The following is a 72,089-nucleotide window of genomic DNA, read 5'->3' on the forward strand; positions in this document are numbered from 1 at the left end:
ACTTACACCAAGTAGCACAGACATACACTGACACCAAGTAACAATGACATACACTGTTACCCAGTAACACAGACACACACTTACACCAAGTAACAAAGACATACAATGATACCAAGTAACACAGAAACACACTTACACCAAGTAACACAGACACACACTTACACCAAGTAACAAAGGCATACACTGACGCCAAGTAACAAAGACATACACTTACATAGAACATAGAACATAGAACATAGAACATACAGCACAGAACAGGCCCTTCGGCCCACAATGTTGTGCCGATCCTTTGTCCTCTGTCAAGGACAATTTAATCTATACCCCATCATTCTCCTTTATCCATATACCTATCCAAAAGCCTTTTGAAAGTCCCTAAAGTTTCTGACTCAACAACTTCCCCGGGCAAGGCATTCCATGCCTCGACCACTCTCTGGGTAAAGAACCTTCCCCTGACATCCCCCTTATATCTCCCACCCTTCACCTTAAATTTATGACCCCTTGTAACGCTTTGCTCCACCCGGGGAAAAAGTTTCTGACTGTCTACCCTATCTATTCCCCTGATCATCTTATAAACCTCTATCATGTCACCCCTCATCCTTCTCCGTTCTAATGAGAAGAGGCCTAGAATGTTCAGCCTTTCCTCGTAAGACTTATTCTCCATTCCAGGCAACATCCTGGTAAATCTCCTCTGCACCCTCTCCAAGGCTTCCACATCCTTCCTAAAATGAGGCGACCAGAACTGCACACAGTACTCCAAATGAGGCCTTACCAAGGTCCTGTACAGCTGCATCATCACCTCACGGCTCTTAAATTCAATCCCTCTGCTAATGAACGCTAACACCCCATATGCCTTCTTCACAGCCCTATCCACTTGAGTTGCAACTTTCAATGATCTATGCACATAGACCCCAAGGTCTCTCTGCTCCTCCACATGCCCAAGAACCCTACCGTTAACCCAGTATTTTGCATTCATGTTTGTCCTTCCAAAATGGACGACCTCACACTTTTCAGGGTTAAACTCCATCTGCCACTTTTCAGCCCAGCACTGCAACCTATCCAAGTCCCTTTGCAGACGACAATAGCCCTCCTCGGTATCCACAACTCCACCAACCTTTGTATCATCTGCAAATTTACTGACCCACCCTTCGACTTCCTCATCCAAGTCGTTAATAAAAATCACAAACAGGAGAGGACCCAGAACTGATCCCTGCGGCACGCCACTGGTAACTGGGCTCCAGGCTGAGTATTTACCATCTAAGACCACTCTCTGCCTTCTATCAGTTAGCCAATTCTTAATCCAACTGGCCACATTCCCCACTATCCCATGCCTCCTGACTTTCTCCATAAGTCTACCATGGGGGACCTTATCAAATGCCTTACTAAAATCCATGTACACCACATCCACTGGTTTACCCTCATCCACTTGCTTGGTCACCTGCTCAAAGAATTCAATCAGGCTTGTGAGGCAAGACCTACCCCTCACAAAACCGTGCTGACTGTCCCGAATCAAGCAGTGTCTTTCCAGATGCTCAGAAATCCTATCCCTCAGCACCTTTTCCATCAACTTGCCTACCACCGAAGTAAGACTAACTGGCCTGTAATTCCCAGGGTTGTTCCTATTCCCTTTCTTGAACAGGGGCACAACATTTGCCACCCTCCAATCACCTGGTACCACCCCCGTCAGCAGAGAAGATGAAAAGATCATTGCCAGCGGCTCTGCAATTTCATCCCTTGCTTCCCATAACATCCTTGGATATACCCCGTCAGGCCCGGGAGACTTGTCTATCTTCAAGTTATTCAAAAACCCCAACACATCTTCCCTCCTAACGAGCACTTCCTCGAGCTTACCAGTCTGCTTCCCACCGTCCTCTTCAGTAATACACCCCTTCTCATTCGTAAATACCGAAGAGAAGTACTCATTCAAAACCTCACTTATCTCTTCCGGCTCAACACACAGTCTCCCGCTATTGTCCTTGACCGGACCTACGGTCCCCCTAGTCATCCTCATATTTCTGACATACGCGTAAAAGGCCTTGGGGTTTTCTTTTATCCTACCCGCCAAGCATTTTTCATGCCCTCTCTTAGCTCTCCTAATCCCTTTCTTCAGATCCTTCCTGGCCATCTTGTATCCCTCCAGAGCTATGCCTGTGCCCTTTTTCCTCAACTTTATATACGCATCCTTCTTCTTCCTAACAAGACTCTCAACCTCTCTTGTCAACCACGGTTCCCTCACATGACCATCCCTTCCCTGTCTGACAGGGACATGCTTATCAATGGCCCCTACTATCTGCTCCTTGAAAAAGTTCCACATTTCGACCGTGCCCTTCCCTGCCAGCATATGCTCCCAACTTATGCTCCTCAGTTCCTGCCTGACAGCATCATATCTACACTTCCCCCAATTGTAAACCTTGCCCTGTTGCACATACCTATCCCTCTCCATTACCACAGTGAATGCTACAGAATTGTGATCACTATCTCCAAAGTGCTCGCCCACCAACAGCTCTATCACTTGCCCTGGTTCATTACCTAGTACCAAATCCAATATTGCCTCCCCTCTGGTCGGGCAGTCTACATACTGAGTCAGAAAAGCTTCCTGGACATACTGCACAAACACTACCCCATCCAAACTATTCGATCTAAAGAGTTGCCAATCAATATTTGGGAAGTTGAAATCCCCCATAATTACTACCCTGTGACTTCTGCTCCTTTCCAAAATCTGTTTCCCAATCTGCTCTTCCACCTCCCTGCTGCTATTGGGGGGCCTATAGAAAACTCCCATCAAGGTGACTGCTCCTTTCCTGTTCCTGACCTCAACCCACAGTGCCTCAGTCGGCAGATCCTCCTCGAAAATTCTTTCAGCAGTTGTTACACTATTTCTAACTAACAATGCCACCCCCCCCACCTCTTTTACCACCATTCCTAATCTTATGAAAACATCTATAACCAGGTACCTCCAAAAACCATTCCTCCCCCTCATCTATCCACGTTTCAGTGATGGCCACAACATCGTAGTCCCAAGTGCCCATCCACGCCTTCAATTCACTCACCTTATTCCTGATGCTTCTTGCGTTGAAGTATACGCACTTTAACCCTTCGCCGTGCCCATCTGTCCTCTGTGACAGTGCTACCTTCCCCAATACCTCACTACACTCTTTGTCTTTCTGAGTGGACCCACTGGTCCCTGGATTACAAGTCCGGTTCCCATCCCCCTCCCAAACTAGTTTAAACCCTCCCGAACAGTACTAGCAAACCTCCCTCCCAGGATATTGGTGCCCCTCTGGTTCAGATGCAGCCCGTCCTGTTTGAACAGGTCCCATCTTCCCCAGAATGCAGTCCAATTATCCAAGAACTGGAAGCCCTCCCTCCTACACCATTCCTGCAGCCACGTGTTCAGCTGTGCTCTCTCCCTATTCCTAGCCTCACTATCACGTGGCGCCGGCAACAAACCAGAGATAACAACTCTGTCCGTCCGAGCTTTCAGCTTCCAGCCTAACTCCCTAAACTCACTTCTAACATCTGTGCCACCCTTCCTTCCTACGTCGTTGGTGCCAATGTGCACCACGACCTCTGGCTGCTCCCCCTCCCCTTTAAGGATCCTGAAGACGCGATCACAAACATCACGGACCCTGGCACCAGGGAGGCAACAAACCATCCGTGCGTCTCGCCTGCGCCCACAGAACCGCCCGTCCGTACTCCTCACCATCGAGTCCCCGATGACTAGTGCTCTCCCATTCTCCCTCCTTCCCTTCTGAGCCACAGTGCAGGACCCCGTGCCAGAGGCCCGGTCACTGCAGCCTGCCCCCGATAGGCCGTCCCCCCCAACAGTATCTAAAACTGTATACTTGTTGTTGAGGGGAACGACCACAGGAGATCCCTGCACTGACCTCTTCCCACCTCTAACTGTTACCCAGCTGCCTTTGATTTGTGGAGTAACGACATCCGTGTAGCTTCTATCTATCAACCCCTCAGCTTCCCGAATGATCCTCAGTTCATCCAGCTCCAGCTCCAATTCCCTAACACGGTCTGATAGGAGCTGGAGACGGATGCACTTCCAGCAGGTGAAGTCGGCAGGGCCACCGGAGGTTTCCCTCACCTCGAACATTCTGCAGGAGGAGCAATACACTACACTGGCTGCCATTTCTTTTATTCAATTACACCTTAGTTAAGTACAACTATAGATATTAACAAAAACAGTAAATAGCTTACCTGCTCAGTCCTTTTTGGTTAGAGGAGGAGGGTAAAAAGGGTCTTATTATTAGGTTAGAGGTTACTTCGTTACCAAGTAACGAAGACACACACTTACACCAAGTAACACAGACATACACTGTCACCATGTAGCAAAGACATTCACTGATACCCAATAACACAGACTTTCACTGACACCAAGTATTTTGAAACACACTGACACCAAGTAACAATGACATACACTGATACCCCGTAACACAGACACACACTTACACCAAGTAACAAAGACATACACTGACACCAAGTCACACAGACACACAGACACCCAGTAACAAAGACATACATTGACACCAAGTCACAAAGATATACACTGATACCCAGTAACACAGACACACAATTACACCAAGTAACACAGACATACACTGTCACCACGTAACAAAGACATACGCTGATACCCAGTAACACAGACACACACTTACACCAAGTAACAAAGACAGACACTGATACCCAGTAACACACACACACTTACACCAAGTAACAAAGACATACACTGACATCAAGTAACAAAGACATAAACTGACACCCAGTAACACAGACACACACGGACACCAAGTAACAAAGACACACACTTACACCAAGTAACACAGACACACACTGACACCAAGTAACACAGACACACATTTACACCAAGTAACAAAGACATACACTGACACCAAGTAACCAGGACATACACTTACACAAAGTAACAAAGACATACACTGACACCAAGTAACAAAGACATACACTGATACCATTAACAAAGACACACACTTACACCAAGTAACAAAGACATACACTGACACCCAGTAACAAAGACATACACTGACACCCAGTAACACAGACACACACGGACACCAAGTAACAAAGACACACACTTACAGCAAGTAACACAAACAAACACACTGACACCAAGTGACTCAGACATACACTGACACCAAGTAACAAAGACATACACTGACACCAAGTAACAAAGACATACAATTACACCAAGTAACAAAGACATACAATTACACCAAGTAACAAAGACACACACTTACACCAAGTAACAAAGACATAAACTGACACCCAGTAACACAGACACACACGGACACCAAGTAACAAAGACACACACTTACACCAAGTAACAAAGACATACAATGAAAGCAAGTAACACAGACACTCACTTACACCAAGTAACACAGGCGCACACTTACACCAAGTAACAAAGACATACACTGACACCAAGTAACAAAGACATACACTGACACCAAGTAACAAAGACATACACTTACACCAAGTAACACAGACATACACTGTCACCATGTAGCAAAGACATTCACTGATACCCAGTAACACAGACACACACTTACACCAAGTAACAAAGATATACACTGATACCCAGTAACACAGACACACACTTACACCAAGTAACAAAGACATACACTGAAACCAAGGAACAAAGACATACACTGACACCAAGTCACAAAGACAGACACTGACACACAGTAACAAAGACAAACACTGACACCAAGTAACGAAGACAGATACTGACACCAAGTAACAAAGACATACACTGTTAGCCAGTAACACAGACGCACACTTACACCAAGTAACAAAGACATACAATGAAAGCAAGTAAGACAGACACACACTTACACCAAGTAACACAGGCACACACTTACACCAAGTAACAAAGACATACACTGACACCAAGTAACGAAGACAGACACTGACACCAAGTAACAAAGACATACACTGTTTGCCAGTAACACAGACACACACTTACACCAAGCAACAAAGACATACAATGAAAGCAAGTAAGACAGACACACACTTACACCAAGTAACACAGGCACACACTTACATCAAGTAACAAAGACATACACTGACACCAAGTAACAAAGACATACACTTACACCAAGTAACAAAGACATACACTGACACCAAGTGACAAAGACATACAATTACACCAAGTAACAAAGACACACACTTACACCAAGTAACACAGACATACACTGACACCAAGTAACAAAGACATAAACTGTTACCCAGTAACACAGATACACACTTACATCAAGTAACAAAGACATACACTGATACCAAGTAACACAGACACACACTTACACCAAGTAACACAAACACTCACTTACACCAAGTAACAAAGACAAACACTGACACAAAGTAACAAAGAGATACACTGACACCAAGTAACAAAGACATACACTGACACCAAGTAACAAAGACATACAATTACACCAAGTAACAAAGACACACACTTAGACCAAGTAACAAAGACATAAACTGACACCCAGTAACACAGACACACACGGACACCAAGTAACAAAGACACACACTTACACCAAGTAACAAAGACATACAATGAAAGCAAGTAACACAGACACTCACTTACACCAAGTAACACAGGCGCACACTTACACCAAGTAACAAAGACATACACTGACACCAAGTAACAAAGACATACACTGACACCAAGTAACAAAGACATACACTTACACCAAGTAACACAGACATACACTGTCACCATGTAGCAAAGACATTCACTGATACCCAGTAACACAGACACACACTTACACCAAGTAACAAAGATATACACTGATACCCAGTAACACAGACACACACTTACACCAAGTAACAAAGACATACACTGAAACCAAGGAACAAAGACATACACTGACACCAAGTCACAAAGACAGACACTGACACACAGTAACAAAGACAAACACTGACACCAAGTAACGAAGACAGATACTGACACCAAGTAACAAAGACATACACTGTTAGCCAGTAACACAGACGCACACTTACACCAAGTAACAAAGACATACAATGAAAGCAAGTAAGACAGACACACACTTACACCAAGTAACACAGGCACACACTTACACCAAGTAACAAAGACATACACTGACACCAAGTAACGAAGACAGACACTGACACCAAGTAACAAAGACATACACTGTTTGCCAGTAACACAGACACACACTTACACCAAGCAACAAAGACATACAATGAAAGCAAGTAAGACAGACACACACTTACACCAAGTAACACAGGCACACACTTACATCAAGTAACAAAGACATACACTGACACCAAGTAACAAAGACATACACTTACACCAAGTAACACAGACATACACTGACACCAAGTGACAAAGACATACAATTACACCAAGTAACAAAGACACACACTTACACCAAGTAACACAGACATACACTGACACCAAGTAACAAAGACATACACTGTTACCCAGTAACACAGATACACACTTACATCAAGTAACAAAGACATACACTGATACCAAGTAACACAGACACACACTTACACCAAGTAACACAAACACTCACTTACACCAAGTAACAAAGACAAACACTGACACAAAGTAACAAAGAGATACAATTACACCAAGTAACAAAGACACACACTTACACCAAGTAACACAGACATACACTGACACCAAGTAACAATGACATACACTGATACCCAGTAACACAGACACACACTTACACCAAGTAACAAAGACTTACAATGATACCAAGTAACACAGAAACACACTTACACCAAGTAACACAGACACACACTTACACCAAGTAACAAAGACATACACTGACATCAAGTAACAAAGACATACACTTACACCAAGTAATACAGACATACATTGACACCAAGTAACAAAGACATACAATTACACCAAGTAACAAAGACACACACTTACACCAAGTAACACAGACATACACTGTCACCATGTAGCAAAGACATTCACTGATACCCAGTAACACAGACACACACTTTCACCAAGTAACAAGGATATACACTGATACCAGTAACACAGACACACACTTACACCAAGTCACAAAGACAGACATTGACACACAGTAACAAAGACAAACACTGACACCACGTACCGAAGACAGACACTGACACCCAGTAACAAAGACAGACACGGACACCAAGTCACAAAGACATACACTGACACCAAGTAACAAAGACATACACTTACACCAAGTAACACAGACATACAATGACATGAAGTAACAAAGACATACAATTACACCAAGTAACAAAGACACACACTTGCACCAAGTAACACAGACATACACTGACAACAAGTAACAAAGACATACACTGAAACCAAGTAACTCAGACACAAACTGACACCAAGTAACACAGACATTCACTGACACGAAGTAACAAAGACATACACTGATACCCAGTAACACAGTCACACACTGGGCGGCACATTGGCACAGTGGTTAGCAGCCTCACAGCTCCAGGGACCCGGGCTCGATTCTGGGTACTGCCTGTGCGGAGTTTGCAAGTTCTCGCTGTGTCTGCGTGGATTTCCTCCAGGTGCTCCGGTTCCTCCCACATGCCAAAGACTTGCAGGTTGATAGGTTAATTGGCCATTATAAATTGCCCCTAGTATAGGTAGGTGGTAGGGAAATATATAGGGACAGATGGGGATGTGATATGAATACGGGATTAGTGTAGGATTAGTATAAATGGGCGGTTGATGGTCGGCACAGTCTCGGTTGGCCGAAGGGCATGTTTAAGTGCTCCATCTCTAAACTAAACTAAATACTGACACCTAGTGTCACTGACACACACTGACACCAAGTAACACAGACATACAGTTACACCAAGTAACACAAACACTCACTTACACCAAGTAACAAAGACATACACTGACACCAAGTAACAAAGAGATACAATTACACCAAGTAACAAAGACACACACTTACACCAAGTAACACAGACATACACTGACACCAAGTAACAATGACATACACTGTTACCCAGTAACACAGACACACACTTTCACCAAGTAACAAAGACATACAATGATACCAAGTAACACAGAAACACACTTACACCAAGTAACACAGACACACACTTACACCAAGTAACAAAGACATACACTGACGCCAAGTAACAAAGACATACACTTACACCAAGTAATACAGACATACATTGACACCAAGTAACAAAGACATACAATTACACCAAGTAACAAAGACACACACTTACACCAAGTAACAAAGACATACACTGTCACCATGTAGCAAAGACATTCACTGATACCCAGTAACACAGACACACACTTACACCAAGAAACAAAGATATACAATGATACCCAGTAACACAGACACACACTTACACCAAGTCACAAAGACAGACACTGACACACAGTAACAAAGACAAACACTGACACCAAGTAACGAAGACAGACACTGACACCCAGTAACAAAGACAGACACTGACACCAAGTCACAAAGACATACACTGACACCAAGTAACAAAGACATACACTTACACCAAGTAACACAGACATGCAATGACATCAAGTAACAAAGACATACAATTACATCAAGTAACAAAGACATACACTGATACCAAGTAACACAGACACACAGTTACACCAAGTAACACAAACACTCACTTACACCAAGTAACAAAGACATACACTGACACCAAGTAACAAAGAGATACAATTACACCAAGTAACACAGACACACACTTTCACCAAGTAACAAAGACATACAATGATACCAAGTAACACAGAAACACACTTACACCAAGAAACACAGACACACACTTACACCAAGTAACAAAGACATACACTGACGCCAAGCAACAAAGACATACACTTACACCAAGTAATACAGACATACATTGAGACCAAGTAACAAAGACATACAATTACAGCAAGTAACAAAGACACACACTTACACCAAGTAACAAAGACATACACTGACATCAAGTAACAAAGACATACACTTACACCAAGTAATACAGACATACATTGACTCCAAGTAACAAAGACATACAATTACACCAAGTAACAAAGACACACACTTACACCAAGTAACACAGACACACACTGTCACCAAGTAACAAAGATATACACTGATACCCAGTAACACAGACACACACTTACACCAAGTCACAAATACAGACACTGACACACAGTAACAAAGACAAACACTGACACCAAGAAACGAAGACAGACACTGACACCCAGTAACAAAGACAGACACTGACACCAAGTCACAAAGACATACACTGACACCAAGTAACAAAGACATTCACTTACACCAAGTAACACAGACATACAATGACATCAAGTAACAAAGACATACAATTACACCAAGTAACAAAGACACACACTTGCACCAAGTAACACAGACATACACTGACACCAAGCAACAAAGACATACACTGAAACCAAGTAACTCAGACACACACTGACACCAAGTAACACAGACATTCACTGACACCAAGTAACAAAGACATACACTGATACCCAGTAACACAGACACACACTGGGCGGCACATTGGCACAGTGGTTAGCAGCCTCACAGCTCCAGGGACCCGGGCTCGATTCTGGGTACTGCCTGTGCGGAGTTTGCAAGTTCTCCCTGTGTCTGCGTGGATTTCCTCCGGGTGCTCCGGTTTCCTCCCACAGGCCAAAGACTTGCAGGTTGATAGGTTAATTGGCCATTATAAATTGCCCCTAGTATAGGTAGGTGGTAGGGAAATATATAGGGACAGATGGGGATGTGATATGAATACGGGATTAGTGTAGGATTAGGATAAATGGGTGGTTGATGGTCGGCACAGTCTCGGTTGGCCGAAGGGCCTGTTTAAGTGCTCTATCTCTAAACTAAACTAAATACTGACACCTAGTGTCACTGACACACACTGACATCAAGTAACAAAGACATACACTGATACCCAGTAACACAGACACACACTTACACCAAGTAACACAGACATACACTGACACCAAGTAACAAAGTCATACACTGTTACCCAGTAACACAGATACACACTTACATCAAGTAACAAAGACATACACTGATACCATGTAACACAGACACACACTTACACCAAGTAACACAAACACTCACTTACACCAAGTAACAAAGACATACACTGACACCAAGTAACAAAGAGATACAATTACACCAAGGAACAAAGACACACACTTACACCAAGTAACACAGACATACACTGACACCAAGTAACAATGACATACACTGTTACCCAGTAACACAGACACACACTTTCACCAAGTAACAAAGATATACACTGACGCCAAGTAACAAAGACATACACTTACACCAAGTAATACAGACAAACATTGACACCAAGTAACAAAGACATACAATTACAGCAAGTAACAAAGACACACACTTACACCAAGTAACACAGACATACACTGTCACCATGTAGCAAAGACATTCACTGATACCCAGTAACACAGACACACACTTACACCAAGTAACAAAGATATGCACTGATACCCAGTAACACAGACACACACTTACACCAAGTAACAAAGACATACACTGAAACCAAGTAACAAAGACATACACTGACACCAAGTCACAAAGACAGACACTGACACACAGTAACAAAGACAAACACTGACACCAAGTAACGAAGACAGACAATGACACCAAGTAACAAAGACATACACTTTGACCCAGTAACACAGACACACACTTACACCAAGTAACAAAGACATACAATGAAAGCAAGTAACACAGACACACACTTATACCAAGTAACACAGGCACACACTTACACCAAGTAACAAAGACATACACTGACACCAAGTAACAAAGACATACACTGACACCAAGTCACAAAGACATACACTGACACCAAGTAGCAAAGACATACACTTACACCAAGTAACACAGACATACAATGACATCAAGTAACAAAGACATACAATTACACCAAGTAACAAAGACACACACTTGCACCAAGTAACACAGACATACACTGACACCAAGTAACAAAGACATACGCTGTTACCCAGTAACACAGACACACACTTACACCAAGTAACAAAGACATACACTGATACACAGTAACAAAGACATGCACTGACACCCAGTAACAAAGACAGACACTGATAAACTGTAAGACAGACACTCACTTACACCAAGTAACAAAGACATACACTGACACCAAGTAACAAAGACATACACATACACCAAGTAACAAAGACATACACTGACACCAAGTAACAAAGACATACACTGATACCCAGTAACACAGACACACACTTACACCAAGTAACAAAGACATACACTGATACCCAGTAACACAGACACACACTTACACCACGTAACAGAGACATAAACTGACACCAAGTAACAAAGTCATACACTGATACCCAGAAACACAGATACACACTTACACCAAGTAACAAAGACATACACTGACACCAAGTCACAAAGACACACACTGACACCCAGTAAGAAAGACTTACACTGACACCAAGTATTTTGAAACACACTGACACCAAGTAACAATGAGATGCACTGATACCCAGTAACACAGACACACACTTACACCAAGTAACAAAGACATACACTGACACCAAGTCACACAGACACACACTGACACCCAGTAACAAAGACATACAATGACACCAAGTCACAAAGACATACACTGATACCCAGTAACACAGACACACAATTACACCAAGTAACACAGACATACACTGACACCAAGTAACAAAGACATACACTGATACCCAGTAACACACACACACTTACACCAAGTAACAAAGACATATACTGACATCAAGTAACAAAGACATAAACTGACACCCAGTAACACAGACACACACGGACACCAAGTAACAAAGACATACACTTACACCAAGTAACACAGACACACACTGACACCCAGTAACACAGACACACATTTACACCAAGTAACAAAGACAGACACTGACACCCAGTAACAAAGACATACAATGACACCAAGTCACAAAGACATACACTGATACCCAGTAACACAGACACACAATTACACCAAGTAACACAGACATACACTGACACCAAGTAACAAAGACATACACTGATACCCAGTAACACACACACACTTACACCAAGTAACAAAGACATACACTGACATCAAGTAACAAAGACATAAACTGACACCCAGTAACACAGTCACACACGGACTCCAAGTAACAAAGACACACACTTACACCAAGTAACACAGACACACACTGACACCCAGTAACACAGACACACATTTACACCAAGTAACAAAGACATACACTGACACCAAGTAACAAAGACATACACTGATACCCAGTAACACAGACACACACTTACACCAAGTAACCAAGACATACACAGACACCAAGTCACAAAGACAGACACTGACACACAGTAACAAAGACAAACACTGACACCAAGTAACGAAGACAGACACTGACACCAAGTAACAAAGACATACACTGTTACCCAGTAACACAGACACACACTTAAACCCAGTAACTCAGACACACACTTACACCAAGTAACAAAGACTTACAATGATACCAAGTAACACATAAACACGCTTACACCAAGTAACACAGACACACACTTACACCAAGTAACAAAGACATACACTGACACCAAGTAACAAAGACATACACTTACACCAAGTAATACAGACATACATTGACACCAAGTAACAAAGACATACAATTACACCAAGTAACAAAGACACACACTTACACCAAGTAACACAGACATACACTGTCACCATGTAGCAAAGACATTCACTGATACCCAGTAAGACAGACACACACTTACACCAAGTAACAAAGTTATACAATGATACCCAGTAACACAGACACACACTTACACCAAGTCACAAAGACAGACACTGACACACAGTAACAAAGACAAACACTGACACCAAGTAACGAAGACAGACACTGACACCCAGTAACAAAGACAGACACTGACACCAAGTCACAAAGACATACACTGACACCAAATAACAAAGACAGACACTTACACCAAGTAACACAGACATACAATGACATCAAGTAACAAAGACATACAATTACACCAAGTAACAAAGACATACACTTGCACCAAGTAACACAGACATACACTGACACCATGTAACAAAGACATACACTGTTACCCAGTAACACAGGCACACACTTACACCAAGTAACAAAGACACAGACTTACACCAAGTAACACAGACACACACTGACACCCAGAAACACAAACAAACACACTGACACCAAGTGACTCAGACATACACTGACACCAAGTAACAAAGACATACACTGACACCAAGTAACAAAGAAATACAATTACACCAAGTAACAAAGACACACACTTACACCAAGTAACACAGACATACACTGACACCAAGTAACAAAGACATACACTGTTTCCCAGTAACACAGACACACACTTACTCCAAGTAACAAAGACATACAATGAAAGCAAGTAACACAGACACACACTTACACCAATTAACACAGGCACACACTTACTCCAAGTAACAAAGACATACACTGACACCAAGTAACAAAGACATACACTGACACCAAGTAACAAAGACATACACTTACACCAAGTAACAACGACATACACTGTTACCCAGTAACACAGACACACACTTACACCAAGTAACAAAGACATACACTGACACCAAGTCACAAAGACACACTCTGACACCCAGTAACAAAGACTTACACTGACACCAAGTATTTTGAAACACACTGACACCAAGTAACAATGACATGCACTGATACCCAGTAACACAGACACACACTTACACCAAGTAACAAAGACATACACTGACACCAAGTCACACAGACACACACTGACACCCAGTAACAAAGACATACACTGACACCAAGTCACAAAGACATACACTGATACCCAGTAACACAGACACACAATTACACCAAGTAACACAGACATACACTGACACCAAGTAACAAAGACATACACTGATACCCAGTAACACAGACACACACTTATACCAAGTAACAAAGACAGACACTGATAGCCAGTAACACACACACACTTACACCAGGTAACAAAGACATACACTGACATCAAGTAACAAAGACGTAAACTGACACCCAGTAACACAGACACACACGGACACCAAGTAACAAAGACACACACTTACACCAAGTAACACAGACACACACTGACACCCAGTAACACAGACACACATTTACACCAAGTAACAAAGACAGACACTGACACCCAGTAACAAAGACATACAATGACACCAAGTCACAAAGACATACACTGATACCAAGTAACACAGACACACAATGACACCAAGTAACACAGACATACACTGGCACCAAGTAACAAAGACATACACTGATACCCAGTAACACACACACACTTACACCAAGTAACAAAGACATACACTGACATCAAGTAACAAAGACATAAACTGACACCCAGTAACACAGACACACACGGACACCAAGTAACAAAGACACACACATACACCAAGTAACACAGACACACACTGACACCCAGTAACACAGACACACAATTACACCAAGTAACAAAGACATACACTGACACCAAGTAACAAAGACATACACTGATACCCAGTAACACAGACACACACTTACACCAAGTAACAAAGACATACACAGACACCAAGTCACAAAGACAGACACTGACACACAGTAACAAAGACAAACACTGACACCAAGTAACGAAGACAGACACTGACACCAAGTAACAAAGACATACACTGTTACCCAGTAACACAGACACACACTTAAACCCAGTAACTCAGACACACACTTACACCAAGTAACAAAGACTTACAATGATACCAAGTAACACAGAAACACGCTTACACCAAGTAACACAGACACACACTTACACCAAGTAACAAAGACATACACTGACACCAAGTAACAAAGACATACACTTACACCAAGTAATACAGGCATACATTGACACCAAGTAACAAAGACATACAATTACACCAAGTAACAAAGACACACACTTACACCAAGTAACACAGACATACACTGTCACCATGTAGCAAAGACATTCACTGATACCCAGTAACACAGACACACACTTACACCAAGTAACAAAGATATACAATGATACCCAGTAACACAGACACACACTTACACCAAGTCACAAAGACAGACACTGACACACAGTAACAAAGACAAACACTGACACCAAGTAACGAAGACAGACACTGACACCCAGTAACAAAGACAGACACTGACACCAAGTCACAAAGACATACACTTACACCAAGTAACACAGACATACACTGACACCAAGTGACAAAGACATACAATTACACCAAGTAACAAAGACACACACTTACACCAAGTAACACAGACATACACTGACACCAAGTAACAAAGACATACACTGTTACCCAGTAACACAGATACACACTTACATCAAGTAACAAAGACATACACTGATACCAAGTAACACAGACACACACTTACACCAAGTAACACTAACACTCACTTACACCAAGTAACAAAGACAAACACTGACACAAAGTAACAAAGAGATACAATTACACCAAGTAACAAAGACATACACTGACACCAAGTAACACAGACATACACTGACACCAAGTAACAATGACATACACTGATACCCAGTAACACAGACACACACTTACACCAAGTAACAAAGACTTACAATGATACCAAGTAACACAGAAACACACTTACACCAAGTAACACAGACACACACTTACACCAAGTAACAAAGACATACACTGACATCAAGTAACAAAGAGATACACTTACACCAAGTAATACAGACATACATTGACACCAAGTAAGAAAGACATACAATTACACCAAGTAACAAAGACACACACTTACACCAAGTAACACAGACATACACTGTCACCATGTAGCAAAGACATTCACTGATACCCAGTAACACAGACACACACTTACACCAAGAAACAAAGATATACAATGATACCCAGTAACACAGACACACACTTACACCAAGTCACAAAGACAGACACTGACACACAGTAACAAAGACAAACACTGACATCAAGTAACGAAGACAGACACTGACACCCAGTAACAAAGACAGACACTGACACCAAGTCACAAAGACATACACTGACACCAAGTAACAAAGACATACACTTACACCAAGTAACACAGACATACAATGACATCAAGTAACAAAGACATACAATTACATCAAGTAACAAAGACATACACTGATACCAAGTAACACAGACACACAGTTACTCCAAGTAACACAAACACTCACTTACACCAAGTAACAAAGACATACACTGACACCAAGTAACAAAGAGATACAATTACACCAAGTAACACAGACACACACTTTCACCAAGTAACAAAGACATACAATGATACCAAGTAACACAGAAACACACTTACACCAAGTAACACAGACACACACTTACACCAAGTAACAAAGACATACACTGACGCCAAGCAACAAAGACATACACTTACACCAAGTAATACAGACATACATTGAGACCAAGTAACAAAGACATACAATTACAGCAAGTAACAAAGACACACACTTACACCAAGTAACAAAGACATACACTGACATCAAGTAACAAAGACATACACTTACACCAAGTAATACAGACATACATTGACACCAAGTAACAAAGACATACAATTACACCAAGTAACAAAGACACACACTTACACCAAGTAACACAGACATACACTGTCACCATGTAGCAAAGACATTCACTGATACCCAGTAACACAGACACACACTTACACCAAGTAACAAAGATATACACTGATACCCAGTAACACAGACACACACTTACACCAAGTCACAAAGACAGACACTGACACCCAGTAACAAAGACAAACACTGACACCAAGAAACGAAGACAGACACTGACACCCAGTAACAAAGACAGACACTGACACCATTTCACAAAGACATACACTGACACCAAGTAACAAAGACATTCACTTACACCAAGTAACACAGACATACAATGACATCAAGTAACAAAGACATACAATTACACCAAGTAACAAAGACACACACTTGCACCAAGTAACACAGACATACACTGACACCAAGTAACAAAGACATACACTGAAACCAAGTAACTCAGACACACACTGACACCAAGTAACACAGACATTCACTGACACCAAGTAACAAAGACATACACTGATACCCAGTAACACAGACACACACTGGGCGGCACATTGGCACAGTGGTTAGCAGCCTCACAGCTCCAGGGACCCGGGCTCGATTCTGGGTACTGCCTGTGCGGAGTTTGCAAGTTCTCCCTGTGTCTGCGTGGATTTCCTCCGGGTTCTCCGGTTTCCTCCCACATGCCAAAGACTTGCAGGTTGATAGGTTAATTGGCCATTATAAAATGCCTAGAGTATAGGGAGGTGGTAGGGAAATATATAGGGACAGATGGGGATGTGATATGAATACGGGATTAGTGTAGGATTAGGATAAATGGGTGGTTGATGGTCGGCGCAGTCTCGGTTGGCCGAAGGGCCTGTTTAAGTGCTCTATCTCTAAACTAAACTAAATACTGACACCTAGTGTCACTGACACACACTGACATCAAGTAACAAAGACATACACTGATACCCAGTAACACAGACACACACTTACACCAAGTAACACAGACATACACTGACACCAAGTAACAAAGTCATACACTGTTACCCAGTAACACAGATACACACTTACATCAAGTAACAAAGACATACACTGATACCATGTAACACAGACACACACTTACACCAAGTAACACAAACACTCACTTACACCAAGTAACAAAGACATACACTGACACCAAGTAACAAAGAGATACAATTACACCAAGTAACAAAGACACACACTTACACCAAGTAACACAGACATACACTGACACCAAGTAACAATGACATACACTGTTACCCAGTAACACAGACACACACTTTCACTAAGTAACAAAGATATACACTGACGCCAAGTAACAAAGACATACACTTACACCAAGTAATACAGACAAACATTGACACCAAGTAACAAAGACATACAATTACAGCAAGTAACAAAGACACACACTTACACCAAGTAACACAGACATACACTGCCACCATGTAGCAAAGACATTCACTGATACCCAGTAACACAGACACACACTTACACCAAGTAACAAAGATATACACTGATACCCAGTAACACAGACACACACTTACACCAAGTAACAAAGACATACACTGAAACCAAGTAACAAAGACATACACTGACACCAAGTCACAAAGACAGACACTGACACACAGTAACAAAGACAAACACTGACACCAAGTAACGAAGACAGACACTGACACCAAGTAACAAAGACATACACTTTGACCCAGTAACACAGACACACACTTACACCAAGTAACAAAGACATACAATGAAAAGCAAGTAACACAGACACACACTTACACCAAGTAACACAGGCACACACTTACACCAAGTAACAAAGACATACACTGACACCAAGTAACAAAGACATACACTGACACCAAGTCACAAAGACATACACTGACACACAGTAACAAAGACATACACTGACACCAAGTCACAAAGACATACACTGATACACAGTAACACAGTAACACACTTACACCAAGTAACACAGACATACACAGACACCAAGTAACAAAGACAGACACTGATACCCAGTAATTCAGACACACACTGACACCCAGAAACAAAGACATGCACTGACACCCAGAAACACAGACACACACGGACACCAAGTAACAAAGACACACACTTACACCAAGTAACACAGACGCGCACTGACACCCAGTAACACAGACACACACTTACACCAAGTAACACAGACATACAATGACACCAAGTAACAAAGACATACACTGATACCCAGTAACACAGGCACAAACTTACACCAAGTAACAAAGACATACACTTACACCAAGTAACAAAGACACACACTTACACCAAGAAACACAGAAATACACTGACACCAAGTAACAATGACAGACAATTACACCAAGTAACAAAGACATACACTTACACCAAGTATTTTGAAATACACTGACACCAAGTAACACAGACACACACTGACACCCAGCAACACAAACAAACACACTGACACCAAGTAACACAGACATACACTGATACCCAGTAACACAGGCACACACTGGAAGGCGGGTGGGGGTGGTGGGACACATTGGCGCAGTGGTTAGCACAGCAGCCTCACAGCTCCAGGGACCCGGTTTCGATTCTGGGTACTGCCTGTGCGGAGTTTGCAAGTTCTCCCTGTGTCTGCGTGAGTTTCCTCCGGGTGCTCCGGTTTCCTCCCACATGCCAAAGACTTGCAGGTTGATAGGTTAATTGGCCATCATAAATTGCCCCTAGTCTCGGTAGGTGGTAGGGAAATATATAGGGACAGGTGGGGATGTGATCGGAATACGGAATTAGTGAGGATTATCATAAATGGGTGGTTGATGGTCGGCACAGACTCGGTGGGCCGAAGGCCCTGTTTAAGTGCTGTATCTCTGAACTAAACTAAATACTGACACCTAGTGTCACAGACACACACTGACAGCCAGTAACACAAACAAACACACACTGACACCCAGTAACACAGAGAACCACTGATACACAGTAACAAAGACATTCACTGACACCAAGTAACACAGACAAACATTGACACCCAGTAACAAAGACATACACTGACACCAAGTAACAAAGACATACATAGATACCAAGTCACAAAGACATACACTGATACCCAGTAACAAAGACATACACTGACACCCAGTAACACAGACACACACCAACACCAAGTAACACAGACACACACTTACACCAAGTAACAAAGACAAATACTGACACCAAGTAACAAAGACATACAATTACACCAAGTAACAAAGACTTAAACTTACACCAAGTAACAAAGACATACACTAATACCAAGTCACAAAGACATACACTGATACCCAGTAACACAGACACACACTGACACCAAGGAACAAAGACATCCACTGACATCAAGTAACACAGACACACACTTACACCCAGTAACAAAGACATACACTGACATCAAGTCACAAAGACACACACTGACACCAAGTAACAAAGACATGCACTGATACCCAGTAACACAGACACACACTTACACCAAGTAACACAGACATACACTGGCACCAGGTAACAAAGACATACACTGATACCCAGTAACACAGACACACACGTACACCAAGTAACAAAGACAGATACTGATACCCAGTAACACAGACACACACTTACAACATGTAACAAAGACACACACTGACACCCAGTAACAAAGCATTTACTGACACCCAGTAACACAGACACACACGGACACCAGGTAACAAAGACACACACTTACACCAAGTAACACAGACACACACTGACACCCAGTAACACAGACACACACTTACACCAAGTAACAAAGACATATACTGACACCAAGTAACAATGACATACAATTACACCAAGTAACAAAGACATACACTGACACCAAGTAACAAAGACATACACTGATACCCAGTTACAGAGACACACACTTACACCAAGTAACAAAGACATACACTGATACCAAGTCACAAAGACATACACTGATACCAGTAACACAGACACACACTAACACCAAGGAACAAAGACATCCACTGAAATCAAGTAACACAGACACACACTTACACGCAGTAACAAAGACATACACTGACACCAAGTAACAAAGACATACACTGATACCCAGTAACACAGACACACACTGACACCCAGTAACAAAGACATACACTGACACCAAGTCACAATGACATACACTGATACCCAGTAACACAGACACACACTTACACCAAGTAACACAGACATACACTGACATCAAGTAACAAAGACACATACTGAGACCCAGAAACAAAGACATACACTGATACCAAGTCACAAAGACATACACTGATACCCAGTAACACAGACACACACTGACACCAAGGAACAAAGACATCCACTGACATCAAGTAACACAGACACACACTTACACCCAGTAACAAAGACATACACTGACACCAAGTCACAAAGACATACACTGATACCCAGTAACACAGACACACACTTAGACCAAGTAACACAGACATACACTGACACCAAGTAACAAAGACATACACTGATACCCAGTAACACAGACACACATTTACACCAAGTAACAAAGACAGACACTGATACCCAGTAACACAGGCACACACTTACACCAAGTAACAAAGACATGCACTGACACCAAGTAACAAAGACATACACTGACACCCAGTATCACAGACACACACGGACACCAAGTAACAAAGACACACACTTACACCAAGTAACACAGACAAACACTGACACCAAGTAACAAAGACGGACAATTACACCAAGTAACAAAGACATACACTTACACCAAGGATTTTGACATACACTGACACCAAGTAACAAAGACATACACTGATACCCAGTAACAAAGACACACATTTACACCAAGTAACAAAGACATCCACAGACACTAAGTCACAAAGACACACACTGACACCCAGTAACAAAGACATTCACTGACACCAAGTCACAAAGACATACACTGAAACACAGTTACACAGTCACACACTGACACCAAGTATCAAAGGCATACACAGACACCAAGTAACAAAGACATACACTGATACCCAGTAACACAGACACACACTTACACCAAGTAACAAAGACATACACTGACACCCAGTAACAAAGACATACACTGACACCCAGTAACACAGAGAACCACTGATACACAGTAACAAAGACATACACTGACACCAAGTAACACAGACACACATTGACACCCAGTAACAAAGACATACACTGACACCAAGTAACACAGACATACATTGATACCAAGTCACAAAGACATACACTGATACCCAGTAACAGAGACACACACTGACACCATGTAACAAAGACATACACTGACACCAAGTAACAAAGGCATACACTAACACCAAGTAACAAAGACACACACTTACACCAAGTAACACAGACAAACACTGACACCAAGTAACAAAAACAGACAAATACACCAAGTAACAAAGACATACACTGACACCAAGTCACAAAGACACACACTGACGCCCAGTAACAAAGACATACACTGACACCAAGTCACAAAGACACACATTGATACAAAGTAACACAGACACACACTTACACCAAGTAACACAGACATACACTGACACCAAGTAACAAAGACATACACTTACACCAAGTAACACAGTCATACACTGATACCCAGTAACACAGACACACACTTACACCACGTCACAAAGTCATACACTGACACCAAGTAACAAAGACATACACTTACACTAAGTAACAGAGACACACACTGACACCAAGAAACAAAGATATCCAATTACACCAAGTAACAAAGACACACACATACACCAGAAACAAAGACATACACTGATACCCAGTAACACTGACACGCACTGGGCGGCACATTGGCACAGTGGTTAGCAGCCTCACAGCTCCATGGACCCGGGCTCGATTCTGGGTACTGCCTGTGCGGAGTTTGCAAGTTCTCCCTGTGTCTGCGTGAGATTCCTCCGGGTGCTCCGGTTTCCTCCCACATGCCAAAGACTTGCAGGTTGATAGGTTAATTGGCCATTATAAATTGACCCTAGTATAAGTAGGTGGTAGGGAAATATATAGGGACAGGTGGGGATGTGATAGGAATACGGGATTAGTGTAGGATTAGTATAAATGGCTGGTTGATGGTCGGCACAGACTCGGTTGGCCGAAGGGCCTGTTTCTGTGCTGTATCACTAAACTAAATACTGACACCCAGTAACACAAACAAACACACACTGACACCAAGTAACATAGAGAAACACTGATACACAGTAACAAAGACATACACTGACACACAGACACACACTGTCACCAAGTAGCAAAGACATACACTGACACCAAGTAACAAAGACATACAATGACACCAAGTCACAAAGACACATACTGAGACCCAGTAACAAAGACATACACTGACACCAAGTCACAAAGACATACACTGATACCCAGTAACACAGACACACACTTACACCAAGTAACACAGACATACACTGGCACCAAGTAACAATGACATACACTGATACCCAGTAACAAAGACACACACTTAAACCAAGTAACAAAGACATACACTGACACCAAGTCACAAAGACATACACTGATGCACAGTAACACAGTCACACACTTACACCAAGTAACAAAGACAGACACTGATACCCAGTAACACAGACACACACTTACACCAAGTAACAAAGACATGCACCGACACACAGTAACAAAGGCATACACTTACACCAAGTAACAAAGACACATACTTACACCAAGTAACACAGACAAACACTGACACAAAGTAACAAAGACAGACAAATACACCAAGTAACAAATACATACACTTACACCAATTATTTTGACATACACTGACACCAAGTAACAAAGACATACATTGATACCCAGTAACACAGACACACACTTACACCAAGTAACAAAGACATACACTGACACCAAGTCACAAAGACACACACTGACAACAAGTAACAAAGACATGCACTGACACCAAGTCACAAAGACATACACTGATACCCAGTAACACAGACACACACTTACACCAAGTAACACAGACATACACTGGTACCAGGTAGCAAAGAGATACACTGATACCCAGTAACACAGACACACACGTACACCAAGTAACAAAGACAGATACTGATACCCAGTAACACAGACATACAATGACACCAAGTCACAAAGACACATACTGAGACCCAGTAACAAAGACATACACTGACACCAAGTCACAAAGACATGCACTGATACCCAGTAACACAGACACACACTTACACCAAGTAACACAGACATACACTGGCACCAGGTAACAAAGACATACACTGACACCAAGTAACACAGACACACACTGAAACCCAGTAACAAAGACATGCACTGACACCAAGTCACAAAGACATGCACTGATACCCAGTAACACAGACACACACTTACACCAAGTAACACAGACATACACTGGCACCAGGTAACAAAGACATACACTGATACCCAGTAACACAGACACACACGTACACCAAGTAACAAAGACAGATACTGATACCCAGTAACACAGACACACACTTACAACATGTAACAAAGACACACACTGACACTCAGTAACAAAGCATTTACTGACACCCAGTAACACAGACACACACGGACACCAGGTAACAAAGACACACACTTACACCAAGTAACACAGACACACACTGACACCCAGTAACACAGACACACACTTACACCAAGTAACATATACATATACTGACACCAAGTAACAAAGACATACAATTACACCAAGGAACAAAGACATACACTGACACCAAGTAACAAAGACATACACTGATACCCAGTTACACAGACACACACTTACACCAAGTAACAAAGACATACACTGATACCAAGTCACAAAGACATACACTGATACCAGTAACACAGACACACACTGACACCCAGTACCAAAGACATACACTGACACCAAGTCACAAAGACATACACTGATACCCAGTAACACAGACACACACTTACACCAAGTAACACAGACATACACTGACACCAAGTAACAAAGACACATACTGAGACCCAGTAACAAAGACATACTTTGATACCAAGTCACAAAGACATACACTGATACCCAGTAACACAGACACACAATGACACCAAGGAACAAAGACATCCACTGACATCAATTAGCACAGACACACACTTACACCCAGTAACAAAGACATACACTGACACCAAGTCACAAAGACATACAATGATACCCAGTAACACAGACACACACTGACACCCAGTAACAAAGACATACACTGACACCAAGTCACAAAGACATACACTGATACCCAGTAACAAAGACACACACTTACACCAAGTAACACAGACATACACTGACACCAAGTAACAAAGACACATACTGAGACCCAGTAACAAAGACATACACTGATACCAAGTCACAAAGACATACACTGATACCCAGTAACACAGACACACACTGACACCAAGGAACAAAGTCATCCACTGACATCAAGTAACACAGACACACACTTACACCCAGTAACAAAGACATACACTGACACCAAGTCACAAAGACATACACTGATACCCAGTAACACAGACACACACTGACACCCAGTAACAAAGACATACACTGACACCAAGTCACAAAGACATACACTGATACCCAGTAACACAGACACACACTTACACCAAGTAACACAGACATACACTGACACCAAGTAACAAAGACATACACTGATACCCAGTAACACAGACACACACTTACACCAAGTAACAAAGACAGACACTGATACCCAGTAACACAGGCACACACTTACACCAAGTAACAAAGACATGCACTGACACCAAGTAACAAAGACACACACTGACACCCAGTATCACAGACACACACGGACACCAAGTAACAAAGACACACACTTACACCAAGTAACATAGACAAACACTGACACCAAGTAACAAAGACGGACAATTACACCAAGTAACAAAGACATACACTGACACCCAGTAGCAAAGACATACACTGATACACAGTAACACAGTCACACACTTACACCAAGTAACAAAGGCATACATAGACACCAAGTAACAAAGACATACACTGATACCCAGTAACACAGACACACACTTACACCAAGTAACAAAGACATACACTGACACCCAGTAACAAAGACATACACTGACACCCAGTAACACAGACACACACGGACAGCAAGTAACAAAGACACACACTTACACCAAGTAACACAGACGCGCACTGACACCCAGTAACACAGACACACACTTTCACCAAGTAACACAGACATACACTGACACCAAGTAACAAAGACATACACTTACACCAAGTAACAAAGACACACACTTACACCAAGTAACACAGAAATACACTGACCCCAAGTAACAAAGACAGACAATTACACCAAGTAACAAAGACATACACTTACACCAAGTATTTTGAAATACACTGATATCAAGTAGCAAAGACATACACTGATACCCAGTAACACAGACACACACTTCAACCAAGTAACAAAGACATACTCTGACAGCAAGTCACAAAGACACACATTGACACCCAGTAACAAAGACATACACTGACACCAAGTCACAAAGACATACACTGATACCCAGTAACACAGACACACACTTACACCAAGTAACACAGACATACACTTACACCAAGTAACAAAGACATACACTGATAACCAGTAACACAGACACACACTTACACCAAGTAACATAGATAGACACTGATACCCATAAACACAGACACACACTTACACCAAGTAACAAAGACATACACTGACACCCAGTAACAAAGACACACACTTACACCAAGGAACACAGACACACACACTGACACCAAGTAACACAGACATACACTGACACCAAGTAACGAAGACAAACACTGATACCCAGTAACACCGGCACACACTGGGGGACACATTGGCGCAGTGGTTAGCACCGCAGCCTCACAGCTCCAGGGACCCGGTTTCGATTCTGGGTACTGCCTGTGCGGAGTTTGCAAGTTCCATCTGTGTCTGCGTGAGTTTCCTCCGGGTGCTCCGGTTTCCTCCCACATGCCAAAGACTTGCAGGTTGATAGGTTAATTGGCCATCATAAATTGCCCCTAGTATAGGTAGGTGGTAGGGAAATATATAGGGACAGGTGGGGATGTGATCGGAATACGGAATTATTGTAGGATTAGCATAAATGGGTGGTTGATGGTCTGCACAGACTCCTTGGGCCGAAGGGCCTGTTTCAGTGCTGTATCTCTAAACTAAACTAAATAGTGACACCTAGTGTCACAGACACACACTGACACCAAGTAACACAGACATGCACTGACACCAAGTAACAAAGACATACACTTACACCAAGTAAAATAGACATACAATGACACCAAGTAACAAAGACATACACTGATACCCAGTAACACAGACACACACTTACACCAAGTAACAAAGACATACCCTGATACCCAGTAACAAAGACACAAAGTAAAACCATGTAACACAGACATACGCTTACACCAAGTAACACAGACACACACTTACACCAAGTAACACAGACATACACTGACACCAGATAACAAAGACAGACAATTAACACCAAGTAACAAAGACATACACTTACACCAAGTATTTTGACATACACTGACACCAAGTAACAAAGACATACACTGATACCCAGTAACACAGACACACACTGACACCCAGTAACAAAGACATACACTGACACCAAGTAACACAGACATACACTGACACCAAGTAACAAAGACATACACTGATACCCAGGAACATAGCCACCCACTTACAACAGGTAACACAGACATACACTGACACCAAGTAACAAAGACAGACACTGATACCAAGTCGCAAAGACATACACTGATACCCAGTAACACAGACACACAATTACACCAATTAACACAGACATACACCAACACCAAGTAACAAAGACATACACTGATACTCAGTAACACAGACACACACTTACACCAAGTAACAAAGACAGATACTGATACCCAGTAACACAGAAACACACTTACACCATGTAACAAAGACATACACTGACACCCAGGAACAAAGATATACACTGACACCCAGTAACACAGACACACGCGGACACCAAGTAACAAAGACACACACTTACACCAAGTAACACAGACACACACTGACACCCAGTAACACAGACACACACTTACACCAAGTAACAAAGGCATACACTTACACCAAGTAACAAAGACACACACCTACACCAAGTAACACAGACAAACACTGACACCAAGTAACAAAGACAGACAAATACACCAAGTAACAAAGACGTACACTTACACCAAGTATTATGACATACACAGACACCAAGTAACAAAGACATACATTGATACCCAGTAACACAGAGACACACTTACACCAAGTAACAAAGACATACACTGGTCACCAAGTAACAAAGACACACACTGATAATCAGTAACACAGACACACACTTACACCAAGTAACAAAGACGGACACTGATACCCAGTAACACAGACACACACTTACACCAAGTAACAAATACATACACTGACACCCAGTAACGAAGACAAACACTGACACCATGTCACAAAGACATACACTGATACCCAGTAACACAGACACACACTTACACCAAGTAACACAGACATACACTGACAGCAAGTAACAAAGACATACACAGATAATCAGTAACACAGACACACACTTACACCAAGTAACAAAGACAGACACTGATACCCAGTAGCACAGACACACACTTACTCCAAGTAACAAATACATACACTGACACCCAGTAACAAAGACATACACTGACACCCAGTAACACAGACACACACGGACACCAAGTAACAAAGACACAAACTTACACCAAGTAACACAGACACACACTGACACCCAGCGACACAAACAAACACACTGACACCAAGTAACACAGACATACACTGACACCAAGTAACAAAGACATACACTGATACCCAGTAACACAGTCACACACTTACACCAAGTAACACAGACATACACTGACACCAAGTAACAAAGACATACACTGACACCAAGTAACAAAGACATACACTTACACCAAGTAACAAAGACAAACACTTACACCAAGTAACACAGAAATACACTGACCCCAAGTAACAAAGACAGACAATTACACCAAGTAACAAAGAGATACACTTACACCAAGTATTTTGAAATACACTGACATCAAGTAGCAAAGACATACACTGATATCCAGTAACACAGACACACACTTCAACCAAGTAACAAAGACATACACTGACACCAAGTCACAAAGACATACACTGATACCCAGTAACACAGACACACACTTACACCAAGTAACAAAGACATACACTGATAATCAGTAACACAGACACACACTTACACCAAGTAACAAAGATAGACACTGATACCCAGTAACACAGACACACACTTACACCAAGTAACAAAGACATACACTGACAACCAGTAACAAAGACATACACTGACACCCAGTAACAAAGACACACACTTACACCAAGTAACACAGACACACACACTGACACCAAGTAACACAGACATACACTGACACCTGGTAACAAAGACAAACACTGATACCCAGTAACACAGGCACACACTGGGGGACACATTGGCGCAGTGTTTAGCACCGCAGCCTCACAGCTCCAGGGACACGGTTTCGATTCTGGGTACTGCCTGTGCGGAGTTTGCAAGTTCTCCCTGTGTCTGCGTGAGTTTCCTCCGGGTGCTCCGGTTTCCTCCCACATGCCAAAGACTTGCAGGTTGATAGGTTAATTGGCCATCATAAATTGCCCCTAGTATAGGTAGGTGGTAGGGAAATATATAGGGACAGGTGGGGATGTGATCGGAATACGGAATTATTGTAGGATTAGCATAAATGGGTGGTTGATGGTCGGCACAGACTCCTTGGGCCGAAGGGCCTGTTTAAGTGACGTATCTCTAAACTAAACTAAATACTGACACCTAGTGTCACAGACACACACTGACACCAAGTAACACAGACATACACTGACACCAAGTAACAAAGACATGCACTGATACCCAGTAACACAGACACACACTTACACCATGTAACACAGACATACACTGACACCAAGTAACAAAGACATACACTGACACCAAGTAACAAAGACATACACTTACACCAAGTAAAATAGACATACACTGACACCAAGTAACAAAGACATACACTGATACCCAGTAACACAGACACACACTTACACCAAGTAACAAAGACATACACTGATACCCAGTAACAAAGACACACAGTTAAACCATGTAACACAGACATACGCTGACATCAAGTAACACAGACAACACTAACACCAAGTAACACAGACATACACTGACACCAGATAACAAAGACAGACAATTAACACCAAGTAACAAAGACATACACTTACACCAAGTATTTTGACATACACTGACACCAAGTAACAAAGACACACACTGATACCCAGAAACACAGACACACACTGACACCCAAAAACAAAGACATACACTGACACCAAGTAACACAGACATACACTGACACCAAGTAACAAAGACAGACACTGATACCCAGGAACATAGCCACCCACTTACACCAAGTAACACAGACATACACTGACACCAAGTAACAAAGACATACACTGATACCAAGTCGCAAAGACATACACTGATACCCAGTATCACAGACACGCACTGACACCAAGTCACAAAGACATACACTGACACCAAGTAACACAGACACACACTGAAACCCAGTAACAAAGACATACACTGTCACCAAGTCACAAAGACATACACTGATACCAAGTCACAAAGACATACACTTACACCAAGTAACACAGACATACACTGACGCCAAGTAACAAAGACATACACTTACACCAAGTAACAAAGACAGATAATTACACCAAGTAACAAAGACATACACTTACACCAAGTAACAAAGACACTCACTTACACCAAGTAACACAGACATACACTGACGCCAAGTAACAAAGACAGACACTTACACCAAGTAACAAAGACAGACAATTACACCAAGTAACACAGACAAACACGGACACCAAGTAACAAAGACAAACACGGACACCAAGTAACAAAGACTCAGACTTACACCAAGTGACACAGACACACATAGACACCCAGTAACATAGACATACACTGATAACAAGTCACAAAGACATACACTGATACCCAGTAACAAAGACATACACTTACACCAAGTAACACAGACATACACTGACACCAAGTAACAAAGACATACACTGACACCAAGTAACAAAGACATACACTTACACCAAGTAACAAAGACAAACACTTACACCAAGTAACACAGAAATACACTGACCCCAAGTAACAAAGACAGACAATTACACCAAGTAACAAAGAGATACACTTACACCAAGTATTTTGAAATACACTGACATCAAGTAGCAAAGACATACACTGATACCCAGTAACACAGACACACACTTCAACCAAGTAACAAAGACATACACTGACACCAAGTCACAAAGACATACACTGATACCCAGTAACACAGACACACACTTACACCAAGTAACAAAGACATACACTAATAATCAGTAACACAGACACACACTTACACCAAGTAACAAAGATAGACACTGATACCCAGTAACACAGACACACACTTACACCAAGTAACAAAGACATACACTGACAACCAGTAACAAAGACATACACTGACACCCAGTAACAAAGACACACACTTACACCAAGTAACACAGACACACACACTGACACCAAGTAACACAGACATACACTGACACCTGGTAACAAAGACAAACACTGATACCCAGTAACACAGGCACACACTGGGGGACACATTGGCGCAGTGTTTAGCACCGCAGCCTCACAGCTCCAGGGACACGGTTTCGATTCTGGGTACTGCCTGTGCGGAGTTTGCAAGTTCTCCCTGTGTCTGCGTGAGTTTCCTCCGGGTGCTCCGGTTTCCTCCCACATGCCAAAGACTTGCAGGTTGATAGGTTAATTGGCCATCATAAATTGCCCCTAGTATAGGTAGGTGGTAGGGAAATATATAGGGACAGGTGGGGATGTGATCGGAATACGGAATTATTGTAGGATTAGCATAAATGGGTGGTTGATGGTCGGCACAGACTCCTTGGGCCGAAGGGCCTGTTTAAGTGCTGTATCTCTAAACTAAACTAAATACTGACACCTAGTGTCACAGACACACACTGACACCAAGTAACACAGACATACACTGACACCAAGTAACAAAGACCTACGCTGATCCCCAGTAACACAGACACACACTTACACCATGTAACACAGACATACACTGACACCAAGTAACAAAGACATACACTGACACCAAGTAACAAAGACATACACTTACACCAAGTAAAATAGACATACACTGACACCAAGTAACAAAGACATACACTGATACCCAGTAACACAGACACACACTTACACCAAGTAACAAAGACATACACTGATACCCAGTAACAAAGACACACAGTTAAACCATGTAACACAGACATACGCTGACATCAAGTAACACAGACACACACTAACACCAAGTAACACAGACATACACTGACACCAGATAACAAAGACAGACAATTAACACCAAGTAACAAAGACATACACTTACACCAAGTATTTTGACATACACTGACACCAAGTAACAAAGACACACACTGATACCCAGAAACACAGACACACACTGACACCCAAAAACAAAGACATACACTGACACCAAGTAACACAGACATACACTGACACCAAGTAACAAAGACAGACACTGATACCCAGGAACATAGCCACCCACTTACACCAAGTAACACAGACATACACTGACACCAAGTAACAAAGACAGACACTGATACCCAGGAACATAGCCACCCACTTACACCAAGTAACACAGACATACACTGACACCAAGTAACAAAGACATACACTGATACCAAGTCGCAAAGACATACACTGATACCCAGTATCACAGACACACACTGACACCAAGTCACAAAGACATACACTGACACCAAGTAACACAGACACACACTGAAACCCTGTAACAAAGACATACACTGTCACCAAGTCACAAAGACATACACTGATACCAAGTCACAAAGACACTCACTTACACCAAGTAACACAGACATACACTGACGCCAAGTAACAAAGACAGACACTTACAACAAGTAACAAAGACAGACAATTACACCAAGTAACACAGACAAACACGGACACCAAGTAACAAAGACAAACACGGACACCAAGTAACAAAGACTCAGACTTACACCAAGTAACACAGACACACATTGACACCCAGTAACTCAGACATACACTGATAACAAGTCACAAAGACATACACTGATACCCAGTAACAAAGACATACACTTACACCAAGTAACAAAGACAGACAATTACACCAAGTAACAAAGACATACACTTATATCAAGTATTTTGACATACACTGACACCAAGTAACAAAGACATACACTGATACGCAGTAACACAGACACACACTTACACCAAGTAACAAAGACATACACTGACACCAAGTAACAAAGACATACACTGATACCCAGTAACAAAGACACACAGTTAAACCATGTAACACAGACATACGCTGACATCAAGTAAAACAGACACACACTAACACCAAGTAACACAGACATACACTGACACCAGATAACAAAGACAGACAATTAACACCAAGTAACAAAGACATACACTTACACCAAGTATTTTGACATACACTGACACCAAGTAACAAAGACACACACTGATACCCAGAAACACAGACACACACTAACACCCAAAAACAAAGACATACACTGACACCAAGTAACACAGACATACACTGACACCAAGTAACAAAGACAGACACTGATACCCAGGAACATAGCCACCCACTTACACCAAGTAACACAGACATACACTGACACCAAGTAACAAAGACATACACTGATACCAAGTCGCAAAGACATACACTGATACCCAGTATCACAGACACACACTGACACCAAGTCACAAAGACATACACTGACACCAAGTAACACAGACACACACTGAAACCCAGTAACAAAGACATACACTGTCACCAAGTCACAAAGACATACACTGATACCAAGTCACAAAGACATACACTTACACCAAGTAACACAGACATACACTGACGCCAAGTAACAAAGACATACACTTACACCAAGTAACAAAGACAGACAATTACACCAAGTAACAAAGACATACACTTACACCAAGTAACAAAGACACTCACTTACACCAAGTAACGCAGACATACACTGACGCCAAGTAACAAAGACAGACACTTACACCAAGTAACAAAGACAGACAATTACACCAAGTAACACAGACAAACACGGACACCAAGTAACAAAGACAAACACGGACACCAAGTAACAAAGACTCAGACTTACACCAAGTAACACAGACACACATTGACACCCAGTAACACAGACATACACTGATAACAAGTCACAAAGACATGCACTGATACCCAGTAACAAAGACATACACTTACACCAAGTAACAAAGACAGACAATTACACCAAGTAACAAAGACATACACTTACATCAAGTATTTTGACATACACTGACACCAAGTAACAAAGACATACACTGATACTCAGTAACACAGACACACACTTACACCAAGTAACAAAGACATACACTGACACCAAGTCACAAAGACACATACTGAGACCCAGTAACAAAGACATACACTGACACCAAGTCACAAAGACATGCACTGATACCCAGTAACACAGACACACACTTACACCAAGTAACACAGACATACACTGGCACCAGGTAACAAAGACATACACTGACACCAAGTAACACAGACACACACTGAAACCCAGTAACAAAGACATGCACTGACACCAAGTCACAAAGACATGCACTGATACCCAGTAACACAGACACACACTTACACCAAGTAACACAGACATACACTGGCACCAGGTAACAAAGACATACACTGATACCCAGTAACACAGACACACACGTACACCAAGTAACAAAGACAGATACTGATACCCAGTAACACAGACACACACTTACAACATGTAACAAAGACACACACTGACACTCAGTAACAAAGCATTTACTGACACCCAGTAACACAGACACACACGGACACCAGGTAACAAAGACACACACTTACACCAAGTAACACAGACACACACTGACACCCAGTAACACAGACACACACTTACACCAAGTAACATATACATATACTGACACCAAGTAACAAAGACATACAATTACACCAAGGAACAAAGACATACACTGACACCAAGTAACAAAGACATACACTGATACCCAGTTACACAGACACACACTTACACCAAGTAACAAAGACATACACTGATACCAAGTCACAAAGACATACACTGATACCAGTAACACAGACACACACTGACACCCAGTACCAAAGACATACACTGACACCAAGTCACAAAGACATACACTGATACCCAGTAACACAGACACACACTTACACCAAGTAACACAGACATACACTGACACCAAGTAACAAAGACACATACTGAGACCCAGTAACAAAGACATACTTTGATACCAAGTCACAAAGACATACACTGATACCCAGTAACACAGACACACAATGACACCAAGGAACAAAGACATCCACTGACATCAATTAGCACAGACACACACTTACACCCAGTAACAAAGACATACACTGACACCAAGTCACAAAGACATACAATGATACCCAGTAACACAGACACACACTGACACCCAGTAACAAAGACATACACTGACACCAAGTCACAAAGACATACACTGATACCCAGTAACAAAGACACACACTTACACCAAGTAACACAGACATACACTGACACCAAGTAACAAAGACACATACTGAGACCCAGTAACAAAGACATACACTGATACCAAGTCACAAAGACATACACTGATACCCAGTAACACAGACACACACTGACACCAAGGAACAAAGTCATCCACTGACATCAAGTAACACAGACACACACTTACACCCAGTAACAAAGACATACACTGACACCAAGTCACAAAGACATACACTGATACCCAGTAACACAGACACACACTGACACCCAGTAACAAAGACATACACTGACACCAAGTCACAAAGACATACACTGATACCCAGTAACACAGACACACACTTACACCAAGTAACACAGACATACACTGACACCAAGTAACAAAGACATACACTGATACCCAGTAACACAGACACACACTTACACCAAGTAACAAAGACAGACACTGATACCCAGTAACACAGGCACACACTTACACCAAGTAACAAAGACATGCACTGACACCAAGTAACAAAGACACACACTGACACCCAGTATCACAGACACACACGGACACCAAGTAACAAAGACACACACTTACACCAAGTAACATAGACAAACACTGACACCAAGTAACAAAGACGGACAATTACACCAAGTAACAAAGACATACACTGACACCCAGTAGCAAAGACATACACTGATACACAGTAACACAGTCACACACTTACACCAAGTAACAAAGGCATACATAGACACCAAGTAACAAAGACATACACTGATACCCAGTAACACAGACACACACTTACACCAAGTAACAAAGACATACACTGACACCCAGTAACAAAGACATACACTGACACCCAGTAACACAGACACACACGGACAGCAAGTAACAAAGACACACACTTACACCAAGTAACACAGACGCGCACTGACACCCAGTAACACAGACACACACTTTCACCAAGTAACACAGACATACACTGACACCAAGTAACAAAGACATACACTTACACCAAGTAACAAAGACACACACTTACACCAAGTAACACAGAAATACACTGACCCCAAGTAACAAAGACAGACAATTACACCAAGTAACAAAGACATACACTTACACCAAGTATTTTGAAATACACTGATATCAAGTAGCAAAGACATACACTGATACCCAGTAACACAGACACACACTTCAACCAAGTAACAAAGACATACTCTGACAGCAAGTCACAAAGACACACATTGACACCCAGTAACAAAGACATACACTGACACCAAGTCACAAAGACATACACTGATACCCAGTAACACAGACACACACTTACACCAAGTAACACAGACATACACTTACACCAAGTAACAAAGACATACACTGATAACCAGTAACACAGACACACACTTACACCAAGTAACATAGATAGACACTGATACCCATAAACACAGACACACACTTACACCAAGTAACAAAGACATACACTGACACCCAGTAACAAAGACACACACTTACACCAAGGAACACAGACACACACACTGACACCAAGTAACACAGACATACACTGACACCAAGTAACGAAGACAAACACTGATACCCAGTAACACCGGCACACACTGGGGGACACATTGGCGCAGTGGTTAGCACCGCAGCCTCACAGCTCCAGGGACCCGGTTTCGATTCTGGGTACTGCCTGTGCGGAGTTTGCAAGTTCCATCTGTGTCTGCGTGAGTTTCCTCCGGGTGCTCCGGTTTCCTCCCACATGCCAAAGACTTGCAGGTTGATAGGTTAATTGGCCATCATAAATTGCCCCTAGTATAGGTAGGTGGTAGGGAAATATATAGGGACAGGTGGGGATGTGATCGGAATACGGAATTATTGTAGGATTAGCATAAATGGGTGGTTGATGGTCTGCACAGACTCCTTGGGCCGAAGGGCCTGTTTCAGTGCTGTATCTCTAAACTAAACTAAATAGTGACACCTAGTGTCACAGACACACACTGACACCAAGTAACACAGACATGCACTGACACCAAGTAACAAAGACATACACTTACACCAAGTAAAATAGACATACAATGACACCAAGTAACAAAGACATACACTGATACCCAGTAACACAGACACACACTTACACCAAGTAACAAAGACATACCCTGATACCCAGTAACAAAGACACAAAGTAAAACCATGTAACACAGACATACGCTTACACCAAGTAACACAGACACACACTTACACCAAGTAACACAGACATACACTGACACCAGATAACAAAGACAGACAATTAACACCAAGTAACAAAGACATACACTTACACCAAGTATTTTGACATACACTGACACCAAGTAACAAAGACATACACTGATACCCAGTAACACAGACACACACTGACACCCAGTAACAAAGACATACACTGACACCAAGTAACACAGACATACACTGACACCAAGTAACAAAGACATACACTGATACCCAGGAACATAGCCACCCACTTACAACAGGTAACACAGACATACACTGACACCAAGTAACAAAGACAGACACTGATACCAAGTCGCAAAGACATACACTGATACCCAGTAACACAGACACACAATTACACCAATTAACACAGACATACACCAACACCAAGTAACAAAGACATACACTGATACTCAGTAACACAGACACACACTTACACCAAGTAACAAAGACAGATACTGATACCCAGTAACACAGAAACACACTTACACCATGTAACAAAGACATACACTGACACCCAGGAACAAAGATATACACTGACACCCAGTAACACAGACACACGCGGACACCAAGTAACAAAGACACACACTTACACCAAGTAACACAGACACACACTGACACCCAGTAACACAGACACACACTTACACCAAGTAACAAAGGCATACACTTACACCAAGTAACAAAGACACACACCTACACCAAGTAACACAGACAAACACTGACACCAAGTAACAAAGACAGACAAATACACCAAGTAACAAAGACGTACACTTACACCAAGTATTATGACATACACAGACACCAAGTAACAAAGACATACATTGATACCCAGTAACACAGAGACACACTTACACCAAGTAACAAAGACATACACTGGTCACCAAGTAACAAAGACACACACTGATAATCAGTAACACAGACACACACTTACACCAAGTAACAAAGACGGACACTGATACCCAGTAACACAGACACACACTTACACCAAGTAACAAATACATACACTGACACCCAGTAACGAAGACAAACACTGACACCATGTCACAAAGACATACACTGATACCCAGTAACACAGACACACACTTACACCAAGTAACACAGACATACACTGACAGCAAGTAACAAAGACATACACAGATAATCAGTAACACAGACACACACTTACACCAAGTAACAAAGACAGACACTGATACCCAGTAGCACAGACACACACTTACTCCAAGTAACAAATACATACACTGACACCCAGTAACAAAGACATACACTGACACCCAGTAACACAGACACACACGGACACCAAGTAACAAAGACACAAACTTACACCAAGTAACACAGACACACACTGACACCCAGCGACACAAACAAACACACTGACACCAAGTAACACAGACATACACTGACACCAAGTAACAAAGACATACACTGATACCCAGTAACACAGTCACACACTTACACCAAGTAACACAGACATACACTGACACCAAGTAACAAAGACATACACTGACACCAAGTAACAAAGACATACACTTACACCAAGTAACAAAGACAAACACTTACACCAAGTAACACAGAAATACACTGACCCCAAGTAACAAAGACAGACAATTACACCAAGTAACAAAGAGATACACTTACACCAAGTATTTTGAAATACACTGACATCAAGTAGCAAAGACATACACTGATATCCAGTAACACAGACACACACTTCAACCAAGTAACAAAGACATACACTGACACCAAGTCACAAAGACATACACTGATACCCAGTAACACAGACACACACTTACACCAAGTAACAAAGACATACACTGATAATCAGTAACACAGACACACACTTACACCAAGTAACAAAGATAGACACTGATACCCAGTAACACAGACACACACTTACACCAAGTAACAAAGACATACACTGACAACCAGTAACAAAGACATACACTGACACCCAGTAACAAAGACACACACTTACACCAAGTAACACAGACACACACACTGACACCAAGTAACACAGACATACACTGACACCTGGTAACAAAGACAAACACTGATACCCAGTAACACAGGCACACACTGGGGGACACATTGGCGCAGTGTTTAGCACCGCAGCCTCACAGCTCCAGGGACACGGTTTCGATTCTGGGTACTGCCTGTGCGGAGTTTGCAAGTTCTCCCTGTGTCTGCGTGAGTTTCCTCCGGGTGCTCCGGTTTCCTCCCACATGCCAAAGACTTGCAGGTTGATAGGTTAATTGGCCATCATAAATTGCCCCTAGTATAGGTAGGTGGTAGGGAAATATATAGGGACAGGTGGGGATGTGATCGGAATACGGAATTATTGTAGGATTAGCATAAATGGGTGGTTGATGGTCGGCACAGACTCCTTGGGCCGAAGGGCCTGTTTAAGTGACGTATCTCTAAACTAAACTAAATACTGACACCTAGTGTCACAGACACACACTGACACCAAGTAACACAGACATACACTGACACCAAGTAACAAAGACATGCACTGATACCCAGTAACACAGACACACACTTACACCATGTAACACAGACATACACTGACACCAAGTAACAAAGACATACACTGACACCAAGTAACAAAGACATACACTTACACCAAGTAAAATAGACATACACTGACACCAAGTAACAAAGACATACACTGATACCCAGTAACACAGACACACACTTACACCAAGTAACAAAGACATACACTGATACCCAGTAACAAAGACACACAGTTAAACCATGTAACACAGACATACGCTGACATCAAGTAACACAGACAACACTAACACCAAGTAACACAGACATACACTGACACCAGATAACAAAGACAGACAATTAACACCAAGTAACAAAGACATACACTTACACCAAGTATTTTGACATACACTGACACCAAGTAACAAAGACACACACTGATACCCAGAAACACAGACACACACTGACACCCAAAAACAAAGACATACACTGACACCAAGTAACACAGACATACACTGACACCAAGTAACAAAGACAGACACTGATACCCAGGAACATAGCCACCCACTTACACCAAGTAACACAGACATACACTGACACCAAGTAACAAAGACATACACTGATACCAAGTCGCAAAGACATACACTGATACCCAGTATCACAGACACGCACTGACACCAAGTCACAAAGACATACACTGACACCAAGTAACACAGACACACACTGAAACCCAGTAACAAAGACATACACTGTCACCAAGTCACAAAGACATACACTGATACCAAGTCACAAAGACATACACTTACACCAAGTAACACAGACATACACTGACGCCAAGTAACAAAGACATACACTTACACCAAGTAACAAAGACAGATAATTACACCAAGTAACAAAGACATACACTTACACCAAGTAACAAAGACACTCACTTACACCAAGTAACACAGACATACACTGACGCCAAGTAACAAAGACAGACACTTACACCAAGTAACAAAGACAGACAATTACACCAAGTAACACAGACAAACACGGACACCAAGTAACAAAGACAAACACGGACACCAAGTAACAAAGACTCAGACTTACACCAAGTGACACAGACACACATAGACACCCAGTAACATAGACATACACTGATAACAAGTCACAAAGACATACACTGATACCCAGTAACAAAGACATACACTTACACCAAGTAACACAGACATACACTGACACCAAGTAACAAAGACATACACTGACACCAAGTAACAAAGACATACACTTACACCAAGTAACAAAGACAAACACTTACACCAAGTAACACAGAAATACACTGACCCCAAGTAACAAAGACAGACAATTACACCAAGTAACAAAGAGATACACTTACACCAAGTATTTTGAAATACACTGACATCAAGTAGCAAAGACATACACTGATACCCAGTAACACAGACACACACTTCAACCAAGTAACAAAGACATACACTGACACCAAGTCACAAAGACATACACTGATACCCAGTAACACAGACACACACTTACACCAAGTAACAAAGACATACACTAATAATCAGTAACACAGACACACACTTACACCAAGTAACAAAGATAGACACTGATACCCAGTAACACAGACACACACTTACACCAAGTAACAAAGACATACACTGACAACCAGTAACAAAGACATACACTGACACCCAGTAACAAAGACACACACTTACACCAAGTAACACAGACACACACACTGACACCAAGTAACACAGACATACACTGACACCAAGTAACAAAGACAAACACTGATACCCAGTAACACAGGCACACACTGGGGGACACATTGGCGCAGTGTTTAGCACCGCAGCCTCACAGCTCCAGGGACACGGTTTCGATTCTGGGTACTGCCTGTGCGGAGTTTGCAAGTTCTCCCTGTGTCTGCGTGAGTTTCCTCCGGGTGCTCCGGTTTCCTCCCACATGCCAAAGACTTGCAGGTTGATAGGTTAATTGGCCATCATAAATTGCCCCTAGTATAGGTAGGTGGTAGGGAAATATATAGGGACAGGTGGGGATGTGATCGGAATACGGAATTATTGTAGGATTAGCATAAATGGGTGGTTGATGGTCGGCACAGACTCCTTGGGCCGAAGGGCCTGTTTAAGTGCTGTATCTCTAAACTAAACTAAATACTGACACCTAGTGTCACAGACACACACTGACACCAAGTAACACAGACATACACTGACACCAAGTAACAAAGACCTACGCTGATCCCCAGTAACACAGACACACACTTACACCATGTAACACAGACATACACTGACACCAAGTAACAAAGACATACACTGACACCAAGTAACAAAGACATACACTTACACCAAGTAAAATAGACATACACTGACACCAAGTAACAAAGACATACACTGATACCCAGTAACACAGACACACACTTACACCAAGTAACAAAGACATACACTGATACCCAGTAACAAAGACACACAGTTAAACCATGTAACACAGACATACGCTGACATCAAGTAACACAGACACACACTAACACCAAGTAACACAGACATACACTGACACCAGATAACAAAGACAGACAATTAACACCAAGTAACAAAGACATACACTTACACCAAGTATTTTGACATACACTGACACCAAGTAACAAAGACACACACTGATACCCAGAAACACAGACACACACTGACACCCAAAAACAAAGACATACACTGACACCAAGTAACACAGACATACACTGACACCAAGTAACAAAGACAGACACTGATACCCAGGAACATAGCCACCCACTTACACCAAGTAACACAGACATACACTGACACCAAGTAACAAAGACAGACACTGATACCCAGGAACATAGCCACCCACTTACACCAAGTAACACAGACATACACTGACACCAAGTAACAAAGACATACACTGATACCAAGTCGCAAAGACATACACTGATACCCAGTATCACAGACACACACTGACACCAAGTCACAAAGACATACACTGACACCAAGTAACACAGACACACACTGAAACCCTGTAACAAAGACATACACTGTCACCAAGTCACAAAGACATACACTGATACCAAGTCACAAAGACACTCACTTACACCAAGTAACACAGACATACACTGACGCCAAGTAACAAAGACAGACACTTACAACAAGTAACAAAGACAGACAATTACACCAAGTAACACAGACAAACACGGACACCAAGTAACAAAGACAAACACGGACACCAAGTAACAAAGACTCAGACTTACACCAAGTAACACAGACACACATTGACACCCAGTAACTCAGACATACACTGATAACAAGTCACAAAGACATACACTGATACCCAGTAACAAAGACATACACTTACACCAAGTAACAAAGACAGACAATTACACCAAGTAACAAAGACATACACTTATATCAAGTATTTTGACATACACTGACACCAAGTAACAAAGACATACACTGATACGCAGTAACACAGACACACACTTACACCAAGTAACAAAGACATACACTGACACCAAGTAACAAAGACATACACTGATACCCAGTAACAAAGACACACAGTTAAACCATGTAACACAGACATACGCTGACATCAAGTAAAACAGACACACACTAACACCAAGTAACACAGACATACACTGACACCAGATAACAAAGACAGACAATTAACACCAAGTAACAAAGACATACACTTACACCAAGTATTTTGACATACACTGACACCAAGTAACAAAGACACACACTGATACCCAGAAACACAGACACACACTAACACCCAAAAACAAAGACATACACTGACACCAAGTAACACAGACATACACTGACACCAAGTAACAAAGACAGACACTGATACCCAGGAACATAGCCACCCACTTACACCAAGTAACACAGACATACACTGACACCAAGTAACAAAGACATACACTGATACCAAGTCGCAAAGACATACACTGATACCCAGTATCACAGACACACACTGACACCAAGTCACAAAGACATACACTGACACCAAGTAACACAGACACACACTGAAACCCAGTAACAAAGACATACACTGTCACCAAGTCACAAAGACATACACTGATACCAAGTCACAAAGACATACACTTACACCAAGTAACACAGACATACACTGACGCCAAGTAACAAAGACATACACTTACACCAAGTAACAAAGACAGACAATTACACCAAGTAACAAAGACATACACTTACACCAAGTAACAAAGACACTCACTTACACCAAGTAACGCAGACATACACTGACGCCAAGTAACAAAGACAGACACTTACACCAAGTAACAAAGACAGACAATTACACCAAGTAACACAGACAAACACGGACACCAAGTAACAAAGACAAACACGGACACCAAGTAACAAAGACTCAGACTTACACCAAGTAACACAGACACACATTGACACCCAGTAACACAGACATACACTGATAACAAGTCACAAAGACATGCACTGATACCCAGTAACAAAGACATACACTTACACCAAGTAACAAAGACAGACAATTACACCAAGTAACAAAGACATACACTTACATCAAGTATTTTGACATACACTGACACCAAGTAACAAAGACATACACTGATACTCAGTAACACAGACACACACTTACACCAAGTAACAAAGACATACACTGACACCAAGTCACAAAGACACACACTGACACCCAGTAACAAAGACATACACAGACACCAAGTCACAAAGACATACACTGATACCCAGTAACACAGACACACACTTACACCAAGTAACACAGACATACACTTGCACCCAGTAACACAGACAAACACGGACACCAAGTAACAAAGACAACGACTTACACCAAGTAACACAGACACACATTGACACCCAGTAACACAGACACACACTTACACCAAGTAACACAGACATACACTTGCACCCAGTAACACAGACAAACACGGACACCAAGTAACAAAGACAACGACTTACACCAAGTAACACAGACACACATTGACACCCAGTAACACAGACACACACTTACACCAAGTCACAAAGACATACACTGATACCCAGTAACAAAGACACACACTTACACCAAGTAACAAAGACATACACTGACACCAAGTCACAAAGACACACACTGACACCCAGTAACAAAGACATACACTGACACCAAGTCACAAAGACATACACTGATACCCAGTAACACAGACACACACTTACACCAAGTAACACAGACATACACTGACACCCAGTAACACAGACACACACTTACACCAAGTAACAAAGACATACACTGACACCCAGTAACATAGACATACACTGACACCCAGTAACACAGACACACACTTACACCAAGTAACAAAGACACTGACTTACACCAAGTAACACAGACACACACTGACACCCAGTAACACAGACACACACTTACACCAAGTAACAAAGACATACACTGACACCCAGTAACAAAGACATACACTGACAACCAGTAACTCAGACACACACGGACACCGAGTAACAAAGACACAGACTTACACCAAGGAACACAGACACACACTGACACCCAGTAACACAGAAACACACTTACACCTAATAACACAGACATACACTGACACCAAGTAACAAAGACATACACTTACACCAAGTAAAATAGACATACACTGACACCAAGTAACAAAGACATACACTGATACCCAGTAACACAGACAGACACTTACACCAAGTAACAAAGTCATACACTGACACCAGATAACAAAGACAGACAATTAACACCAAGTAACAAAGGCATACACTTACACCAAGTATTTTGACATACACTGACACCAAGTAACAAAGACATACACTGATACCCAGTAACACAGACACACACTGACACCCAGTAACAAAGACATACACTGACACCAAGTAACACAGACATACACTGACACAAAGTAACAAAGACATACACTGCTACCCAGTAACATGGACACACACTTACACCAAGTAACACAGACATACACTGACACCAAGTAACAAAGACATACACTGATACCCAGTAACATAGACACACACTTACACCAAGTAACACAGACATACACTGACACCAAGTAACAAAGACATACACTGATACCAAGTCACAAAGACATACACTGATACCCAGTATCACAGACACACAATGACACCCATTAACAAAGACATACGCTGTCACCAAGTCACAAAGACATACACTGATACCAAGTCACAAAGACATACAATTACACCAAGAAACACAGACATACACTGACGCCAAGTAACAAAGAAATACACTTACACCAAGTAACAAAGACAGACAATTACACCAAGTAACAAAGACATACACTTACACCAAGTAACAAAGACACACACTTACACCAAGTAACACAGACATACACTGACGCCAATTAACTAAGACATACACTTACACCAAGTAACAAAGACAGACAATTACACCAAGTAACAAAGACATACACTGATACCCAGTAACACAGACACACACTTACACCATGTAACACAGACATACACTGACACCAAGTAACAAAGACATACACTGACACCAAGTAACAAAGACATACACTTACACCAAGTAAAATAGACATACACTGACACCAAGTAACAAAGACATACACTGATACCCAGTAACATAGACACACACTTACACCAGGTAACAAAGACATACACTGATACCCAGTAACAAAGACACACAGTTAAACCATGTAACACAGACGTACGCTTACATCAAGTAACACAGACACACACTTACACCAAGTAACACAGACATACACTGACACCAGATAACAAAGACAGACAATTAACACCAAGTAACAAAGACATACTCTTACACCAAGTATTTTGACATACACTGACACCAAGTAACAAAGACATACACTGATACCCAGAAACACAGACAAACACTGACACCCAAAAACAAAGACAAACACTGACACCAAGTAACACAGACATACACTGACACCAAGTAACAAAGACATACACTGATACCCAGGAACATAGCCACCCACTTACACCAAGTAACACAGACATACACTGACACCAAGTAACAAAGACATACACAGATACCAAGACGCAAATACATACACTGATAACCAGTATCACAGACACACACTGACACCAAGTAACAAAGACATACACTGACACCAAGTAACACAGACACACACTGAAACCCAGTAACAAAGACATACACTGTCACCAAGTCACAAAGACATACACTGACACCAAGTCACAAAGACATACACTTACACCAAGTAACACAGACATACACTGACGCCAAGTAACAAAGACATACACTTCCACCAAGTAACACAGACAGACAATTACACCAAGTAACAAAGACATACACTTACACCAAGTAACAAAGACACTCACTTACACCAAGTAACACAGACATACACTGACGCCAAGTAACAAAGACAGACACTTACACCAAGTAACAAAGACAGACAATTACACCAAGTAACACAGACAAACACGGACACCAAGTAACAAAGACAAACACGGACACCAAGTAACAAAGACTCAGACTTACACCAAGTAACACAGACACACATTGACACCTAGTAACACAGACATACACTGAGAACAAGTCACAAAGACATACACTGATACCCGGTAACAAAGACATACACTTACACCAATTAACAAAGACAGACAATTACACCAAGTAACAAAGACATACACTTACACCAAGTATTTTGACATACACTGACACCAAGTAACAAAGACATACACTGATACCCAGTAACACAGACACACACTTACACAAAGTAACAAAGACCTACACTGACACCAAGTCACAAAGACACACACTGACACCCAGTAACAAAGACATACACAGACACCAAGTCACAAAGACATACACTGATACCCAGTAACACAGACACACACTTACACCAAGTAACACAGACATACACGTGCACCCAGTAACACAGACAAACACGGACACCAAGTAACAAAGACAACGAGTACACCAAGTAACACAGACACACATTGACACCCAGTAACACAGACACACACTTACACCAAGTAACACAGACATACACTGATAACAAGTCACAAAGACATACACTGATACCCAGTAACAAAGACATACACTTACACCAAGTAACAAAGACAGACAATTACACCAAGTAACAAAGACATACACTTATACCAAGTATTTTGACATACACTGACACCAAGTAACAAAGACATACACTGATGCCCAGTAACACAGACACACACTTACACCAAGTAACAAAGACATACACTGACACCAAGTCACAAAGACACACACTGACACCCAGTAACAAAGACATACACTGACACCAAGTCACAAAGACATACACTGATACGCAGTAACACAGACACACACTTACACCAAGTAACACAGACATACACTGACACCCAGTAACACAGACACACACCTACACCAAGTAACAAAGACATACACTGACACCCAGTAACATAGACATACACTGACACCCAGTAACACAGACACACACGGACACAAAGTAACAAAGACACTGACTTACACCAAGTAACACAGACACACACTGACACCCAGTAACACAGACACACACTTACACCAAGTAACAAAGACATACACTGACACCCAGTAACAAAGACATACACTGACAACCAGTAACACAGACACACACGGACACCGAGTAACAAAGACACAGACTTACACCAAGGAACACAGACACACACTGACACCCAGTAACACAGAAACACACTTACACCTAATAACACAGACATACACTGACACCAAGTAACAAAGACATACACTTACACCAAGTAAAATAGACATACACTGACACCAAGTAACAAAGACATACACTGATACCCAGTAACACAGACACACACTTACACCAAGTAACAAAGACATACACTGACACCAGATAACAAAGACAGACAATTAACACCAAGTAACAAAGGCATACATTACACCAAGTATATTGACATACACTGACACCAAGTAACAAAGACATACACAGATACCCTGTAACACAGACACACACTGACACCCAGTAAAAAAGACATACACTGACACCAAGTAACACAGACATACACTGACACCAAGTAACAAAGACATACACTGATACCCAGTAACATGGACACACACTTACACCAAGTAACACAGACATACACTGACACCAAGTAACAAAGACATACACTGATACCCAGTAACATAGACACACACATACACCAAGTAACACAGACATACACTGACACCAAGTAACAAAGACATACACTGATACCAAGTCACAAAGACATACACTGATACCCAGTATCACAGACACACAATGACACCCAGTAACAAAGACATACACTGTCACCAAGTCTCAAAGACATACACTGATACCAAGTCACAAAGACATACACTTACGCCAAGAAACACAGACATACACTGACGCCAAGTAACAAAGAAATACACTTACACCAAGTAACAAAGACAGACAATTACACCAAGTAACAAAGACATACACTTACACCAAGTAACAAAGACACACACTTACACCAAGTAACACAGACATACACTGACGCCAAGTAACTAAGACATACACTTACACCAAGTAACAAAGACAGACAATTACACCAAGTAACAAAGACATACACTTACACCAAATATTTTGACATACACTGATACCCAGTAAAGCAGACACACTTAGACCAAGTAACACAGACATACACTGACACCCAGTAACACAGACATACCCTTACACCAGGTAACAAAGACTAACACTGACACCCAGTAACACAGACAAACAAGGACACCAAGGAACAAAGACACAGACTTACACCAAGTAACACAGACACACATTGACACCCAGTAACACAGACACACACTTACACCAAGTTACACAGACATACACTGATAAAAAGTCACAAAGGCATACACTGATACCCAGTAACAAACACAGACACTTACACCAAGTAACAAAGACAGACAATTACACCAAGTAACAAAGACATACACTTACACCATGTAACAAAGACATACACTGACACCAAGTCACAAAGACACACACTGACACCCAGTAACAAAGACATACACTGACACCAAGTCACAAAGAAATACACTGATACCCAGTAACACAGACACACACTTACACCAAGTAACAAAGACATACACTGACACCAAGTCACAAAGACACACACTGACACCCAGTAACAAAGACATACACTGACACCAAGTCACAAAGACATACACTGATACCCAGTAACACAGACACACACTTACACCAAGTAACACAGACATACACTGACACCCAGTAACACAGACATACACTTACACCAAGTAACAAAGACATACACTAACACCCAGTAACAAAGACATACACTGACACCCAGTAACACAGACACACATGGACACCAAGTAACAAAGACAATGACTTACACCAAGTAACACAGACACACACTGACACCCAGTAACACAGACACACACTTACACCAAGTAACAAAGACATACACTGACACCCAGTAACAAAGACATACACTGACAACCAGTAACACAGACACACACGGACACCTAGTAACAAAGACACAGACTTACGCCAAGGAACACAGACACACACTGACACCCAGTAACACAGACACACACTTACACCTAGTAACACAGGCATACACTCACACCAAGTAACAAAGACATACACTGATACCCAGTAATAAAGACATACACTGACACCAAGTAACAAAGACATACACTGATAGCAAGTCACAAAGACATACACTGATGCCCAGTAACACAGACACATACTGACACCAAGTAACAAAGACATACACTTACACCAAGTAACAAAGACAGACACTTACACCAAGTAACAATGACATACACTGACACCAAGAAGCAAAGACATACACTTACACCAAGTAAAAAAGACAGACAATTACACCAAGTAACAAAGACATACACTTACACCAAGTATTTTGACATACACAGACACCAAGTAACAAATACATACACTGATACCCAGTAACACAGACACACACTTACACCAAGTAACAAAGACATACACTGACACCAAGTCACAAAGAAATACACTGATACCCAGTAACAAAGACACACACATACACCAAGTAACACAGACATACACTGACACCAAGGCACAAAGACACACACTGACACCCAGTAACAAAGACATACACTGACACCAAGTCACAAAGACATACACTGATACCCAGTAAAACAGACACACACTTACACCAAGTAACAAAGACATACACTTACACCCAGTAACACAGACAAACACGGACAGCAAGTAACAAAGACAAACACGGACACCAAGTAACAACGACACAGACTTACACCAAGTAACACAGACACACATTGACACCCAGTAACACAGACACACACTTACACCAAGTAACACAGACATACACTGATAACAAGTCACAAAGACATACACTGATACCCAGTAACAAAGACATACACTTCAACCAAGTAACAAAGACAGACAATTACACCAAGTAACAAAGACATACACTTACACCAAGTATTTTGACATACACTGACACCAAGTATCAAAGACATACACTGATACCCAGTAACGCAGACACACACTTACACCAAGCAGCAAAGACATACACTGACACCAAGTCACAAAGACACACACTGACACCCAGTAACAAAGACATACACTGACACCAAGTCACAAAGACATACATTGATACCCAGTAACACAGACACACACTTACACCAAGTAACACAGACATACACTGACACCCAGTAACACAGACAAACACGGACACCAAGTAACAAAGGCACAGACTTACACCAAGTAACACAGACACACATTGACACCCAGTAACACAGACACACACTTACACCAAGTAACACAGACATACACTGATAACAAGTCGCAAAGACATACACTGATACCCAGTAACAAAGACATACACTTACACCAAGTAACAAAGACAGACAATTACACCAAGTAACAAAGACATACACTTACACCAAGTATTTTGACATACACAGACACCAAGTAACAAAGACATACACTGATACCCAGTAACACAGACACACACTTACACCCAGTAACAAAGACATACACTGACACCAAGTCACAAAGACATACACTGATACCCAGTAACACAGACACACACTTACACCAAGTAACAAAGACATACACTTCCACCCAGTAACACAGACAAACACGGACAGCAAGTAACAAAGACAAAGACGGACACCAAGTAACAACGACACAGACGTACACCAAGTAACACAGACTCACATTGACACCCAGTAACACAGACACACACTTACACCAAGTAACACAGACATACACTGATAACAAGTCACAAAGACATACACTGATACCCAGTAACAAAGACATACACTTACACCAAGTAACAAAGACAGACAATTACACCAAGTAACAAAGACATACACTTACACCAAGTATTTTGACATACACTGACACCAAGTAACAAAGACATACACTGATACCCAGTAACGCAGACACACGCTTACACCAAGTAACAAAGACATACACTGATACCAAGTCACAAAGACACACACTGACACCCAGTAACAAATACATACACTGACACCAAGTCACAAAGTCATACATTGATACCCAGTAACACAGACACATATTTACACCAAGTAACACAGACATACACTGACACCCAGTAACACAGACAAACACGGACAACAAGTAACAAAGGCACAGACTTACACCAAGTAACACAGACACACATTGACACACAGTAACACAGACACACACTTACACCAAGTAACACAGACATACACTGATAACAAGTCACAAAGACATACACTGATACCCAGTAACAAAGACATACACTTACACCAAGTAACAAAGACAGACAATTACACCAAGTAACAAAGACATACACTTACACCAAGTATTTTGACATACACTGACACCAAGTATCAAAGACATACACTGATACCCAGTAACACAGACACACTTACACAAAGTAACAAAGACATACACTGACACCAAGTCACAAAGACACACACTGACACCCAGTAACAAAGACATACACTGACACCAAGTCACAAAGACATACATTGATACCCAGTAACTCAGACACACACTTACACCAAGTAACAAAGTCATACACTGACTTCAAGTCACAAAGACACACACTGACACCCAGTAACAAAGACATACACTGACACCAAGTCACAAAGACATACATTGATACCCAGTAACACAGACACACACTTACACCAAGTAACACAGACATACACTGACACCCAGTAACACAGACAAACACGGACACCAAGTAACAAAGGCACAGACTTACACCAAGTAACACAGACACACATTGACACCCAGTAGCACAGACACACACTTACACCAAGTAACGCAGACACACACTGATAACAAGTCACAAAGACATACACTGAAATCAAGTAACAAAGACATACACTGATACCCAGTATCACAGACACACAATGACACCCAGTAACAAAGACATACGCTGTCACCAAGTCACAAAGACATACACTGATACCAAGTCACAAAGACATACAATTACACCAAGAAACACAGACATACACTGACGCCAAGTAACAAAGAAATACACTTACACCAAGTAACAAAGACAGACAATTACACCAAGTAACAAAGACATACACTTACACCAAGTAACAAAGACACACACTTACACCAAGTAACACAGACATACACTGACGCCAATTAACTAAGACATACACTTACACCAAGTAACAAAGACAGACAATTACACCAAGTAACAAAGACATACACTGATACCCAGTAACACAGACACACACTTACACCATGTAACACAGACATACACTGACACCAAGTAACAAAGACATACACTGACACCAAGTAACAAAGACATACACTTACACCAAGTAAAATAGACATACACTGACACCAAGTAACAAAGACATACACTGATACCCAGTAACATAGACACACACTTACACCAAGTAACAAAGACATACACTGATACCCAGTAACAAAGACACACAGTTAAACCATGTAACACAGACGTACGCTTACATCAAGTAACACAGACACACACTTACACCAAGTAACACAGACATACACTGACACCAGATAACAAAGACAGACAATTAACACCAAGTAACAAAGACATACTCTTACACCAAGTATTTTGACATACACTGACACCAAGTAACAAAGACATACACTGATACCCAGAAACACAGACAAACACTGACACCCAAAAACAAAGACAAACACTGACACCAAGTAACACAGACATACACTGACACCAAGTAACAAAGACATACACTGATACCCAGGAACATAGCCACCCACTTACACCAAGTAACACAGACATACACTGACACCAAGTAACAAAGACATACACAGATACCAAGTCGCAAATACATACACTGATAACCAGTATCACAGACACACACTGACACCAAGTAACAAAGACATACACTGACACCAAGTAACACAGACACACACTGAAACCCAGTAACAAAGACATACACTGTCACCAAGTCACAAAGACATACACTGACACCAAGTCACAAAGACATACACTTACACCAAGTAACACAGACATACACTGACGCCAAGTAACAAAGACATACACTTACACCAAGTAACACAGACAGACAATTACACCAAGTAACAAAGACATACACTTACACCAAGTAACAAAGACACTCACTTACACCAAGTAACACAGACATACACTGACGCCAAGTAACAAAGACAGACACTTACACCAAGTAACAAAGACAGACAATTACACCAAGTAACACAGACAAACACTTACACCAAGTATTTTGACATACACAGACACCAAGTAACAAATACATACACTAATACCCAGTAACACAGACACACACTTACACCAAGTAACAAAGACATACACTGACACCAAGTCACAAAGAAATACACTGATACCCAGTAACAAAGACACACACATACACCAAGTAACACAGACATACACTGACACCAAGGCACAAAGACACACACTGACACCCAGTAACAAAGACATACACTGACACCAAGTCACAAAGACATACACTGATACCCAGTAAAACAGACACACACTTACACCAAGTAACAAAGACATACACTTACACCCAGTAACACAGACAAACACGGACAGCAAGTAACAAAGACAAACACGGACACCAAGTAACAACGACACAGACTTACACCAAGTAACACAGACACACATTGACACCCAGTAACACAGACACACACTTACACCAAGTAACACAGACATACACTGATAACAAGTCACAAAGACATACACTGATACCCAGTAACAAAGACATACACTTCAACCAAGTAACAAAGACAGACAATTACACCAAGTAACAAAGACATACACTTACACCAAGTATTTTGACATACACTGACACCAAGTATCAAAGACATACACTGATACCCAGTAACGCAGACACACACTTACACCAAGCAACAAAGACATACACTGACACCAAGTCACAAAGACACACACTGACACCCAGTAACAAAGACATACACTGACACCAAGTCACAAAGACATACATTGATACCCAGTAACACAGACACACACTTACACCATGTAACACAGACATACACTGACACCCAGTAACACAGACAAACACGGACACCAAGTAACAAAGGCACAGACTTACACCAAGTAACACAGACACACATTGACACCCAGTAACACAGACACACACTTACACCAAGTAACACAGACATACACTGATAACAAGTCGCAAAGACATACACTGATACCCAGTAACAAAGACATACACTTACACCAAGTAACAAAGACAGACAATTACACCAAGTAACAAAGACATACACTTACACCAAGTATTTTGACATACACAGACACCAAGTAACAAAGACATACACTGATACCCAGTAACACAGACACACACTTACACCCAGTAACAAAGACATACACTGACACCAAGTCACAAAGACATACACTGATACCCAGTAACACAGACACACACTTACACCAAGTAACAAAGACATACACTTCCACCCAGTAACACAGACAAACACGGACAGCAAGTAACAAAGACAAAGATGGACACCAAGTAACAACGACACAGACGTACACCAAGTAACACAGACACACATTGACACCCAGTAACACAGACACACACTTACACCAAGTAACACAGACATACACTGATAACAAGTCACAAAGACATACACTGATACCCAGTAACAAAGACATACACTTACACCAAGTAACAAAGACAGACAATTACACCAAGTAACAAAGACATACACTTACACCAAGTATTTTGACATACACTGACACCAAGTAACAAAGACATACACTGATACCCAGTAACGCAGACACACGCTTACACCAAGTAACAAAGACATACACTGATACCAAGTCACAAAGACACACACTGACACCCAGTAACAAATACATACACTGACACCAAGTCACAAAGACATACATTGATACCCAGTAACACAGACACATATTTACACCAAGTAACACAGACATACACTGACACCCAGTAACACAGACAAACACGGACAACAAGTAACAAAGGCACAGACTTACACCAAGTAACACAGACACACATTGACACACAGTAACACAGACACACACTTACACCAAGTAACACAGACATACACTGATAACAAGTCACAAAGACATACACTGATACCCAGTAACAAAGACATACACTTACACCAAGTAACAAAGACAGACAATTACACCAAGTAACAAAGACATACACTTACACCAAGTATTTTGACATACACTGACACCAAGTATCAAAGACATACACTGATACCCAGTAACACAGACACACTTACACAAAGTAACAAAGACATACACTGACACCAAGTCACAAAGACACACACTGACACCCAGTAACAAAGACATACACTGACACCAAGTCACAAAGACATACATTGATACCCAGTAACGCAGACACACACCTACACCAAGTAACAAAGTCATACACTGACTTCAAGTCACAAAGACACACACTGACACCCAGTAACAAAGACATACACTGACACCAAGTCACAAAGACATACATTGATACCCAGTAACACAGACACACACTTACACCAAGTAACACAGACATACACTGACACCCAGTAACACAGACAAACACGGACACCAAGTAACAAAGGCACAGACTTACACCAAGTAACACAGACACACATTGACACCCAGTAACACAGACACACACTTACACCAAGTAACGCAGACATACACTGATAACAAGTCACAAAGACATACACTGAAATCAAGTAACAAAGACATACACTGATACCCAGTATCACAGACACACAATGACACCCAGTAACAAAGACATACGCTGTCACCAAGTCACAAAGACATACACTGATACCAAGTCACAAAGACATACAATTACACCAAGAAACACAGACATACACTGACGCCAAGTAACAAAGAAATACACTTACACCAAGTAACAAAGACAGACAATTACACCAAGTAACAAAGACATACACTTACACCAAGTAACAAAGACACACACTTACACCAAGTAACACAGACATACACTGACGCCAATTAACTAAGACATACACTTACACCAAGTAACAAAGACAGACAATTACACCAAGTAACAAAGACATACACTGATACCCAGTAACACAGACACACACTTACACCATGTAACACAGACATACACTGACACCAAGTAACAAAGACATACACTGACACCAAGTAACAAAGACATACACTTACACCAAGTAAAATAGACATACACTGACACCAAGTAACAAAGACATACACTGATACCCAGTAACATAGACACACACTTACACCAAGTAACAAAGACATACACTGATACCCAGTAACAAAGACACAAAGTTAAACCATGTAACACAGACGTACGCTTACATCAAGTAACACAGACACACACTTACACCAAGTAACACAGACATACACTGACACCAGATAACAAAGACAGACAATTAACACCAAGTAACAAAGACATACTCTTACACCAAGTATTTTGACATACACTGACACCAAGTAACAAAGACATACACTGATATCCAGAAACACAGACAAACACTGACACCCAAAAACAAAGACAAACACTGACACCAAGTAACACAGACATACACTGACACCAAGTAACAAAGACATACACTGATACCCAGGAACATAGCCACCCACTTACACCAAGTAACACAGACATACACTGACACCAAGTAACAAAGACATACACAGATACCAAGTCGCAAATACATACACTGATAACCAGTATCACAGACACACACTGACACCAAGTAACAAAGACATACACTGACACCAAGTAACACAGACACACACTGAAACACAGTAACAAAGACATACACTGTCACCAAGTCACAAAGACATACACTGACACCAAGTCACAAAGACATACACTTACACCAAGTAACACAGACATACACTGACGCCAAGTAACAAAGACATACACTTACACCAAGTAACACAGACAGACAATTACACCAAGTAACAAAGACATACACTTACACCAAGTAACAAAGACACTCACTTACACCAAGTAACACAGACATACACTGACGCCAAGTAACAAAGACAGACACTTACACCAAGTAACAAAGACAGACAATTACACCAAGTAACACAGACAAACACGGACACCAAGTAACAAAGACAAACACGGACACCAAGTAACAAAGACTCAGACTTACACCAAGTAACACAGACACACATTGACACCCAGTAACACAGACATACACTGAGAACAAGTCACAAAGACATACACTGATACCCAGTAACAAAGACATACACTTACACCAAGTAACAAAGACAGACAATTACACCAAGTAACAAAGACATACACTTACACCAAGTATTTTGACATACACTGACACCAAGTAACAAAGACATACACTGATACCCAGTAACACAGACACACACTTACACAAAGTAACAAAGACCTACACTGACACCAAGTCACAAAGACACACACTGACACCCAGTAACAAAGACATACACAGACACCAAGTCACAAAGACATACACTGATACCCAGTAACACAGACACACACTTACACCAAGTAACACAGACATACACGTGCACCCAGTAACACAGACAAACACGGACACCAAGTAACAAAGACAACGAGTACACCAAGTAACACAGACACACATTGACACCCAGTAACACAGACACACAATTACACCAAGTAACACAGACATACACTGATAACAAGTCACAAAGACATACACTGATACCCAGTAACAAAGACATACACTTACACCAAGTAACAAAGACAGACAATTACACCAAGTAACAAAGACATACACTTATACCAAGTATTTTGACATACACTGACACCAAGTAACAAAGACATACACTGATGCCCAGTAACACAGACACACACTTACACCAAGTAACAAAGACATACAATGACACCAAGTCACAAAGACACACACTGACACCCAGTAACAAAGACATACACTGACACCAAGTCACAAAGACATACACTGATACGCAGTAACACAGACACACACTTACACCAAGTAACACAGACATACACTGACACCCAGTAACACAGACACACACCTACACCAAGTAACAAAGACATACACTGACACCCAGTAACATAGACATACACTGACACCCAGTAACACAGACACACACGGACACAAAGTAACAAAGACACTGACTTACACCAAGTAACACAGACACACACTGACACCCAGTAACACAGACACACACTTACACCAAGTAACAAAGACATACACTGACACCCAGTAACAAAGACATACACTGACAACCAGTAACACAGACACACACGGACACCGAGTAACAAAGACACAGACTTACACCAAGGAACAGAGACACACACTGACACCCAGTAACACAGAAACACACTTACACCTAATAACACAGACATACACTGACACCAAGTAACAAAGACATACACTTACACCAAGTAAAATAGACATACACTGACACCAAGTAACAAAGACATACACTGATACCCAGTAACACAGACACACACTTACACCAAGTAACAAAGACATACACTGACACCAGATAACAAAGACAGACAATTAACACCAAGTAACAAAGGCATACATTACACCAAGTATATTGACATACACTGACACCAAGTAACAAAGACATACACTGATACCCTGTAACACAGACACACACTGACACCCAGTAACAAAGACATACACTGACACCAAGTAACTCAGACATACACTGACACCAAGTAACAAAGACATACACTGATACCCAGTAACATGGACACACACTTACACCAAAAAACACAGACATACACTGACACCAAGTAACAAAGACATACACTGATACCCAGTAACATAGACACACACATACACCAAGTAACACAGACATACACTGACACCAAGTAACAAAGACATACACTGATACCAAGTCACAAAGACATACACTGATACCCAGTATCACAGACACACAATGACACCCAGTAACAAAGACATACACTGTCACCAAGTCACAAAGACATACACTGATACCAAGTCACAAAGACATACACTTACGCCAAGAAACACAGACATACACTGACGCCAAGTAACAAAGAAATAAACTTACACCAAGTAACAAAGACAGACAATTACACCAAGTAACAAAGACATACACTTACACCAAGTAACAAAGACACACACTTACACCAAGTAACACAGACATACACTGACGCCAAGTAACTAAGACATACACTTACACCAAGTAACAAAGACAGACAATTACACCAAGTAACAAAGACATACACTTACACCAAATATTTTGACAAACACTGATACCCAGTAAAGCAGACACACTTAGACCAAGTAACACAGACATACACTGACACCCAGTAACACAGACATACCCTTACACCAGGTAACAAAGACTAACACTGACACCCAGTAACACAGACAAACAAGGACACCAAGTAACAAAGACACAGACTTACACCAAGTAACACAGACACACATTGACACCCAGTAACACAGACACACACTTACACCAAGTTACACAGACATACACTGATAAAAAGTCACAAAGGCATACACTGATACCCAGTAACAAACAAAGACACTTACACCAAGTAACAAAGACAGACAATTACACCAAGTAACAAAGACATACACTTACACCATGTAACAAAGACATACACTGACACCAAGTCACAAAGACACACACTGACACCCAGTAACAAAGACATACACTGACACCAAGTCACAAAGAAATACACTGATACCCAGTAACACAGACACACACTTACACCAAGTAACAAAGACATACACTGACACCAAGTCACAAAGACACACACTGACACCCAGTAACAAAGACATACACTGACACCAAGTCACAAAGACATACACTGATACCCAGTAACACAGACACACACTTACACCAAGTAACACAGACATACACTGACACCCAGTAACACAGACATACACTTACACCAAGTAACAAAGACATACACTAACACCCAGTAACAAAGACATACACTGACACCCAGTAACACAGACACACATGGACACCAAGTAACAAAGACAATGACTTACACCAAGTAACACAGACACACACTGACACCCAGTAACACAGACACACACTTACACCAAGTAACAAAGACATACACTGACACCCAGTAACAAAGACATACACTGACAACCAGTAACACAGACACACACGGACACCTAGTAACAAAGACACAGACTTACGCCAAGGAACACAGACACACACTGACACCCAGTAACACAGACACACACTTACACCTAGTAACACAGGCATACACTCACACCAAGTAACAAAGACATACACTGATACCCAGTAATAAAGACATACACTGACACCAAGTAACAAAGACATACACTGATAGCAAGTCACAAAGACATACACTGATGCCCAGTAACACAGACACATACTGACACCAAGTAACAAAGACATACACTTACACCAAGTAACAAAGACAGACACTTACACCAAGTAACAATGACATACACTGACACCAAGAAGCAAAGACATACACTTACACCAAGTAAAAAAGACAGACAATTACACCAAGTAACAAAGACATACACTTACACCAAGTATTTTGACATACACAGACACCAAGTAACAAATACATACACTGATACCCAGTAACACAGACACACACTTACACCAAGTAACAAAGACATACACTGACACCAAGTCACAAAGAAATACACTGATACCCAGTAACAAAGACACACACATACACCAAGTAACACAGACATACACTGACACCAAGGCACAAAGACACACACTGACACCCAGAAACAAAGACATACACTGACACCAAGTCACAAAGACATACACTGATACCCAGTAAAACAGACACACACTTACACCAAGTAACAAAGACATACACTTACACCCAGTAACACAGACAAACACGGACAGCAAGTAACAAAGACAAACACGGACACCAAGTAACAACGACACAGACTTACACCAAGTAACACAGACACACATTGACACCCAGTAACACAGACACACACTTACACCAAGTAACACAGACATACACTGATAACAAGTCACAAAGACATACACTGATACCCAGTAACAAAGACATACACTTCAACCAAGTAACAAAGACAGACAATTACACCAAGTAACAAAGACATACACTTACACCAAGTATTTTGACATACACTGACACCAAGTATCAAAGACATACACTGATACCCAGTAACGCAGACACACACTTACACCAAGCAACAAAGACATACACTGACACCAAGTCACAAAGACACACACTGACACCCAGTAACAAAGACATACACTGACACCAAGTCACAAAGACATACATTGATATCCAGTAACACAGACACACACTTACACCAAGTAACACAGACATACATTGACACCCAGTAACACAGACAAACACGGACACCAAGTAACAAAGGCACAGACTTACAACAAGTAACACAGACACACATTGACACCCAGTAACACAGACACACACTTACACCAAGTAACACAGACATACACTGATAACAAGTCGCAAAGACATACACTGATACCCAGTAACAAAGACATACACTTACACCAAGTAACAAAGACAGACAATTACACCAAGTAACAAAGACATACACTTACACCAAGTATTTTGACATACACAGACACCAAGTAACAAAGACATACACTGATACCCAGTAACACAGACACACACTTACACCCAGTAACAAAGACATACACTGACACCAAGTCACAAAGACATACACTGATACCCAGTAACACAGACACACACTTACACCAAGTAACACAGACATACACTGACACCCAGTAACACAGACATACACGGACAACAAGTAACAAAGGCACAGACGTGCACCAAGTAACACAGACACACATTGACACCCAGTAACACAGACACACACTTACACCAAGTAACACAGACATACACTGATAACAAGTCACAAAGACATACACTGATACCCAGTAACAAAGACATACACTTACACCAAGTAACAAAGACAGACAATTACACCAAGTAACAAAGACATACACTTACACCAAGTATTTTGACATACACTGACACCAAGTATCAAAGACATACACTGATACCCAGTAACACAGACACACTTACACAAAGTAACAAAGACATACACTGACACCAAGTCACAAAGACACACACTGACACCCAGTAACAAAGACATACACTGACACCAAGTCACAAAGACATACATTGATACCCAGTAACGCAGACACACACTTACACCAAGTAACAAAGACATACACTGACTTCAAGTCACAAAGACACACACTGACACCCAGTAACAAAGACATACACTGACACCAAGTCACAAAGACATACATTGATACCCAGTAACACAGACACACACTTACACCAAGTAACACAGACATACACTGACACCCAGTAACACAGACAAACACGGACACCAAGTAACAAAGGCACAGACTTACACCAAGTAACACAGACACACATTGACACCCAGTAACACAGACACACACTTACACCAAGTAACGCAGACATACACTGATAACAAGTCACAAAGTCATACACTGAAATCAAGTAACAAAGACATACACTTACACCAAGTAACAAAGACAGAAAATTACACCAAGTAACAAAGACATACACTTACACCAAGTATTTTGACATACACAGACACCAAGTAACAAAGACATACACTGATACCCAGTAACACAGACACACACTTACACCAAGTAACAAAGACATACACTGACACCAAGTCACAAAGAAAGACACTGATACCCAGTAACACAGACACACACATACACCAAGTAACACAGACATACACTGACACCAAGTCACAAAGAAACACACTGACACCCAGTAACAAAGACATACACTGACACCAAGTCACAAAGACATACACTGATACCCAGTAACACAGACACACACTTACACCAAGTAACAAAGACATACACTTCCACCCAGTAACACAGACAAACACGGACAGCAAGTAACAAAGACAAACACGGACACCAAGTAACAACGACACAGACTTACACCAAGTAACACAGACACACATTGACACCCAGTAACACAGAGACACACTTACACCAAGTAACACAGACATACACTGATAACAAGTCACAAAGACATACACTGATACCCAGTAACAAAGACATACACTTACACCAAGTAACAAAGACAGACAATTACACCAAGTAACAAAGACATACACTTACACCAAGTAACAAATACAGACAATTACACCAAGTAACAAAGACATACACTTACACCAAGTAACAAAGACATACACTGACACCAAGTAACAAAGACATACATTGATACCCAGTAACTCAGACACACGCTTACACCAAGTAACAAAGACATACACTGATACCAAGTCACAAAGACACACACTGACACCCAGTAACAAAGACATACACTGACACCAAGTCACAAAGACATACATTGATACCCAGTAACACAGACACACATTTACACCAAGTAACACAGACATACACTGACACCCAGTAACACAGACAAACACGGACACCAAGTAACAAAGGCACAGACTTGCACCAAGTAACACAGACACACATTGACACCCAGTAACACAGACACACACTTACACCAAGTAACACAGACATACACTGATAACATGTCACAAAGACATACACTGATACCCAGTAACAAAGACATACACTTACACCAAGTAACAAAGACAGACAATTACACCAAGTAACAAAGACATACACTTACACCAAGTATTTTGACATACACTGACACCAAGTATCAAAGACATGCACTGATACCCAGGAACACAGACACACTTACAGAAAGTAACAAATACATACACTGACACCAAGTCACAAAGACACACACTGACACCCAGTAACAAAGACATACACTGACACCAAGTCACAAAGACATACACTGATTCCCAGTAACACAGACACACACTTACACCAAGTAACATAGACATACACTGACACCCAGTAACATAGACACACACTTACACCAAGTAACAAAGACATACACTGACACCCAGTAACATAGACATACACTGACACCCAGTAACACAGACACACACGGACACAAAGTAACAAAGACACTGACTTACACCAAGTAACACAGACACACACTGACACCCAGTAACACAGACACACACTTACACCAAGTAACAAAGACAAACGCTAACACCCAGTAACAAAGACATACACTGACAACCAGTAACACAGACACACACGGACACCAAGTAACAAAGACACAGACTTACACCAAGGAACACAGACACACACTGACAACCAGTAACACAGACACACACTTACACCTAATAACACAGACATACACTGACACCAAGTAACAAAGACATACACTTACACCAAGTAAAATAGACATACACTGACACCAAGTAACAAAGACATACACTGATACCCAGTAACACAGACACACACTTACACCAAGTAACAAAGACATACACTGATACCCAGTGACAAAGACACACAGTTAAACCATGTAACACAGACATACACTTCCACCCAGTAACACAGACAAACACGGACAGCAAGTAACAAAGACAAAGACGGACACCAAGTAACAACGACACAGACGTACACCAAGTAACACAGACACACATTGACACCCAGTAACACAGACACACACTTACACCAAGTAACACAGACATACACTGATAACAAGTCACAAAGACATACACTGATACCCAGTAACAAAGACATACACTTACACCAAGTAACAAAGACAGACAATTACACCAAGTAACAAAGACATACACTTACACCAAGTATTTTGACATACACTGACACCAAGTATCAAAGACATACACTGATACCAAGTCACAAAGAAATACACTGATACCCAGTAACACAGACACACACTTACACCAAGTAACAAAGACATACACTGACACCAAGTCACAAAGAAATACACTGATACCCAGTAACACAGACACACACATACACCAAGTAACACAGACATACACTGACACCAAGTCACAAAGACACACACTGACACCCAGTAACAAAGACATACACTGACACCAAGTCACAAAGACATACACTGATACCCAGTAACACAGACACACACTTACACCAAGTAACAAAGACATACACTTCCACCCAGTAACACAGACAAACACGGACAGCAAGTAACAAAGACAAACACGGACACCAAGTAACAACGACACAGACTTACACCAAGTAACACAGACACACATTGACACCCAGTAACACAGAGACACACTTACACCAAGTAACACAGACATACACTGATAACAAGTCACAAAGACATACACTGATACCCAGTAACAAAGACATACACTTACACCAAGTAACAAAGACAGACAATTACACCAAGTAACAAAGACATACACTTACACCAAGTAACAAAGACAGACAATTACACCAAGTAACAAAGACATACACTTACACCAAATAACAAAGACATACACTGACACCAAGTAACAAAGACATACACTGATACCCAGTAACGCAGACACACGCTTACACCAAGTAACAAAGACATACACTGATACCAAGTCACAAAGACACACACTGACACCCAGTAACAAAGACATACACTGACACCAAGTCACAAAGACATACATTGATACCCAGTAACACAGACACACATTTACACCAAGTAACACAGACATACACTGACACCCAGTAACACAGACAAACACGGACACCAAGTAACAAAGGCACAGACTTACACCAAGTAACACAGACACACATTGACACCCAGTAACACAGACACACACTTACAGCAAGTAACACAGACATACACTGATAACATGTCACAAAGACATACACTGATACCCAGTAACAAAGACATACACTTACACCAAGTAACAAAGACAGACAATTACACCAAGTAACAAAGACATACACTTACACCAAGTATTTTGACATACACTGACACCAAGTATCAAAGACATGCACTGATACCCAGGAACACAGACACACTTACAGAAAGTAACAAATACATACACTGACACCAAGTCACAAAGACACACACTGACACCCAGTAACAAAGACATACACTGACACCAAGTCACAAAGACATACACTGATTCCCAGTAACACAGACACACACTTACACCAAGTAACACAGACATACACTGGCACCCAGTAACACAGACACACACTTACACCAAGTAACAAAGACATACACTGACACCCAGTAACATAGACATACACTGACACCCAGTAACACAGACACACACGGACACAAAGTAACAAAGACACTGACTTACACCAAGTAACACAGACACACACTGACACCCAGTAACACAGACACACACTTACACCAAGTAACAAAGACAAACGCTGACACCCAGTAACAAAGACATACACTGACAACCAGTAACACAGACACACACGGACACCAAGTAACAAAGACACAGACTTACACCAAGGAACACAGACACACACTGACACCCAGTAACACAGACACACACTTACACCTAATAACACAGACATACACTGACACCAAGTAACAAAGACATACACTTACACCAAGTAAAATAGACATACACTGACACCAAGTAACAAAGACATACACTGATACCCAGTAACACAGACACACACTTACACCAAGTAACAAAGACATACACTGATACCCAGTGACAAAGACACACAGTTAAACCATGTAACACAGACATACACTTCCACCCAGTAACACAGACAAACACGGACAGCAAGTAACAAAGACAAAGACGGACACCAAGTAACAACGACACAGACGTACACCAAGTAACACAGACACACATTGACAACCAGTAACACAGACACACACTTACACCAAGTAACACAGACATACACTGATACCCAGTAACAAAGACATACACTTACACCAAGTAACAAAGACAGACAATTACACCAAGTAACAAAGACATACACTTACACCAAGTATTTTGACATACACTGACACCAAGTATCAAAGACATACACTGATACCCAGTAACGCAGACACACGCTTACACCAAGTAACAAAGACATACACTGATACCAAGTCACAAAGACACACACTGACACCCAGTAACAAATACATACACTGACACCAAGTCACAAAGACATACATTGATACCCAGTAACACAGACACACATTTACACCAAGTAACACAGACATACACTGACACCCAGTAACACAGACAAACACGGACAACAAGTAACAAAGGCACAGACTTACACCAAGTAACACAGACACACATTGACACCCAGTAACACAGACACACACTTACACCAAGTAACACAGACATACACTGATAACAAGTCACAAAGACATACACTGATACTCAGTAACAAAGACATACACTTACACCAAGTAACAAAGACAGACAATTACACCAAGTAACAAAGACATACACTTACACCAAGTAACAAAGACATACACTGACACCAAGTATCAAAGACATACACTGATACCCAGTAACACAGACACACTTACACAAAGTAACAAAGACATACACTGACACCAAGTCACAAAGACACACACTGACACCCAGTAACAAAGACATACACTGACACCAAGTCACAAAGACATACATTGATACCCAGTAACGCAGACACACACTTACACCAAGTAACAAAGACATACACTGACTTCAAGTCACAAAGACACACACTGACACCCAGTAACAAAGACATACACTGCCAACTAGTCACAAAGACATACATTGATACCCAGTAACACAGACACACACTTACACCAAGTAACACAGACATACACTGACACCCAGTAACACAGACAAACACGGACACCAAGTAACAAAGGCACAGACTTACACCAAGTAACACAGACACACATTGACACCCAGTAACACAGACACACACTTACACCAAGTAACGCAGACATACACTGATAACAAGTCACAAAGACATACACTGAAATCAAGTAACAAAGACATTCACTTACACCAAGTAACAAAGACAGACAATTACACCAAGGAACAAAGACATACACTTACACCAAGTATTTTGACATACACAGACACCAAGTAACAAAGACATACACTGATACCCAGTAACACAGACACACACTTACACCAAGTAACAAAGACATACACTGACACCAAGTCACAAAGAAATACACTGATACCCAGTAACACAGACACACACATACACCAAGTAACACAGACATACACTGACACCAAGTCACAAAGACACACACTGACACCCAGTAACAAAGACATACACTGACACCAAGTCACAAAGACATACACTGATACACAGTAACACAGGCATACATTTACACCAAGTAACAAAGACAGACAATTACACCAAGTAACAAAGACATACACTTACACCAAGTAACAAAGACAGACAATTACACCAAGTAACAAAGACATACACTTACACCAAGTAACAAAGACATACACTGACACCAAGTAACAAAGACATACACTGATACCCAGTAACGCAGACACACGCTTACACCAAGTAACAAAGACATACACTGATACCAAGTCACAAAGACACACACTGACACCCAGTAACAAAGACATACACTGACACCAAGTCACAAAGACATACATTGATACCCAGTAACACAGACACACATTTACACCAAGTAACACAGACATACACTGACACCCAGTAACACAGACAAACACGGACACCAAGTAACAAAGGCACAGACTTACACCAAGTAACACAGACACACATTGACACCCAGTAACACAGACAAACACTTACACCAAGTAACACAGACATACACTGATAACAAGTCACAAAGACATACACTGATACCCAGTAACAAAGACATACACTTACACCAAGTAACAAAGACAGACAATTACACCAAGTAACAAAGACATACACTTACACCAAGTATTTTGACATACACTGACACCAAGTATCAAAGACATGCACTGATACCCAGGAACACAGACACACTTACAGAAAGTAACAAATACATACACTGACACCAAGTCACAAAGACACACACTGACACCCAGTAACAAAGACATACACTGACACCAAGTCACAAAGACATACACTGATTCCCAGTAACACAGACACACACTTGCACCAAGTAACACAGACATACACTGACACCCAGTAACACAGACACACACTTACACCAAGTAACAAAGACATACACTGACACCCAGTAACATAGACATACACTGACACCCAGTAACACAGACACACACGGACACAAAGTAACAAAGACACTGACTTACACCAAGTAACACAGACACACACTGACACCCAGTAACACAGACACACACTTACACCAAGTAACAAAGACAAACGCTGACACCCAGTAACAAAGACATACACTGACAACCAGTAACAAAGACACACATGGACAACAAGTAACAAAGACACAGACTTACACCAAGGAACACAGACACACACTGACACCCAGTAACACAGACACACACTTACACCTAATAACACAGACATACACTGACACCAAGTAACAAAG

Source organism: Heterodontus francisci, unplaced genomic scaffold (genome assembly GCF_036365525.1).
Source record: "Heterodontus francisci isolate sHetFra1 unplaced genomic scaffold, sHetFra1.hap1 HAP1_SCAFFOLD_198, whole genome shotgun sequence".
NCBI classification, from domain to species: Eukaryota; Metazoa; Chordata; class Chondrichthyes; order Heterodontiformes; family Heterodontidae; genus Heterodontus; species Heterodontus francisci.